Here is a 63,283-nt window from a genome sequence, read left to right as displayed (position 1 = left end):
AAATCGCAAATTATAATTCCGTGCATTATCAAACGCACTGCGACTGATATCTTGATAAACATTGAGAAGGCACTGGCAGCAGTTATTTTTTGTGACTCCTTTGGAGACCAACCGGCGCTTGCATGCCGGTCGCGTAGGAGGGCTTAGAGAGAGTCGTTAAATCTCGTTAAGTCTCGTACTGTGCCCGGATGTTCTCGTTTCTGAGCCCGGATTATGGCTCTCGGTCTCGGCGTGACGTCACCACACTGCCGACAACGGGGGCTAAAAGCGTTTCATGCTTAAAAATGAGGTGGCAATAATTATCCCACAACTGGCCTAAGTGCTGATATATCATGTTTAAAGGGAAAAAAGCAAGCTTTAGGATCTGCGGTGGACGTTTGGGGATGCTTGCATATTCTTAAAAAGCTTTCTTTAACTAATAGGTTACTATAAAGGCCCGTAAGAAATGCTATACTTAGGATGCTATGTTGTGATAAATCTTCGACGTAATCTATTTGAAATCGGCATTCTATGATGCACCTACATGCAGTGTTTCAATAACTTATGTCGACAATATCACAACCATAACATATCTCGAGCGCCAAGCCCACAGCCAAAGCCGGAGAGCTGCTTTCAACGACGCCATACTCAAAAGCACAAAAAGAATGTCTCACTTTATGCTGCTTTCATTTGATCAGCGTTTTGAAAACCCGCTTATTTCTAAATACTTTTTCAGTTCCTGCACGAAGCCGCTCCTCTTACACATGTCTTTTTACTGTCCATGTGACCGTGGAGTAGTATATTAGAGCAATAACTAAAAAATTGGCTGTGGCTTAGCTAAGGTTAAGCCTGGATATGTCGAAGCGAAAAGCTGCGGCAAGGCTGAGGAGGAGCCGCGCATATAGTGAATACGGTGCTGTCTTAGAAGGTTGCTTTAGAGCATGTATTGTGGCGTGCATTCCTCTCGGGTGTACACCAAGATATGAGAGACAGGCATTTGCTTTACTTAAAAGCAATTTTCATTTCATTTTCCTTAAGGTCCTTACGGCGCGGTTCGGGTATCCACCGAGATATAAGAGGGGCAGCAATCTGTTCTCGCTTCGGCGAGCGCGGTTTCGGCCGCTTCTTTTTGAGCAGCGTCCGCTCCGGCGGACGCAGTTGTTGCTGCGACGCGCGTCTTTTCTCTCCTTTTTCTCTTTCCTCTGATCTTTCAACTCTTCTCTATCGGCACGTGGCAGCGGTGGTGGCTTGGCTCGAGCCAGTAGCAGGCCCGTGCAATTTCCTCTTCATCCTTCTCTCAGTCACAACAACAACAACAACAACTTCCCTTAAAACCAATTTGCTTTTCATTTTCCTTCCCTTACGGCATGGTTCGGGTGGTGGTGGTGAAAAACATTTATAGTGCAATAAATATTTACAAAGAGTGATCGGGGTAGGCCCTATTGGCCCTTTCCCCTAACAATACTAGGTGGAGCCCCTATTCCGGGGCCCCATTGGCAAGCAACGCCGCCCGCGTCCGGTGAACCAAGGCCTTTTGGGTCTTTAGGTCCTGACAGCCGAGCAGGACCGCCTCCCAGTCCTCTCTGGTGGCGTTGGGGTTGGGGGGATAGATGGGTTGCTATGGGGCGTGCCCCGAATTCCTGTGTAAATAAAGTTTTCTCTCTCTCTCTCTCTCTCTGGGTTGGATTGACACGCCCAAACCATGTGGAAGGTGTCAGCCACCTCACCACAGAACTGGCACGTGCCATCAAAGGATGGGTTGAAATGTTTAAGTACCGCCGGGCACAGTACAGTGTTCGTAAGAATTTTGATGAGGAGGCGCTCGTCAGCGCGATCCAGTCACTTACAAGGGGCCGGGTAGCGCCGGTGCTCCTCCTTGTAGTAATCGTTGATGTGTTTGAATGTAAGGGCCAGATTGTCTGAGTGGCAGTAGGCTTCCAAGGACAGGGAGATAGCCCGGGGAGAGAGTGCGCGGGCGGCCTGATCGGCCTGTTCGTTTCCCTGTAGGCCCTGGTGACCGGGTCCCAAATCAGGTTGTGGAGTTGGATCTTCGCATCGCAGCAATATTCCAATATGCGCCAGGCAAGCGGGGGAGCCCAGTCCAACTCATAGTTCCGACAGGCCCTTCGCGAGTCGGTGATTATGTGTTTCGACTTGGGAGTAGTGAGAGCCAGAGCAATGGCAATCTCCTCCGCGTGTGTTGCGCTATAGGCTTTGAAAGTGAGCCCGTTAACTGTGTTTGTGTTGTGTACGACTGCGGCTGTGTACCACACCCCGTGGTGTGGGCCAGCAACGTCCACGTAATAAACATGTTGTTGGTTACCATACTATCGCGCCAACGCTTCCGCGCGCGCCTGGCGACGACCGCTATGTTCTTCTCTGGACATGTTGCGGGGAAGGGGTCGGACCCGGAGGGCGCGTGTCCAGGGTTCTGGCACTCTCTCCCTTTCCTCAATATGGTAGTCATGTTTGATGTGCAGCCGGTCCAAGAGGCGGCGACCGGACGTGGTCTGTGCAAGACGCGTGAATTGGTTGACTAAGTGGGCTTCTCGAAGCTCCCGGAATGTGTTTACCATGGTTCGCGTGTGTGGCCACCCAAGACCAAATTTGTGCCCCCGCTGCGGGCAGTCCCATCCCAAGGAAGATCTGCCCTCATGCACCCGCAGCTGCATTCTCTGTGTAGGTCCTCATATGACCGGAACAGGGAACTGCAAGGCACGAGGCCGTAAACTAGCATCCCCGAGTAACGCTCTCTCTCCCCCGTCTACATCCTGGCTTTCGCGCTGCGATCAACCCAGCACCATCAACGGACGAAGCTCGACAGCTTCCCGGTCGCCTTCCAGAAGGCGACAGAATGGCAGCAAGAACTCGCGTCTCGCATGGGCAGACTGTGTTTCCGGCAACGCCACCCGTCACCCCCTCCCCCCCCCCCCATCCCAGTCCTCCTAGGCAGATCCGAGAGACCAGGAACTCAAAGCCTTGCGTGATGAGGTAAGCCGCCTTTCCTCCCTTCTAAGCACCCCCGCCCCCTCCATGCCCCCTCAACCCACACCCTCTGTCCTTAACTAGACCTCATCATCCACAGACAATTCGAGCACCCCCCCTGCAAAAAAGCAGCGCACCACAGACGCCACACCCGCTCCCGTGCCCCCAGAAATAGACGCTAAATTAGCAGCCCTCGACGCCAAATTTGAGCGCAAACTAAAAGAGCTAGACGCCCGAATCGAGGACAAATTCAATCACCTTGCCGTCACCCTCACAGAAAAACTTGAGCAGCGCATGCACGCTATGCTTACCAAGCTGATGGAACTCTTAGAACAAAATCTTACCGATCGCTTCACCCCACATCAAACCCCCTCCACTACCCCCATCCTACCTCCGCAAGCGCAAACCACCTTTCCTGAACAACACATACCAATTGACACCCGTGTTACTACCCTCCTCATTCCCCCCACCATCCAATATGGCGGGGGGGAACACTAATTATCTCCCCCTTTTAACTTGGAACTTCCGCGGCTTCCGGGCCAAGCGCGCACCTCTGCAACAACGCCTTCCCACCATAACACCCACGCCCCACATACTCTTGTCCAGGAGACTGCACACAGGGCAACCCTCCCAGCTACACATCTACACTCAGATACCACTAACACACCCAGGGCGTCCACACTCATCCACCGCAGCCTCACCTACAAAACTCATCAAATCACGTCTGAGACGCGCTGCGTGATCACTGAACTTATACATCACACACATTCACTTCCTTCTATATTTATAGCACACATATACCACCCCCTGTCCCAGCCTAAGGCCTCGCTAGAATCACTTCTGCGAAACATACACCCTCTAGCAGGGAAACATCCCCTACTCATCGGTGGGGACTTCAAAAGTCAGCGTACTGACCGGGGATACACAACCACGACACATCGAGGTCGCAGGCTCTGGCTGCTCCTGCAGACCCTCCAACTAACTGTGCATCACACGTTTCAGACGACCACGCGGATCGGCAACAGTGTCACCATGGACACCAGTCCGGACGTGACGCTGAACCACTACGTCCGCGGTGTTACCTGGAACAGAACACAACATGCACTGGGCAGTGATCATTATATTATACAAATCACTGTTGCATAGAAACCCCCCCCCCCCCCGCAAATACAACACACAAACTTATTAATTGGTATGCATTTCGCGCTGCACCCACCGCCCTCCCACACCCTCCCATTGCAGACATCGATGCATGGGTACAATCGCTTATGCATGACGTTCACCACAACACGCGACACATTGAAACTACAACCGAAACACCTACACTCGACACACGCCTAGCCTACCTCTGGGAGGCTTATCACAGCCCCTTGGAACGCTGGAAAGGCAACAAACATATTAGGACACTTAAAAAGCGGCTGGCCGCGCTGCAGCTACAATTTCAACAACACTATGAGGAGCTCTGCCGATCCAACTGAGGACAGATATGTGACGGCATCGCCGGAAACCTGTCCAGCAAACGCGCATGGCAACTCCTCCGACACCTCATTGACCCCATAAACACCAAATCAGCAACACAACACCACGTGACGCGCCTCACACACGAACACATTGACGATCCCGAAATCCTCCTAGACACACTTCAAACCATGTACACCTTTCCAGGCGTCCCCACACCTCTACCCCACTACACAGGACACGCAAATTCCACACTCGACACCGACATCACGGAGACAAAAGTCAGAGCGGCCCTCCTGATTCTCCGCGCAAACTCCGCACCTGGTGCAGACCGAATCACAAACTCCATGCTCCGTAATCTAGAAGACCAATCGACCACCCATATTACGGAATACTTCAACCAGTGCTGGAGGGTTGGTAACCTCCCGCAGTCCTGGCTTCACGCGAAGGTAATATCCATACCCAAACCCCATATACCACTTAATATCCAACACCTTCGCCCAATTTCAATAACCTCATGCCTCGGGAAGCTCCTCGAGCATGTTTTTTCAATAACCTGATGCCTCGGGCAACTCCTCGAGCATGTTGTGTTAGCGAGACTCACAAGTGACATGGCGGACAACAATCTGTACCCACCTTACATGATGGGATTTCGCCGCCATCTATCCGCACAGGACGCCATGCTGCAACTCACACACGACCTTTTCAACCCGCCTCTTCCAGGTCACACCAAGGCAGTGTTAGCTTTGGATCTTTTCAAAGCTTTTGATCGCATTAAACATCCGGCGATCATGAACGCCCTTTTCCCATTGAAGGTGGGTGTGCGCACGTACGCCTACATTCAAGCATTCCTCACTGACCGCACGGATCAGATACTTCCGCCCTCTACCTTCCCCCTCATGCACGCCTCAGAGTTTCGGCATCCCTCAAGGGTCCCTCCTTTCCCCCTTTCTGTTTAACATTACACTCATCCCCCTCGCCCGAAAATTGGCAACTATTTACCACCTGAAGCACACTCTTTACGCCGACGATACCACCTTATGGACCACCCATAGCAGTGAAGGCGGCATAGAGAACACCTTACAGGAAGCAGCCCCACTCACCCAAAATTACGCACGGACCATCGGACTGCCTTGTTGCCCAGAGAAGTCCGAACTCTTCCTCATCCGGCCTAAGAACCACCGCTACCCCCGCTCCCCCATTGCCATTAAACTGAATGGTGACCCGGTACCTGAGGTTGCCACCCTCCTTGTATTGGGCCTGCACATCCAGAACCATGGGAAAAACACCACCACCCTCAAAAAACTCAAGCAGGTTTTAGGCGCCATGCCACACCTTATCCGCAGTGTTTCGGGACATCATAGAGGCATGAAGAAGCGCGACCTAAGTCGCCTCATTCGTGCCTTTGTCCTCAGCCGTGTGCTGTACACTACCCCATAATTACAACTATCCAAACATGACATAAACGCGTTAGAAGCTTTGATTCGCAAGGCATTCAAGGTAGCACTTCGTCTTCCCCTCAAAACACCCACAGACAGATTACTAGTCCTGGGCCTCTACAACACAATCGGGGAGTGTGTTGTTATTGTGTTGTTGTGACTGAGAGAAAGATGAAAAGGAAATTACACGGGCCTGCTACTGGCTCGAGCCAAGCCACCACGGCTGCCACGTGCAGATAGAGGAGAGTTAAAAGAGCAGAGGAAAGAGAAAAAAGGAAAGAAAAGACGCGCGTCGCAGCAACAACTACGTCCGCCGCAGCGGACGCTGCTCAAAAAATAGATAAGCGGCCGTAGCCGCGCTCGCCGAAGCAAGGACAGATACTCTACTCTGGAGGCGACGGCCCAATACATCAGGCTCACACAAACCTCCGCAGGTGTGTATATCCTGGACTCCCTCGAAATCAGAATACCGGCCATCGACTCAACCCTCCTCGCCATGCACGACCCCTTCACCGGGAGCTCCTCATCAGGCCGCTCCCGAGGAATATGCGCCCGTCCCACCATGAGCAGCGCCGCAGAGCCCGTGCGAAGGCACTCCATCGAGCGTACGGCTCCGAGCCGGACGCCGTATGGGTGGACGCTGCCTGCACGGGTGATGAAAGGACATCAGCTGTAGTGGACTCCTCTTTATTCGCCCTCCTCACACTACCTCTCCCTCCAGACACCTCCACAGAGGCTGCAGAGGAAGCCGCCATTGCACTTGCTATCACCCGCACGGAAGCCCGGTACATTTTAAGTGACTCTAACCCCCGAATGCAGAAATCTAACTTCACTCGAACTTGACTTCCATCGGTCTCAAGGCAGCTCCATCCTGTTTCATAAACGAAACTTGACTTGAAAGGCGACTTGCGATCGACTTGGCTCGATCTCATTCGGCCCAACTTTCAAGTCGGCTTAGGGGCTAGCTTGACGCTGACTTCGTCGTTCTTTCCAATATGGCCGCGTACCGAACGGACGTCGCGCGGAGAGTAGCTGCGTTCGAGTTCGCGTGCCACGCCATGGACGTTGCGTTTTCAGAGGCCCATCGGTTGCCGAAGATCCCCCGGCCAGCGTTAGGCGATCGGGGGAACCCCATGGAGCTGTATAACGACGAGCAGTTCCTCGCCCGCTATCGCTTCTCGAAGAGCGCCGTGCGGGAGCTGCTCACCTTGCTGCCTCTGCGCGAGAGTCCCGACAACAGGGGACAGCCCGTGCCTCCGATGCTGCAGCTGCTCCTGGCGCTAAGATTTTACGGGGCCGGCACGTTTCAGACTGTGACGGGGGATCTGGTGCGGATCTCGCAGTCTACAGTGTGCCGCGCAGTTGGCAAGGTCACTTTGCTGATTGCCCAGCACTTGCGCCCGATGTTTGTGCACTTTCCAGCCGTCTCGCAGCTGGGAAATCTGATGCGGGACTTTTACGACATCGCCGAATTCCCTGGTGTAACCGGCTGCATTGATTGCACCCATGTCCGCATCAACAGCCCTGGAGGCGCAGATGCGGAAGTGTACCGAAACCGCAAGGGCTATTTCTCCATCAATGTGCAGGTGAGCAATGAAAATTGAAGTTCTCTGAACAGTTACGACTGTTCAGCTCACGCGTATTCATTCGTGCAGTGCACGTGCTGTCATTTTTCTTCTATCCCCGCTGTGCTAGGAACGTACTACAATCACAAGCATGCTTGCCCGAAAGACGCGGGTTCAATCCCGCTACGGCGTCACTACGGCGTCTCTCCTAGGCTGAATCGCTTTGGGACGTTAAAAAAACTTCGAAAACAAAAGTATGCTCCCGTCGAGCGCTGGCAGATAGCGAAATATGTCTCTTTGGAATATGCGATCGAGGTCGAGCATTTTCTTTTGAAGAAAATACTGCGTTATAATGTAGCATCGTTCTCCATGAACAGAAACAATGTACGTCGTTATTCCTTTCTTTTTTTTACATGGTTGCGAATGAAAGCGGGTTTCGCGAGTGTTCAGAACTGCGCGTTCTTAGCGATAGGCTGTCGTATCAACAGTTGCATTACGAGTTGAAGAAATAGAAGGAGCCATGTGTCTGCTTGCTTTTGCTGATTGGTCTTATTGCTGGTTTTGTACAGGCTGTCAGCGGACCCCAGCTGCAGTTCTTTGACGTTGTTGCCGACTGGCCAGGCTCCGTCCATGACAGTCGGATATTCGACAATTCCCGCCTGCGGGTACTGTACGAGGAACGTCGGGTGCCTGGAGTCCTGCTGGGGGATGCTGGCTACGCATGCCACCCTTTCCTAATGACACCGCTGTCGGACCCTGGCCCAGCAAATTCGCCGCAAGGAAGGTTAGTTAATATGTTGCCAATGTCATTGCATGACAAAGTTCAATCATCCCGCAGAGGCACCTTGAGTCTCAAGGTGATGGTGTTTGGTGCCACCACACATCTCAGTTGTCCACACATTAATCATGTGCCCGAGATTGGAAACAGAAAGACGACAGCACTTCCCAGAACTATACACATTCCAAATACAATTGCACCCCTCTTTATTCTTAGGTTATGCTTGCATGTTTTCTTTGGATATGGTTCTTAAATTTTTAGCTCATGTAGGCTTTTCACAAGATATCTCTTATTCCAAGTAACCTCAGCCCCTCCTCATTGCTGAGCAGAAGGCTGAGCTTAGCCTTAACTGTCAGATGCCTTGCCCTTCTTGCTGGATAGAGGACTGTGGCTGAGGCTACCTGGCTTCATATTTTAGATACCGCAATTCTTGCCACAATTTTTAGGCGCTATACATCACTTAAGGCCATTCCACCTGACTTTACACCCTCTGGACGCACTATAATCATGCGCATACTCACTACTCTTTTAGGCCCTATACACCCTGTTTTGCTTTTAACACGTGTACATATTTTAACCTCAGCCAGACAAAGACATTGTTTTTGGCGCTCTTTGGCCGTAGATGCCCTTGCCCCAAAAAAAACTGATCATCATCACAAAGATCGACCACACTTTCTAGCTGTGGCATTAAACCAACTCAATATTCCTTTATCCATGCAGGTACCAGAAAGCCCACATCAAAACTCGTAATGTGGTCGAGCGAGCCTTCGGTGTCTGGAAGCGGCGCTTCCCTTGTTTGGATATGGGGCTCCAGCACAAGGCGAAACAAGCTGCAGTAATAATCACTGCCTGTGCAGCACTGCATAACTTTGCGTGCTCGAGGAAGGAGCCGCAGCCTCCTATTCGGACTGCTCCCGCCCAGAGTGCTCCACTCGACCGCACCAGCACGACAGCAGCAAGGCGGCCACAGCACCTGCCACCTGCTGATGCCGTCACCGACAGCTTATCAGGAATGCAGGCACGACGGGTGCTCATCCAGAAGAGCTTCACTTAGGTAAATATAACAGAGAAAGGCCGGCTAGTTGGCGACTATTACTAGAATGTATCTTGGGACCGTGCAAAAAGACAGAGCGTGGCACTTCAACTGAGTTTATTACACAGGTGCGTCACATTTATACATTCATCGCAATCACAAACTAACCTAACAAGCGACCATCACATGACACTGTTGTGCTGCCGTGTGCGGTACAGCATATTATCTAGACATGCAAACTAATGACCACACAAGTGCATGGAGGTTTTGCTGACACAAGAGCTGGATTCCTTCTTAATACAGTAGGCTTCGTACGCTTCTCTACTTACTTTAAATGCAAACTTTTTGAAGACGAGGCGGGCAACCACGGCAGTGGTGACAATAGTTCGCCACATGCCCACCCGCCGCCAATGCGCCTACTCCTGCGTGGTGCTCCTGAAGTCTGACGTTTATACAATTTCCAGTTTGCCCATTGTAGCTTTTGCGAGGAAGATTGTGGTATTAAGCACGCAGACAGATTCGCCCCGTGCATGAGCGGGGTCGTTTATCGAATGAATACCCCTGTCCTGTGGCAAAAGCTACATTGGACAAACTGGAGACTTCAGGAGCACCACGTAGGAGTAGACGCATTGGCAGGGGGATGGGCATGTGGCTGACCATTGTTGTCACTGCCGTGGTTGCATGCCACGGTTCCACGAAACGACAGTCTTAAAAAAATTTGCATCTAAACTGAGTCGAGAATTGTATGAAGCTTACTGTATTAAGAAAGAATCTGGTCTTGTGTCAGCAAAACCTCGGTTGGCTTGATAAACAGTTTGCATATCTGGATAACATGCTGTCCCGCACAAGGCAACGCACCAGTGTCATGTGATGGTGATTTGTTAAGTTTTGAGATGGATGTATAAATGTGACGCACCTGTGTAATAAACTCAGTTGAAGTTCCACGCTCTGTCTTGCTGGTCTCTTCCTCATCTGTTGTCTTTTTGCTCGGCCCCAAGATACATCCTTATCACATAGGTAAGAAATACACGATTCGCTACATTCTCTCATGCATATTCAATCAAGCATGTTTATAATGCACAGCTGGTCATGCTACCCATATCCCTACTTTTGTGCAGGAACTAAGAAATGCTACAATTTTTTCTCAGCTTGGGAATCTTTTCAGTTGCGAGCTTGTTGCACTAACAGGGTGCTACTCTTCAAGTTCAGGGTCCTGAATTTGTTGCTATGGCGTTCTGTTTCAAATGCTATTTTTCAAGAACGCTGTATTGATCTTGCAGGAGGTGAATACCACTGCGTCCGTCCACTCTTGTCACTACATGGACGTGGAGGCTGCCTGGAAAAGCTCTTGTCTGTGACCCTGCTGCTGAGGATATTAGTGGAGCTCAGTTCATTGTTTTAAGAACTGCTGCCTCGGTGTCTTTGCTTACACATATTTGGTTTGGTTTGTGGTGGTTTTAATGTCCCAAGGCGACTCAGGCTATGAGGGACGCCGTAGTGGAGGGCTCCGGAAATTTTCACCACCTGGGGTTCTTTAACGTGCACTGACATCGCACAGTACACGGGCCTCTAGAATTTCGCTGGGATCCAACCCACGTGTTTTGGGTGAGCAGCCGAGCGCCATAACCACTCAGCCACCACAGTGGGGCAGATCAGTTTGTGTTATCACTTCAAAGTTGTGTTTTGGGTGAGCAGCCGAGCGCCATAACCACTCAGCCACCACAGTGGGGCAGATCAGTTTGTGTTATAACTTCAAAGTTGTGTTTTGGGTGAGCAGCCGAGCGCCATAACAACTCAGCCACCGCAGTGGGGCAGATCAGTTTGTGTTATCACTTCAAAGTTGTGTATTTTGCCTTTTCAAGGGATGTGTGGTACGAATCAGCTATTAAATGGCACACTTTTTTTTTGGCTAGTGTAGAGTTCAAAAGAAGCGATGAGTGTATTGTTTTTATTTGGTTTGGATTGAAGATGGTGTAGAACAGCCAATCCTTCAGCTGTTAAACTGGAGCCTTCTTTTCAGGGAACTAATGCGCGAGCGGTTGGTAGTGTATTGTCGCTCTCTCTTGTCTGTGTCCAAAGTGGGAGTTGGTTGGCAGTTGTCATGGTATGGCGCAAAAGGTTGATTCTTTTGGTCTGAAATGTGCTTCCCGACATGATTCATACACCTCTTCTAGCTCAGTCTCTTGCGACAAAGGTGCATAACGGGCAGCAACTAGCACTGAGAAAGAAGTAAAGTCTACTGCAGCATAGTATGTGCCAAGAGAAGTGCAGGCATTGCTATGTCATGGTGAAACGCACCAAAATACAGTTTGCGACCTGTGAGCATTTTGAATTTCCGAGTGTAAAGGTAATGGTAGTACACTGAACTCCTGTAGCTCTTGCAGAAGCTACACAATCTGTCTGCAAGTAGTTGCACTCAACAGTCTGTTCTTGAGCCAAATGCACCTGATGTTTGTTAGCTGCCTTGACCTATGTCACAGTCGTGGTGGACCACTGAAAAAAAAATTTATGACCCCTGTAGTCTTTGCGACATTTTGTTTTGTGGTTCAATGAACAGTTGGTGATATGACTATGCAGTTAGTTCTAGCTTAGAAGTGTTTTAGTGAAATTATTCACATGCAAACACGTAGCCTAGTGTTTTTTTTATTTGTACCTGCAGGTACTCGTTCGCTGCAGTTGCGCCCACCTTCTTGGAATAGTACCAATTCCACTCGAGGAGAACTCGCATCTCTTGAAATTGTTACAGGCTTTGGGGGTTCAAAATAGCAGAACATGAGTGCCATCAGCAAGTGCTTGCGACGTATGCTTCTTTTAAGTCTTTTCCGTGCCTTGTGCAGGTTGTCGCAGGAATGTGGTGCCCATGTTTTCAAGGATTAAATTACTTCAGCATGGTGGCATTGCATTGACTCGAGCTCTGGGCCAACGTAGTAGAGAGCATAGCAGGAACCACGTTCTTTACGGGTTTAGGTTTTTGTGTAGGAGGCCTTAGGTTAGGCGACACAGCATAGATAATAGAACTAGGAGAGAGCAGTGTTGGCCTTTGTGCACTTATGGTGTTGACTCTTCCATGAGCAGAGATTGTTGCGACTTTTCATACATGGAACCTTTGCCAGTGTGGCCTAAATTTTCCCTACCAATTGGTTTTGCAAGCCGTGCCAGGGGAGGATTTTCGTTCCAAGAGCAGCCAGATTTGTAGCATACAGCAGTGCATACTTCCGCGAATTACTGTTTGAATACAAAGACCCACAAGCACCATGTAGCCATAGCAGCAGGAGGAGGAGTACCATTCCTCCCACTGAGTCATGTACTTGAAACCATACGGGTGCCAATGAAGTGACGTTATGAGGATTTGCCACATACTATTCGTGCAAGCATTCAGACAGCATTCCAGTTTCTTTCACTTGTAGGCACTATTTTATTCTGGTGCCTCTCGCAGCCTGCGAAGCTGTTCTAGTTTTATTTCTTTTTCGATTTGGAGAATTTCGATTTTTAGTTTTTTTTCCTCAATGTCCAAAACTTTCTTCTCCCTACGTTCTTCGAGAAGACTTTGGTGGTCCTCCCGCATCAGCTGGAGGCGCACCGCATGCTCTTCTCGCAGTAGAGAGGCTCTGACATCATTCTCGTCTGCCAGAGACCTCTCCAAGAGGGCCATCCGCCCTCTCGGAGCCCTGCCACCATCGCCAGTGGCCACTGCTTCAGCAGCAGTGCAAGCGTCAGCTCCAGAAGCAACTGCAGCTGTGCTGGGAGCATCGCCAGGTTCTACAGGTGTACAAAAGGCACCGCTCTCCTGCTGAGTTGCTTCTGGAGCTGCCGCACTTGGGCCAACAGGAGCCGTTGATGGCTGCTCCTCGTCAACAGGAGGAGCTTCCCAGTCTTCCTCTGTAATAAACAAAAAGTAAAAATTAGTGGGAAAATAAATCTAAGCTAACAATGCATTATCCTCCTACCTCAATAGAGCAAACTGTTGGGTCAGTTAGTAAACAGACATTATAACGAAACCTTTATAATGTTCCTTAGAAGTAAGTGAGGCATCAGTTGCCTTTCTCAGCACCAAATAACTGCCATTGCATCTTGGGGCCATGGTTTAGGTGTTCTGTTTTGGTCTGTTATATTCTTCGCAATTTGCTCTGAGCCTCATGGCCTCACTTTTGTGTTTTTTCTGCTAATATGCTAATATATAATTTGCTAATATAGTCGTGCTGGCCCAGAGTTTTTACACGTGGTTATTCTTTAATTCTGTGCTTGCACCTTTTTGTTCTTTCAGTGGGTTTCGTTATTTTTAAATTTTTGTACATTTCCAACTTAGCATTTGTGTGTTTCTCTCTTCCGTCCTGTGTTTTTTGTAAAGGTTTCCTTATAATTACTTTCAACCTCCTTAGCCACATATATGCGATACCAATGCTAAGGTGGGGCGGGGCATACAAGAAAAGTGAAGAATACTGCAGCCTGTGGAACAGCCTATAATGGGTGTATGTAAGCTACTGTACAAAGCTGCTATTTCTCGTGTCTCATTATAGGAGTCCTGAATCAGTCACTGTAAACTGTTGCACTGTGGTTGTATTACATTGGCAGTGCCATTCCTATAGCGAGTATTACAATTTCTTTTCTGTTTAATATAGTGCATTGTACAAATAAAGTATGTACAAGTGACAATTTAATGCTGTGTTGTGCAACAAATTTTTATTGTTGATGCTACCGCCATAAATATTACTGCACAGTTTGTGTACACACTGCTGCCACTAGTGCTACTTTTCAGTCTGCACTAATAAGCACATCTGTAGGCAACCAAATTCAGGGCTACAGAAAACACTCCTCAAGTAAAACCTGTGCAATGCAAAACACAATTTGCTTTCAAACTAGCAGCCAAATTCCAAAGGTATTTCGAGCATTGCACAGAGGCAAGCTGCAATATTATTCAGAACGAGAATGTTGTTAGCTTATCCCTCAAGCACTACCATGTACAAGTGCACACAAATATCAAAAATATGTGGAGTGCAAGCATAATGGAACTGCATGAAAGTTGACATTCGTTTAAAGAGATGCAGGAATGGCCAGCCGGGCTCAAAAACACGAAATAAGCAGGTGCAAATGTCATAATGAATGCAGTTCAGGTTGCAGCACGGAACAAGGTTGCTACATCAGTGCCCGACGGTTGAATCGCCTCCTTTCACTACAGAAAAACAGCACACCACTTACATGCGTGAGCACCACCAAGACAGAATGCCTTCGGAGTGCTGTCCAACAACATGCAGCTTGGAGCAGGTCATCCTTTTGCATTGTCAACCAATGCAGCCTTGATCTGCACAAACATTCAGCCAACCCCGTGTACAGCAGCTTGCAACAGTGTTGCTGTAGCTGAACCCTATAATCCTCACAGTAGATTAAAGGCAATAAAAAAATTAAAGCAGCGTTACTTGCAACAGTGCACACTGCCATGCTCAGTGCCCTACCTGCATAGTGGTATTCCATATCGCCTGGTCCATCGACCATTGGCTGCAGGAGCCTAACAACAGGCAAACTTGCCACCGGCAAGAGGCCAATGCCCCTGTCTGAATCTGTTTCATTGCCAGCACGCGTGGAAATGTGGCTGGCAACAGCCAGCACTTGTTCAGTTTGCGGGCTTATAGCGCACTCTGCTGGCCCTCCCCCTGAAAAGAAAACAAAACATATAGCACACAGGGAACCTACTTTTAATAGATATAAAATGTGCCATTACAGTACTGTTTTTTTCATGAAGTCCCATACAAAAGCAACCGAAGGCACATCAATGCGTCCGGTGTTGTTTTCGCTCCATTTTTGTGCCACTAGTCCCAATAGTGTCATGAACGAGTAAAGGTAGGTTGCTTTATGCACAGCCTTCCGGATTTTCAATAGTACCAATCAACTCTCAATCGCGCAGCTAGTTTCCTCATGAACATGAAGTTCGCCAGTGTTGACGCCGTCTGAACTAGGTCAGCGGTACGAATCGTCCGTTGTCTGTTCGCTGCCGGCCTGACGCGAACGCTCCATCGCATGGTACTGCCCGCTCATCGTCTTCTATGTAGCAGAAATCTGTGCGTTCGCACTGACTCGAGTGTAGTAAACATTCTCCGTAGTTTTTATAAAGCAAGGAGGCTGTAGAGGATACTGCTTACGCATTATTTACACGATTAAAGCAGGCTGCATTTATCTGCATTCGTAAATGCAGCAGGGTACACTTCGCGGAAAGCGTGATTACGCGCCAATTTGCGCGTTATAATACCGTTCCTAAAAACTGCATTCCAGCACACGCTGCTAACGCAGACCAAGTAGAATAATCGCGCCCTTAACCATGGCACACGAAACATGCAGGAACAAGCGTTTGTAAACGACCTGAAAGCTGCGCTCACCTGTCTTATGGCAATCCCTCCGTTTCCTCGCATCCTCCTCCTTCGACTTCTGCTTCATATTATTCCAGCATTTTTTAAGCTGGTGAGGGTCGCGTCGGGTCACCCCGTGGTTGCTGTTAAAAATTTTTGCAACTTCTACCCAAGTCTCGTTTTTCTTCGCCAGAGAAGACACATCCGTCTTTTTGCACTCGAGGATGTGCTGACGCGCCTTCACCAGCGCCGTTAGGAGCTCTTTTTCCTCAAATGTGAAGCGAGGCGCTGGTCTCCGCTGAGAGCCCGAGTCTTCGCAGTGTTGCGACATTTCGCGATTTCTGCTCACGTGGGTTGATAAACACGCCTTGCTAGTAGGCCAACGTGAACAGAAAAGAAACAACGTAGAAAAAACTGGCTACGGCTCAACTAGAACTGGCTCAATGTGGGACACGTTGCCAACCAAAGACGTCATTCAAGCGAAAGCGGCCGGTAGCACTGAAATGTGGTTTTATTGTTAGCATTTTTCTGCAGAAGTCACTCACACCTAGTGCCTGTTTATGATTGCTGAACGAAACACGTGGTTTTATACGAGTAAAACGTGCGTTATTACAATAGAATGTTGAATACTCTCTTCCCCAGACGAGCAATGCGCCCTCGCGTTCAAGCACGCACTTCACTTGACGAAGCAAGTCAGGTTGAGCGTCTATGAAACACGAAACCAAACTTGGGGGTCCTGAAGTCGACTTGATGCTTCAAGTCGGCTTACTGTAGTCAGGTTCAAGCGCGATACAAGTTCGAGTGAAGTTAGATTTCTGCATTCGGGGGTAAAACTGCGATTCTATCTGGACGATGTCTCCCTCCAGGAACTCCAGGAACCGCCACTCCAGGAACCTCCAGGAACCGCCACTACCTACAGGGCGTGGCGACTCCGGCAACACACCGTATTCTTACCACGGCCACCTCTCTCGACCGAACGGTTACTCTGTCGTGGGTCCCTGGGCATGCCTCGATCCCCGGTAATGAGCGCGTTCATGAGCTGGCCCGAGAACTCTCCTCCCGGACCCCGGAGGATCAGGCACCCAACCCTGCGCAAGAAGCCCCTTCGGTCCTCTCTACATATCACCAAATTACCACATATTACAAATTCAGCCGCATGACACTGCCACCACCCCACAGTACCTTGTCGCCCTTATCCAGCGCCACATGGCGGCAATTACAGACAGGCTGCTTTATTTCACCCCACCGCCTCTCATGCTTTCATCCCACCTTTCCTCCTGATTGTAACACCTGTGGCGTGCCCAAATCCACACTTTTCCATTACCTTTGGGAATGTCCTTCCCCAAAGGCAGTATCCCCCATCCCCAATCCCACCCATTCTTCCTGGGAGGCTGCTTTACGGACCGCTCAGCCCGCCGGCCAGAAATGGCTAGTGGATCGGGCTTTACGTGAAGCACTAGCCCGTGGACTCCTGGACCAGTAGGGGACCACCCTGGAAGATTTTTTTTTTTGTGTAATAAAGTTGTTTCCATCCATCCATCCAAACTGCGATTCTAAATTTTGCTCGAGGCCGACTCCATGTCCCTGCTTTTGGCATGCTGAACTCGCCCGATGCGCCCCCACCCCGCCAAGTGGAGCTGATATGGATGCCTGCGCACTCCGGGAATCCTGGAAACGAGGCCCCACACCTTTTAGCCCGAGGTTCTTTAAACCGGGCTCAGCTAGCCTCGGATTGGGGATTCACGAAGCAGCGCATTCACTCATTCAACGAGCTGACGCAGGCCTACAGAGCCTCAAGCCAGCTTAACCCCGTGCCCCACTCCTCCCTAGATAACAAACAAGCAACACTCTGGCGCAGACTACAGACACAGTGTCTCCCCTCACCCATTACCCTAGCCCACTGTCGTTCCTCCTTCCCCACTTCGACATGGGCCCTATGCTCAGAACACTTCGCTTCTTTCCTCCACATCATTTCCCTCTGCTTGGCAGCGGTGGCAGCGCGTCGTCCACAGCCTGACGCCTTATCTGTCACATTTTGCAGCTGCTCGCATCATCGCAAGGCTTAAAGAAGAGTGACCGGAATCCACCGTGCCGCTGCGCCCTGGGTGTAAAGACCGGCTTCTGCGCATTCTATGCGGCGCCACCGACAACTGGATACAGCTTAAAAGGAGCGGCTGGACACACGACGGTTTCTTGGCAGCGGTGGCAGCGCATCGTCCACTGCCTGACGCCTTATCTGTCACATTTTGCAGCTGCTCGCATCATCGCAAGGCTTAAAGAAGAGTGACCGGAATCCACCGTGCCGCTGCGCCCTGGGTGTAAAGACCGGCTTCTGCGCATTCTATGCGGCGCCACCGACAACTGGATACAGCTTAAAAGGAGCGGCTGGACACACGACGGTTTCTTGGCAGCGGTGGCAGCGCATCGTCCACAGCCTGACGCCTTATCTGTCACATTTTGCAGGTTGGTTTACAAAATCTCTGTTTCTGTTAGTACGGGATTCTTGCATGTTCTGTCTGCTGCCACTGCTGCCAATATTGCGTTACATTGCCTGTGCTTGTTGGTTGTGCTAAAAGGGCCATGTCGCAGAAGATAAGTGACCTGCGTGATGAACTCCGCCTTGAAATTAAAGCTGCGCGAGAAGCTGTAGACCGAGACTTGCGTGCAGAAATTAGAGCACTTCGGAGCGAACTCTCCGAACATACTCGGAGCCTGGAATACATGAACGGCATCTTTGAAGAAATGCGGGAAAACTATAATGCTGTCAAGGCAGAAAATTCTGCTCTGAAAGAAGAGAACAGTGCATTGCATGCTGCACTACAGGCCACCCAAACCCGCCTCGCTGATGCTGGCTTAGTCCCGCCTAGTGTTCTCAGAGCAGTACTCGCGCAGCAAAAACATCGAAATCAAAGGAATAGAGGAAAGCCCCGACGAAGACACCACTGACATTGTATGTAAACTTGGAGTGCTCACTGGTGTACCCATTAATGCCGAGGATGTAGAGGCGTGTCATCGTGTTCCCTCGAAATCTAAGCCAAATAACATTATTGTACAATTCACTAGGCGTCAGAAAAGGGACGCACTGGTTGAAAAGGCAAGGAAACTGAGACTCAGCAGCAAAGACTTCGGAAACGCTTCAACATCGCCGGTTTTCGTTAATGATCACCTTTATCCCTTTCTTCGGCGGCTTCTGAGCTTGGCCGTAGCTAAGAAAAAGGCTGCCGGATGGAAATATGTCTGGAGCAGAGGAGGAAAGATATATGCCAGGCAGTCGGACGGCTCGGAATTGATTGTTATCAAGAACGACAACGACCTAAACAGGATTCAGTAGAGACACACAGATAGCCTGCGCGTGCGTAGAACAGACTACTTGAAACAAGATATAAGTATGGGTCACGGCTTGTTTTCTAAACTTGAAAACAGCTACAGAATTACTAAGGGCGCTGCTCAGAGCGCATTCACAATGAGGCTACTGAAAAGCGCATGCATTAAAAATGTGCCTTGGCCGATTATCAAAGCAAATGATAGCGAAGGCAGACGCCCTATTCCCATGCTTCGACCGAAACTGATAAACGTAAACCCAGGTGCGTGCTTTTGGGTGGCTCTAGATGACTGCATGGATGAACAAACGCCTTACGTCAAAGAACCTCCAGACACACGATGTAACACCCGATTGCATTCCCTTACTTTTTATTTTCTTCATCATGGCTTCGCCGGGTTATAGTTATCTGGACATGTCGGAACTTAGCAACTATGCCACCACCAACACACAGACACGGTTTAACTGCGTTCACTTCAACTTGCAGTCTGGTAGAAATAAATACGCGAATTTAGAATGTTTCTTTCGCGAAGTAGGAGTACTGTTTGATGTGGTAATGTTTTCTGAGACTTGGTTCAACACTGAGAATGATGTGTTTCGTATGCCTGGATACCGATCATATTTTATTAATCGCACTGACCAACTAGGTGGTGGTGTTTGTGCCCTGACCTCGAACAATATGAACTGTGAGCTGCAACCAGAATTCTGTGTTGTCACACCAGACTGCGAAACACTGACGCTGAAGTCAGGGTCAACCATTTTCTGTGTTTGCTATCGTCCGCCATCTGGAGATACCTGCCAGTTTTTTTCATTTCTGGATTCTATCTTGGAGTACGTAAACGAGAACAAATACCACGTAATTCTAGGTGGGGACTTCAACATAAACTGGCTTGGTGAAAACAGCGTAAAAGAAAACTTCGAAACCCTGTTAAACATTCACCTATGCAAGAATGTAATAATGTCACCCACAAGAATAACAGTAACCTCACAGTCTGTGTTAGATCTCTTCATCACAAATATTGATATATCCCGCGTGAAAGGCGGAGTCATAAATTACACGCTCAGCGATCATCTTCCAATCTTTATGTCTATTGAGCATATTGTTAACACCAACAGACACTCAAGACAACCTTTCCAGTACCGTGTAATCAACCCAGAAAAGCTGTCATCCTTTCGCACCCGCTTAACCGGCTTTAATTGGGCCGATGTACTTGAGATGAGAAACCCTGAAGAAGCTTACGATAAATTAATGGAAAAAATTACTGATGCCTATTACGACTGCTTTCCACTTGTTACACTAAAACGACCCAAAAGGCTCGCAAGCCATGGGTTACCACCGACATGCTAAAGCTTATTAGAAAACGAGATCGACTGTATGCTAAATTTCTGCAAGCCAGGAACCTTGACACATTAAAAATTTATAAAGAGTACCGAAATTTTGTCAACAAAGAACTACGTGCAGCTAAAAGGAGTTATCACGAAAATCTTTTCAACTCCTCGACTGGCCGATCAGAGGACGTATGGAGGATATTGAGTCTTTTGACCAGAGAGCCACCCGAAACAGTCTCGAAAGTAACGTTAGATAATGTAGAATTAACCGGAGTTGACTTAGCCAATGCTTTTAACGATTACTTCCTTTCTGTTGCACAGGCACGAAACACCACTGCTAATTACAGTTACATGGAGCAAAGTACCGGCCACAGTATGTTTTTGAAGCCCGTCACTATTGATGAAGTTATTGCAGCGTTTGTATCGCTTAAAAATAGTAAGTCAGAAGATGCTCTTGGTCTTCAAATCACACCAGTTAAATATGTTATAGATGTAATAGCACCCTATTTGATGCACATCTTTAACGCCTGCCTGTCGCTCGGTCTGTTCCCGCGTAGCATGCAAACCGCAAGGGTTACCGTGATCTATAAAAAAGGAAACCGAGATGAATTATCAAATTATCGTCCTATTTCTATTCTTCCTGTCATTTCCAAAGGATTCGAAAAATTAATTCTGCAACGCTTGATGGCTTTTTCTGACAAATATAACATTTTAACTCCGGCTCAGTACGGTTTCCGAAAAAATAAATCAACCGAGTTAGCTTTGCTTGCTCAAAAAGAGCTGATATTGCAGAATTTTGAAAATAAAAATATCGTGTTGGGCCTCTTTTTAGATTTCACGAAAGCCTTTGATCTCATCAATCACCGCATCCTGCTTAAAAAGATGGAATACTACGGTTTTCGCGGCAAAGTTTTTTCTTTAATATCTTCTTACTTGCAGCATCGCACACAATTTGTCGATATTCATAGACAACGCTCAGCTATTAAACCAGTAGTTTCGGGTGTCCCTCAGGGGAGTATTTTAGGGCCCTTCCTGTTTCTAATTTATGTCAATGAAATTGTTAATATTGACAAATCTGCTAACTATATTATATACGCTGACGACACAAGTGTGTTTTTTTCTGGACAATCGAGCATCAGTTTAGCCGATCGTGCAAACAGGACACTGGGACATATAAATACTTGGGCGACGGAGAATGATTTAAAGATCAACGTTGCAAAGACAAAAGCAGTGATCTTTCATCCACGTCAAAAAGGTATTTCTATTCCATCCCTTGCAATAAACAACACTACAATTGAAGTGGTTCCCCATTTTAAAACACTAGGGGTCATTTTTTCAGAAAATATGTCGTGGGACGACCACATTACCTACCTTTCCGGGAAGCTCTCGCGTACGACTGGCTACTTGCGTCGCTACTGTTCATCTTTTCCTACATCAGTTAACGTATTGTTATACAATTCCCTTTTTTCCTCGGTTATGAATTATGGCGCGCTTGTCTGGGGAACCACAACGCTTGATAATATTAATAAACTTTTGCGTCTACAAAAACGTGCTATCCGCATTATTGCAAAAGTCCCTCGTTATTCACACACAGCCGAATTGTTTAAGAAATTTAACATAATCAGTATAGAGTCTTTATATTCCTATAGACTAATCCGTCACTACAAATCAGAAATAATTAAACACGACAATTCTTTAGCAGTGCTAGCCGCACTTGCTGCGAACTATCCTGTCTATAGTACACGAAATCCGGAAAAATGGAAAGTTGATGTATGCCGCACAAATTATGGGAAACAAATGTTGAAACATCGTCTGCCAGCTATCCTGAACGAACTCTCCGGTGATGATAACCGAGACGTCCTCAACAAATCGTTCAGGGATCTACGCAGCATGTTTCTGTAATCAAAAGAATTGTACGTGGCGATAAAGTGAACTTCTTTGTTTTTGTTTGTGAAATAAGCACTGTTAGAGATGTGTGTTATTTTGTTCTCGTTTTTTCTTCCCTTCACTTTCGTGCCGTGCATTTTTTATACTTAGCCAACTTTGTGCACTACATTTTTTTTTTCCATGATCCGGACACCTAAAGTTTTGTTTGCCTTTCGTTTCTGCCTAGTGGGCAGCTGCGTTTTCTGCGTTTTTCTGCAATTCACTGCCTGTATTTTAAACATTCTGCGTATTCCACTGTATGCCTTGTAAGGGGCATGGACCTCGTCAAGCCATCTTTGGCTTTTTGTCCGTGCCCCTAAGCATCTCAGGATGTTTGAATAAATTGATTTGATTTGATTTGATTTGATTTGAACCCTTCCTCCCGGGACCTAGAGAACCTCAAAACCTGGGAGGACTGGAGACCCTGCTGCGCTCGGGTGACCCGACCGTGGGTGGTGGTGAAAACATTTATTACGAACGAACAGGAGGTATGTTTGGATCAGCCCGTAAGGAACCGATCCTTACAAACACTAGGTGGAGGTCCCTAGTATGGGATCCCAGCGGCGGTTGCCGCCGCCCGGGCGCGCCCGACTAAGGTTTGTTGGGCCTGTAAGTCGTGGCAGCCGAGCAGGGTCGCCTCCCAGTCCTCCCGGGTTGGGTTGGGGAGGGGGGGAATAACGGGGTTGGAGGGGCAGGCCCGCACCATGTGATTAGTGTCAGAAGATACTGCACTACAGTGTGGGCAGCTGCCGCTAAAGGAGGGGTCAAAATGTTTTAGTGCGGCCGGGCACAGCAATGTATTGGTGAGAACGCGGAGAAGGAGCCGCTCATCCGCCTTCTTCAGGCCTTTACATGGGCTAGGGTAAAGGCGATTACAATTTTGATAATATGTTGTAATATCTTTGAATCTATAGACCGGATTAAAATCGGGTTCCTGATCGGATGGCGAGGACAAAACAGCCCGGTGAGAGAGCGCGCGGGCGGCTGCGTCTGCTGCCTCGTTTCCTGCCAACCCCTGATGAGCAGGGGCCCATATGAGGTAACGGTGCGCGAGGTCCGCATCCCATATGCCATTTTGGTATATTCGATAGGCTAGGAATGGAGTGCAGCCTTGTTCGACGTTCCGACAGGCCCCTCGCGAGTCGGTGATTATGTATTTTGAATTGGAATGTGAGGCCGCGAGAGCAATCGCGACCTCTTCTGCTTGTGTTGCACTGCGGGCTCTGAAAGTTAGGCCGTTAACTGTGTTGCTGTTGTGAACTACCGCGGCCGTGTACCATCCCCCGTGGTGAGGGCCGGAGGCCTCCACGTAGTATACACCTGTTTTGTTGCCATAATATCGGGCTAGCGCTTCCGCTCGTGCCAGGCGCCGACCATTATGGTCTTCATGTGACATATTTGCTGGAAGAGGCCGCCCGTGGAGGGCACGTCTCCACAGTTCCGGGATGCGAAACCTGTCTTCCATTGGAGGGGTGTGTTGGATATGGAGTCGAGAAAGAAGGCGGCGACCCGACTCCGGTAGCTACAAGCGCGTGTACTGGTTTGTAAGGTGCGCCTCCCGGAGCTCCCGGAAAGTATTCACCACCCCAAGAGCCATAAGCCGGCTGTTTGAAGTAGTGATGGGGAGGTCAAGGGCACGTTTAACAATTTTGCGAAGGATGACCTCAAGGGCGTCCTCCTCTTGTTTCCGTAGGTAGAGATAAGGAGTCGAATAGAGAATTCGACTAGTTACGAAGGCGTTTGCCAGCCGCAAGGCATCCTTACTTCGTAACTCTCCGCGTTTGTTGGAAACCCGGCGGACCATGCGGCCCACCTGGTCCCCCACCTTACGGAGTTTGGCTAATGTAGTGTCTGGCCGCCTGTGTTTGTGGATGTAGAGTCCGAGTACCCGTATCTCATCACTTTCGCGTATGGGACCACTCTCAAGAGAGAGAGATATTTTAGTTGTGCACTTCTGTGAGGGGCGGAGGTGCACAAATTCTGATTTTTGAGGGGAACATTGAAGACCGCAGCCCATCGCCACCGTCCGGGCTGCCATTGTTATGGACCTTAGGAACATAAACTGTTGAGTGCAGTGGGGTCGTGCGGGGAACCCTGGGGCGTGCCCCGAATTCCTCTTCAAATAAAGTTTTTTTTTCTCTCTCTCTGTCTCTGAAGCCCCGAAACAAAGAACAGTAAATAGGAATGGGTGCCCCTCGTGCGCACATGAAACTTGGTGGCTGGTAGGCGACGCGATGGGGGGGTCTTTAGCTTGAAGAAACTTATTGGTCGAAAAGATAACTCCGGTGAGATTAGTGGTCCACTAATAGAGGGCGACCTCTCCCTCTACGTGCAAAAGCTTGGCTTGGCTGTTCGTGTCCGCATGACCGGTAGCCAGAACTCCTGTGAGGGAACCTGTTGAAGGGACTTTTGAAGGATGTGTTTTTTTACACTCCCACAGAATGTGGTCATGAATTGGGGTCATGACTGTCGCACTTGGGTGTGCTTATGGTTTGGTTTACGGCCAATTAACGTCTCAAAGCAACTCAGGATGTGAGGGAGACAGCAGTGAGAATCCGGTAATTTTGGCTACCTGGGGCTGCTTAACTAACTGTCATCGCACAGCACGCGGGCCTCTAGAATTTCGTCGGCATTTAATTTCGACCAGAGTGGCCGGGATCGAACCCGCGTCTTTCGGGACAGCATTCAAGTTCCACAACCGCTGAGCCACCGCGGGGGCAATTGGGATATGTGCATTAAGGAGTGTTCGGCTCTCCACCACAATGAGTCGACCCTGCTCGACCTCTCAGCCCATACCAATATACATACTGAATTCACATACCTTTACCGGTCAGCTATAGCAGCGATTTCTTCGCACTTAAACTGGCAATACTTCAACGATAGGATAGTTTCGTAAATGACAAAGAGATAACAGGGCTGTGGCATACTGATGGGAAAAATTCATGGCGGAATGAAAAGTAAAATTCGTGGCCGTCGCAAAACTGGCTTCAAATACAGCAGTAACAAAACAAGGAAGACAGCGTTATTAACAGTTGATGAACCTGGCGGAATCAAGCGTATCGCATCTTAAGCGCTGCTTTCGCAATCAAAGCCGGACAGCTGCTTTCAAAGACTCCATACTCAAAAGCACAAAAAGATTGTCTGATTTTGTGCTCCACTCATTTGATCAGCGTTTTGAAAATGCGCTTATTTCTATATACTTTTTCAGTTCCTGTACAAAGCCGCTCGTCGTACAAATGTCTTTTAACTGTCCATGTGACCGTGGATTAGTATACTAGAGCAATAACTAAAAATTAGGCAGTGGCTTAGCTCTAGTTAAGCCTGGATATACAAACAAAAAGCTTCAGTTACGCTTGGTTTGACGTCATGGCTGTCGCAGTTCGCGCACAATGCACTGGGAGCGCCACGATAACGGTGGAGGCGTTCGGCTGTCCGCACACTGCCTGTACGGAGGCGGAGGAGGAGACGGAAATCGGCGCGGTTAAAAAAGGCGCGTCTAGTGAATATGGTGCTGTCTTAGAAGGGTGCTTTACAGACATGTAGGGTGGTGCCCATTCCTTTCGGGTGTACACCAAGATATGAGAGACAGACATTTGCTTTCCTTCAAATCCATTTTTATTTCATTTCATTTTTCTTAAGGACCTTACGGCGCGGTTCCGGTGTCCACCAAGATCTGAAAGAGATAGGCGTCATTTTCTTTCCTTGCAACCAATTTTCTTTTCATTTTCCATCCCTTACGGCGCGGTTCGGGTGTCCACCGAGACATGAGAAACACGTCGTTTCCTTTCCGTGACGTCACTCGTTCGCGGCACACGGCATATGGCATACGCGAAGCGCGGTTCCGACCCTCGTAGGGAAGTTTTTCGCTACAAAATTTTATAAAATGGTTTCGTTTGGTTTATGGGGCTTAACTTCCCAAAGCGACTAAGGCTACGAGAGACGCCATAATGGAGGGCTCCGGAAAGTTCGACCACCTGGTGTTCTTCAACATGCACTGATGTCGCACAGTACACGGGCCTCTAGAATTCCTCCTCCAAAGAAATCCAAACGCCGCGGCCGGGAGAGAGAGAGAGAAAACTTTATTTACAGAGGAATTCGGGGCACGCCCCAGGGTCCCCGCACGACCCCACTGCACTCAAGTGTTTATGTTCCGAAGGTCCATAACACTGGCAGCACGGCCGGTGACGATGGTCTGCACGGCCGGGTCCTCCGAGCGCAGCAGGGTCTCCCAGTCCTCCCAGGTCTTGAGGTTCTCTAGGTCCCGCGGGGGAGGTACCGCCGGGCAGAGGGAAATGATGTGGAGGGAAGAGGCGACGGGTTCTGGGCATAGAGTGCATGCCGGAGTGGGGAAGGAGGGATGATAATGGGCTAGGGTAAGGGGTGAAGGGAGTGTGTGTGTCTGTAGTCTGCGCCAGAGTGTTGCGTGTTTGTTATCTAGGGAGGGGTGGGGCGGGGGGTAGAGCTGGCGTAAGGCTCTGTGCGCCTGGGTCAGCTCACTGAATGAGTGCATGCGCTCCTTCGTGAATCCCCGATCAGAGGCCACCTGAGCCCGGTTTAAAGAACCTCGGGCTAAAAGGTTGGCGGCCTCGTTTCCGGGATTCCCAGAGTGCGCGGGCACCCATATCAGCTCCACTTGGCGGGGCGGGGGGGCATCGGGCGAGTCCAGTATGCCAAAAGCAGGGACATGGACTCGGCCTCGAGCAAAATTTAGAATCGCAGTTTTAGAATCGCTTAAAATGTACCGGGCTTCCGTGCGGGTTATACCAAGGGCAATGGCGGCTTCCTCTGCAGCCTCTGGGGACTTGTCTGGAGGGAGAGGTAGTGTGAGCAGGGCGGATAAAGAGGAGTCCACCACAGCTGCTGTCGCTTCATCACCCGTGCAGGCAGCGTCCACCCACACGGCGTCCGGCTGGGGGCCGTACGCTCGATGAAGTGCCTTCGCACGGGCTCTGCGGCGCTGCTCATTGTGGGACGGGTGCATATTCCTCGGTAGCGGCCTGATGAGGAGCTCTCGGTGAAGGGATCGTGGGATGGCGAGGAGGGTTGGGTCGTTGGCCGGTATTTTGATTCCGAGGGTGTCCAGGATATACCGACCTGTGGAGGTTTGTGTGAGCCTGATGTATTGGGCCTGTCGGTGGGCCTCCACCAGTTCCCCGATCGTATTGTGGAGGCCCAGGCCTAGTAATCTGTCTGTGGGTGTGTTGAGGGGAAGGTGAAGTGCTACCTTGAATGCCTTGCGAATCAAAGCATCCAAAGCGTTTATGTCATGTTTGGATAGGTGTAAGTATGGGGTAGTGTACAGCACACGGCTAAGGACAAAGGCATGAATGAGGCGACATAGGTCGCGCTCCTTCATGCCTCTATGACGTCCCGAAACCCTGCGAATGAGGTGCGATATCGCGCCTACAACCTGCTTGAGTTTCTTGAGCGTGGTGGTGTTTTTGCCATCGTTCTGGATGTGCAGGCCCAATACACGGAGGGTTCCAACCTCAGGTACCGGGTCACCATTCAGTTCAATGGCAATGGGGGAGCGGGGGCAGCGGTGGTTCTTAGGCCGGATGAGAAAGAGTTCGGACTTTCGAACCCGCATCTTTCGGGTCAGCAGCCGAGCACCATACCCACTGAGCCACCGCGGCGGCTTTAAAATATATGATTGCTGCCTATACTACAATACTCTGCGGAAGCTAGTCCAAGCATCCACATTCTTCAAATCTTTTCATCTTTCATCTTCCAGAGCTTTCGTACCCATTATTCCCAATCGTTCATGGCGTGTACACACTCAGCTGCAGCTATATCGCGCCTTTCTTACATTTAATCCGTATGCAAACGAGCGAATTCTGTGGCTTTCCAGTTTTGACACCTGTGCTTAGAAGTAATCCGCCGAACCGACTACGCCGTTGTACACACTCACTCACTTTCAAAGCCTACAGCGCAACACACGCGGAGGAGATTGCCATTGCTCTGGCTCTCACTAATCCCAAGTCGAACCACTTCATCACCGACTCGCGAGGGGCCTGTCGGAACTACGAGTTGGGCTGGGCTCCCCCGCTTGCCTGGCGCATACTGCTATCTATCTGCCGATGCGAAGATCCAACTCCACGGAACCTGATTTGGGCCCACGGTCACCAGGGAGTTCAGGGAAACGATCCGGCCGATTAGGCCTACCGCGCACTGTCTCCCCGAGTTATCTCCCTGTCCTTGGAAGCTTACTCCCAATCAGACAATCTGGCCCTTACTTTAGAACACATCACCGATTACTACAAGGAGGAGCACCGGCGCTACCCGGCCCCTTGTAATGAACTGGATCGCGCTGACGAGCGACTCCTCATCAAAATTCTCCCTAACCCTGTACTGTGCCCGGCGGTGCTTAAGCGTTTCAGTACATCCTTTCATGGCGCAGGCCAGTTCTGTTGGGAGGTGGCTGACACCTTCTATATGGTTTGGGCGTGTCAACCAAACCCATCTATCCCCCTCCCCAATACCAACCCCACTAAACCGGACTGGGAGGCGGCCCTGCTCGGCTGCCACGACCTCAAGACCCAAAAGGCCCTGGTTCAACGGGCGTGGGCGGGCAAACTGTTTGAGCATGTCATCCTCACCCGTCTCACGCAACACATGGAATACCATGGACTATATCCACATACTATGGTAGGATTTCGATCCCACCTCTCGGCACAGGACGCCCTACTGCAGATTTCACACGCTATCCTCAATGACATGTTACATCACACCAGAGCAATCCTGGCAGTCGACCTCAACAAAGCATTCGACAAAGTTACGCACAGCGCCATTCTGCAGGGCATCCAAGAGCTGCAGTTGGGGCCTAAGACCTACAACTATATCCGGGCCTTCTTAAACGGTCGCACAGCCTCACTGCATATAGATGATATACAGACCCCCCCCCCCCCCCCCTTCACGCTTGGTAACATTGGTACCCCGCAAGGGGCGGTGTTATCTCCCTTCCTCTTCAACCTCACCCTCATCCCCCTGGCCAAGGCTCTCAGCCGCATCCCGCACTTAGGACACACACTTTACGCGGATGATATAACGGTTTGGACCACATACGGCTCGGATGGCGACATAGAATCGACCCTTCAGGAAGCCACTACAACTATCGCTACTCACGCGGCAAACATTGGGCTTGAATGCTCCCCCACAAAGTCAGCACTCCTCATAATCCGCCCGCGGCGCGTCACTACCTCCCCCATCACTATCTACCTGCATGACACTCCCATACCGCAAACACCTACCCTCCGCATTCTTGGCCTGCATTTACAGGACACGGGGAACAACAACCTTACACTGAAAGCACTAAAACAGTCCACCTACTCCGTCATTCATCTTCTTAGAAGGGTTTCACATTCACGAGCCGGTCTAGATGAAGCAGATAATCTCAAGGTGCTGCATGCGTTTGTGCTTAGCCGCATTCTTTACGCCACTCCTTACCTAAACCTCTCCTGTTCGGATAAAGACAAAATCAATGCTCTTATCCGCATGGCTACCAAAGCAGCGCTAAACCTACCAAAGAGCACTAGCACGGACAGACTCTTAAAATTAGGAATGCACAACACTATACAAGAACTTATAGATGCACATCGCTACACACAGTACCTTCGTCTGGCTGGCACGGAAACTGGACGATATATACTGGATTCTCTGGGAATTCGCATACCGGCACACACGACAGACTTCATCTCTCTCCCTCGCGCCATACACACCGCGCTTATCCTGAAACCCCTTCCTAAGAATGTCCACCCTGAATACCATCAATCCCGCCGAGTCGCGCGAGCCAAAGCTCTCCATAAAGAATATGGCACTTTAGAGGATGTGCGCTGGGTGGACGCCGCGTGTGGTACAAACCGTTCAGTAGCTGTGGCTTATCATCCAGCAGCCCCCCCATTTACCCATTTCATAGACCCACCTTGTACCCCGGAAGAAGCAGAGGAAGCAGCTATAGCAATAGCCATTGCCCAAACCAATGCGGCTTATATACTAAGCGATTCCAAAACAGCCATTCTTAACTTCGCCCGCGGACGCGTCCATCCCCTTGCGTGGCAGATATTGAGAATGTGCACCCTAAATCCCGATAGGCGTATTGAGCTCGTGTGGGTGCCGGCTCACTCTGGCAATCCCGGTAATGAGGCCGCCGATAACATAGCCCGAGGACTTATTTGCCGGGCAAATGGCGACCCCAGCCGGGATTTCTCGAGGGAGCGGGCACACACGTTCTCAGAACTAACTCAACAAGCACGCCTTGCCCGTCGACTCTATCCCCCTCCCCACCCCCGCCTATCCCACTCCCAACAAATCCTCTGGAGGTGACTCCAGACCCGAACTCTTCCTATCCCTCAGCTTCTATCCCACTTCCGCCATGTTTCCCCCGAGTGCACTCTCTGCGGAGAACCGCACGCCACCCTAGACCACATCCTCTTCGGCTGCCCTGCCGATCCTCCCCCGCAGGGACAGCCCGCCATCGGTACATGGGAGGAATGGGAGGCCCTCCTTGCGTCGCAGGACCAGGACGCGCAACTTCGCTGTGTGAACCGGGGTGCCAGTGCCATGGCCCTACGTGGCCTGGACACATGCGCGTAATGTGAGGGCTGTGCGGTGGCCCTGAGACCTTGTACGGTCCAAACTCACTTGCTCAATAAAGTTTTCCATCCATCCTTGCCTGGGGCCCCTTAATAGGTACTCTAGTATTATGAGGAGAAATGGGCCAATAGGGCCTCGCACCAATCACCTCTATGTAATATTTAAATGAATGATAAATGTTTTTCACCCCCGCCACCACCCATACCCATAACAATCGCGATCCAGCGTCCCTTACTTGAACAATTATTTTCCTTAGAGCGTAGGATAATGACATTTTAGCATTTATTTTTGTAAGAGGCAGGCAAATAGCTAAGAACGCGCTGAAGCCCCGAAACAAGGAACAGTCAACAGGAATGGGTGCCACACCTGAGCACGTAAAACCTGCTGGCTGGTAGGCGACGCGATGGGGGTCTTTAGCTTAAAGAAACTTTATTGATCGAAAAAATCAGTGTGGTGGGATTAGCGACCCCCTAATAGAGGGCGACCTCTCCCATGCATCCTGTGCGCACATGCTAGGGTGTTCTTGCCCGTCTGCCTGATTACCAGTAGCCAAGCTTCCTGTGAGAGAGCCGGTAGAAGGGTCTTTAGAAGGAGGCGTTTCCTCATAGTCCGATATGATCTGTTCTGCTGTTCCTATGTGACCGCAGTTGGTATCAATGTGTTGCTTGGTAATTTTATATCAAATAATGACTTTCATGGCTGTTGCAGCCCCTTACCCTAACCCACTATCATCCCTCCTTCCCCACTCCTGCTTGCACCCTATGCCCAGAACCCTTCGCTTCTTCCCTCCACATCCTTTCCCTCTGCCCGGCGGACCCTCCCCCGCGGGACCTAGAGAACCTCAAGACTTGGGAGGACTGGGAGAGAGAGAGAGAAAACTTTATTTACAAAGAAATTCGGGGCACGCCCCAGGGTCCCCGCACGACCCCACTGCACTCAAGTGTTTATATTCCTGAGGTCCATAACACTGGCAGCACGGCCGGTGGCGATGGTCTGCACGGCCGGGTCCTCCGAGTGCAGGAGGGTCTCCCAGTCCTCCCAGGTCTTGAGGTTCTCTAGGTCCCGCGGGGGAGGGTCCGCCGGGCAGAGGGAAAGGATGTGGAGGGAAGAAGCGAAGGGTTCTGGGCATAGGGCGCAAGCAGGAGTGGGGAAGGAGGGATGATAGTGGGTTAGGGTAAGGGGCGAGGGGAGAGTATGTGTTTGTAATCTGCACCAGAGTGTTGCGTGTCTGTTATCTAGGGAGAGGTGGGGCGGGGGGTAGAGCTGGCGAGAGGCTCTGTATGCCTGGGTCAGCTCACTGAATGAGTGCATGCGATCCTTCGTGAATCCCCGATCCGAGGCCACCTGAGCCCGGTTTAAAGAACCTCGGGCTAAAAGGTTGGCGGCCTCGTTTCCGGGATTCCCGGAGTGCGCAGGCACCCATATCAGCTCCACTTGGCGGGGCGGGGGTGCATCGGGCGAGTCCAGTATGCCAAAAGCAGGGACATGAACTCGGCCTCGAGCGAAATTTAGAATCGCAGTTTTAGAGTCAGTTAAAATATACCGGGCTTCCGTGCGGGTTATAGCAAGTGCAATGGCGGCTTCCTCTGCAGCCTCTGGGGACGTATCTGGAGGGAGAGGTAGTGTGAGGAGGGTGGATGAAGAGGAGTCCACCGCAGCTGCTGTCGCTTCATCACCCGTGCAGGCAGCGTCCACCCATACGGCGTCCGGCTGGGGGCCGTACGCTCGATGGAGTGCCTTCGCACGGGCTCTGCGGCGCTGCTCATGGTGGGACGGGTGCATATTCCTCGGGAGCGGCCTGATGAGAAGCTCTCGGTGAAGGGATCGTGGGATGGCGAGAAGGGTTGGGTCGTTGGCCGGTATTTTGATTCCCAGGGAGTCCAGGATATACCGACCTGTGGAAGTTTTTGTGAGCCTGATGTATTGGGCCTGTCGGTGGGCCTCCACCAGTTCCCCGATCTTGTTGTGGAGGCCCAGGCCTAGTAATCTGTCTGTGGGTGTGTTGAGGGGAAGATGAAGTGCTACCTTGAATGCCTTGCGAATCAAAGCATCCAAAGCGTTTATGTCATGTTTGGATAGTTGTAAATATGGGGTAGTATACAGTACACGGCTGAGGACAAAGGCATGAATGAGGCGACATAGGTCGCGCTCCTTCATGCCTCTATGATGTCCCGAAACCCTGCGGATGAGGTGCGATATCGCGCCTGCAACCTGCTTGAGTTTCTTGAGGGTAGTGGTGTTTTTGCCATCGTTCTGGATGTGCAAGCCCAATACACGGAGGGTGCCAACCTCAGGTACCGGGTAACCATTCAATTCAATGGCAATTGGGAGCAGGGCCAGCGGTGGTTCTTAGGCCGGATGAGGAGCAGTTCGGACTTCTCTGGGGAGCAAGACAGTCCGATGGTCCGTGCGGAAATTGGCATCTATTCCCCACCTCAAGCACACTCTTTATGCCGACGATATCACCCTGTGGACCACCCACGGCAGTGACGGCGACATAGAGAACACCTTATAGGAAGCAGCCACCCTCACCCAAAATTACGCACGGAGGACTGGGAGACCCTGCTGCGCTCGGAGGACCCGGTCGTGCAGACCATCGTCACCGGCCGTGCTGCCAGTGTTATGGACCTCAGGAACATAAACACTTGAGTGCAGTGGGGTCGTGCGGGGACCCTGGGGCGTGCCCCGAATTCCTTTGTAAATAAAGTTTTCTCTCTCTCTCTCTCTTTGTTTATGTCTTGCTTTAGGGGAGGGGGGGGGGTTAACGCCCTAACGCTACTCAGGCTGTGAGAGAGGCGGTAGTGAAGGGCTCCGGAAATTTCTACCACCTGGGGTTCTTTAACGTGCACCTGGCATCGCACAGTACAAGGGCCGAAACCACTGCGGCCGGCGATTGTTCTCTATATCTCGGCCCATGCCAATAAATGTACAGGCCTGACTGAACGAAGTAATATGTCTCTACCAGGCAGCTACAAGAGCGACTTCCTTTGCACTTAAACTGGCAGTACTGCAATGAGGCAACACTTTCGAAGACTATAAACAGGGTCGTGGACCGTTGCTACCCTCATTCTGATCGCTACGTTCAAATCAAAACCCGCACCGCTGCCTTCACAGATGCTATACTACAACCACACAAACAATGTTTGATTTCAAGTTTAATAGATTTGAAAACCACTTTGAAAATCTATAATTTCTAGATACTTATTCAGTCCCTGCACGGAGCCGCTCTTGTTACACAAGTTCTTTACTCGTGTGACCATCTATACTGAGAAAATTAACTAAAATTTTATAAATATATTCCTGATTGCGGAAGCCAGTTCAAGCATTTATATTTAAATCCTGTAAAGACGAAGACGAACATTCTGTGCAGCGGTGGCAGTGCCATCGCTGCGCGTGCTTTGGGCTCGCTTTGGCTGACCGCAGACTGTTGCCGCCTTAATAAGGTCCCAGTAGCTTTAATAAACCCCGTCTTACATTTGGTGGAGTCGCCGGGTAACGATGTCGGCTCTGGAGCTCCGTAACCGCACTCTTCCACCACCTGCTATGCCTGTGGACACCCAAAATCAAGCCGTGCAAGCAGGCCCACCGACTGTCATCTGTGCCGGCTCCCTTCGCCAGCGGGACCCGGCTGTCTTCAGCGGAACAGATGAGCAGGACGTGGAAGATTGGATCGCGTCTTACGAACGTGTGAGTCTCTATAACAAATGGGACGACGAGACTAAGCTAAACAACGTCATTTTTTATCTTACCGGTGTCGCCAATTTATGGTACCGCAACCATGAAGGCGACGCTGGAACTTGGTCGGCCTTCAAGACGAAGTTCCCCGAAGTGTTTGGTCGCCCAGCCGTCAGACAACTCCGCGCCGAACAGCGCTTGCGTGAACGGTCGCAGCAGGTCGGCGAAAGCTTCACTAGCTACATAGAAGACGTAATCGCCCTCTGCAACCGAGTGAACGTCAGCATGCCGGAAGCTGACAAGATAAAGCAGATCCTGAAAGGTATTGATGATGACGCCTTTCAAATGCTGCTAGCGCGGGACTTGCGCACCGTTTCAGAAGTCATCACGCAGTGCCAGAGCTTCGAGGAGCTGCGGAAGCAGCGGGTCCTGACTCGTCAGCATTCAGCTCATGTAGAGCCACTTGCTGGACTGACACCCGCAGCTGATAACTCCTCTCTGCTGCATCAAGTCAAGGACTTTGTGCGTGAGGAGGTGGCCCGTCAGCTTTCTCTTTTGCCTAGCCCTCAGGGGCCGCCACCATACTTGGCGCCGGTTCTCCAACATGCTATTCGCGAGCAGGTTGCTGAGGCGCTTCCGTCCGCCCATTCACCATCACGTGTCGCTGCTCCACTGACGTACGCTGACGCCGCTCCCAGACCTGTCGCCACGCCTCTGAGTTATGCCAACGTCGTCCCAAGACCTGCCGCCCGTCCACTGACTTACGCCGAGGTCGTTGCTCAAACTCAGCCGCCTACGTACCCTACGGTGTCAGTGCCCGTACCAGCGCCGGCACCTTATATGCGACCCTCTCCACGAGGCCGAGATCCCTGGCGCACGACGGATAACCGGCCTATTTGCTACACCTGCGGATTGCCTGGACACGTAGCCCGCTATTGTCGTCGCCGTCTCCCAGTCTCCACACCGCCGGCCGGGTACTGGCCTCCAGCGAGTCAGTACTCTGCATCTGCTGAGCCCCGTCCGTCGACTCGTCCGTTCTCCCCCGAACGCTCACAATTTGCCGATCGCCGTTCCCCTTCGCCGCGACGCCGCTCCATCTCTCCGATGCGTCGCCGACCTAATAGTTCTCAAGAGGAAAACTAGATGCCGCAGTTCCTGAGGCAAGAACTGCGTCCCCATCGAACTTCCAAAGACCTCAGCTGTCACCTGCGAACCTGATTGACGTTTCTGTCGAGGGAATTTCTGTCATGGCCCTTGTCGACACTGGCGCCGCAATTTCAGTAATAGACGCACAACTTTGTCGCCGCTTGAAGAAAGTTAAGACGCCAATTGCCGGTCTCTCGCTGCGCACGGCCAGCGCTCATTACATCAAGCCGTCAGCAGCTTGCACAGCACGAGTTTTGATTCAGGACGTCCTATATACAATCGAGTTCGTCGTCCTGCCGTTTTGTTCCCACGATGTTATTTTGGGCTGGGATTTCCTGTCTCGTCATGCTGCGGTCATAGATTGCGCTCGCGCTGAAGTCGGATTCTCTGCCTTGCCCCAATCGCTGCCGGACGCTGCTCTCTCGTCGCCATGTATTAAAGCCCTCGTCGCCGAAGACATCGACCTGCCTCCGTGCTCTTCCGTCCTTGTGCGCCTCTGTTGTGACCCTCTCCGTGATGACACTGTACTTTTCACGCCCGCTCATACTTTTCTCCGCCGAAAGTGTCTTCCCCTGCCTTACGCCGTTCTGACTATCTGTGCTGGCCTATCCGTGCTGTGGGTCTGTAACCCGTTCTCCTGCCCTAGTGCTTTGCGCCGTGGCGAATGTGTCGGCAGTGTCCAACCCATCGCGTCTATTATAACCCGTGAGGAGATTGACGAAACATCGCACATCAATCTCACAGCGCTCAGCCCACCATCTTCTACGCCCACTCCTTCCTCTACAAAACTGTTTCTCCGCTCCATCGCCGCAGATCTTCCTCCGCCGCAGCGCAAGCAGCTTCTCCACTTGCTCCACCAGTTCAGCGCCTCCTTCGACTGCCATCACAGCTCCCTTGGCCAAACCTCGACTGTCACACATCGCATCGACACAGGTGCCCACGCTCCTCTACGGCAGCGCCCCTATCGTGTGTCGAGAACCGAGCGCCAAGTCATTGAAGATCAAGTCGACCAAATGCTCAAGAGCGGCGTCATTCAGCCCTCAAGCAGTCCTTGGGCTTCGCCAGTTGTGCTTGTCAAAAAGAAAGACGGCTCCATCCGTTTCTGTGTAGACTACCGCCGCCTTAACAAGATCACGCGCAAGGACGTATATCCCCTGCCACGCATCGATGATGCGCTAGACTGCTTGCAAGGTGCCGAAATATTTTCTTCTTTGGATCTACGCTCCGGGTACTCCGGGTACCCATGGAAGAGGCCGATCGCCCCAAAACAGCCTTTGTAACCCCTGACGGCCTATATAAATTTACTGTGATGCCTTTCGGCCTTTGTAATGCTCCTGCCACCTTTGAGCGGATGATGGATACCATTCTGCGTGGGCTGAAGTGGAAGACCTGCCTCTGTTACCTCGACGACATCGTCGTGTTTTCGCCTGACTTTGACACTCACCTCTCCCGACTGAAGCACGTTTTGACCTGCCTCTCTGACGCCGGCCTTCAGCTCAACTTAAAGAAGTGTCATTTTGCCGCCCGCTAACTTACCATTTTAGGCCATGTTGTCTCTAAGGACGGTGTCCGTCCGGACCCGGCTAAACTTCGTGCTGTGGCTGCGTTTCCTCGACCTACTTCTATCAAAGATCTGCGCAGCTTCCTGGGTCTGTGCTCCTACTTCCGTAGGTTTATACGCAACTTTGCCTCAATTGCTGCACCTTTGACACAACTTCTGTCGGCCAGTTCCGATCTTTCTCAGTGGTCCCAAGTTTGTGACGAAGCCTTCGATTCTTTGCGCCGTATCCTCACCGCACCGCCGATACTCCGTCATTTCGACCCAAACGCACCTACCGAGGTCCATACTGACGCCAGTGGGGTAGGCATCGGCGCCGTACTCGCACAACGCAAATCTGGCTTCATAGAATACGTCGTTGTCTATGCCAGCCGCACGATAACAAAGGCTGAATCTAACTACTCGGTCACTGAAAAAGAGTGTCTGGCGATAGTTTGGGCCCTTACCAAGTTCCGCCCTTACCTCTACGGACGCCCGTTTGAAGTCGTGACCGACCACCATGCGCTATGCTGGCTTTCCTCTCTGAAAGATCCATCCGGTCGCCTCGCGAGGTGGGCCCTTCGCCTCCAGGAGTACGATATCCGCGTCGTGTATCGTACTGGCCGCAAACATCAAGACGCCGATGCTCTATCCCGCTGCCCACTTCCAGCCAATATTTCCAGCCTTTCCGCCTTCGACGCCTCCTCACCGCTGCTTCACATCAGCGCCATGCCTTCGTCGCAGCGTGCCGACCCATGGATCTCTTCTCTTATTGACTTCCTCACCAACCCTACGGCTGGTTCGTCTTCGCGCGCTCTTCGCCGTCATGCTTCCCATTTCTCAATACGTGATAACCTCCTTTATCGCCGCAACTACACCTCAGACGGCCGCAAGTGGTTGCTAGTTATTCCCCGTCACCTTCGCTCAGAAGTCTGCGCCCATTTTCATGCTGACCCGGAGTGTGGTCATGTCGGAATGTTCAAGACCTACGATCGCATCCGACTACGATATTATTGGCGTGGCATGTACACATTCATCCGCAAATACGTGCGGTCATGCCTTACTTGTCAACGTCGCAAGCCACCTCCTCATCGTTCTGCTGGAGAATTGCAGCCGCTACCTTGCCCGCCACGCCAATTTGACCGCGTCGGCATCGATTTATACGGTCCCCTCCCGTACACTTCGGCCGGCAACCGTTGGGCTATCGTCGCGGTTGACCATTTGACAAGGTATGCCGAAACCGCAGCCCTTCCAGCCGCCACAGCCTCAGAGGTGGCCTCGTTTATTTTAAACCGATTCATCCTTCGTCACGGCGCTCCTCGCGAGCTGCTGAGCGACAGAGGCCGCGCCTTTCTGTCGGATGTTGTGAAAGCACTGCTCACCAAGTGCAATATAATTCATCGAACCACCTCCGCATATCATCCGCAAACCAACGGTCTCACCGAGCGCTTTAATCGTACTCTCGGTGACATGTTGTCTATGTATGTCTCTTCAGATCAGTCAAACTGGGATCTTGTCCTTCCGTACGTAACCTACGCGTACAATACCGCAACGCAGTCCACTACCGGATTTTCTCCTTTCTTTCTCCTTTACGGCCGTCACCCTTCTGCTACCATCGACACCATTCTCCCGTACCAACCCGATGCTTCCGAGTATACGCCTCTATCTGAAGCCGCCCAGCACGCCGAAGACTGTCGCCGCATCGCCCGTGCTCTCACGACTGACACCCAGTGCAGAGAGAAATCCTGCCACGACCTCAGCCAAACAACACCACACTTCGCCAACGGCTCCCTTGTGTGGCTCTGGATTCCGACGAATACTCCGGGTTTGTCATCAAAATTTCTTGCCAAGTATCATGGCCCATACCGCGTACTGGAGCGCACATCTCCAGTTAATTACACTGTCGAACCTCTCAACCCATCTTCTGATCGCCGCCGCCGTGGACGCGAGACTGTTCACGTCCAGCGCCTCAAGCCATTCTACGACCCAGCCGTCCTGCCTGCGCCCTGAGTCTCCAGGTTGGCTCCTTTTCTCCCCGGGGGCAATTGTAAAGACGAAGACGAACATTCTGTGCAGCGGCGGCAGTGCCATCGCTGCGCGTGCTTTGGGCTCGCTTTGGCTGACCGCAGACTGTTGCCGCCCTGCTCCTTTAATAAGGTCCCAGTACCTTTAATAAACCCCGTCTTACAATCCTTTCTTCTTCCACTGCTTCAATACCCTTTTTCGAGTCCACCATGGCGTATACACGCACAGCTGCACCTATCGCGCCTTTCTATTGCTTTTATTCCGTATTTCCATACTTTTATTCCTAGTTTTCGTAGCGAAAGCTACATTGGCCACAAACGCGATTTCGCTGCGGTGGTGCTCCGAGAACGCACTGAGACCGACCTTGAGCCGTTGCCTAGCAACCGCCGCAGCTGGTGGACGCCACGCACTCGCCGCGCGATCTGGCATGACGTCACACCGCTTGCCTCGCCGCGGAGCCGCCACCGCCTTTCTGTATGACGTCACACTGCTTGCCTCGTCGTTGCGCTCACCTCCGCTCGCTTCGCCAGCTGTGTCGCATGCCTGATAACATGTCGGAGAATTGAAAAGGAGAGCTCGTGTCCCCCCCCCCCCCCCCGCAACCACAGTTTAGGCGGCATTATAACAGAGTATCTCAGGCTGAAAAGGGCGGCAGAGGCTGCCAACGTCTCCGCGTCGACATCGGCCACTGGTTCAGTTGCCTTTCGCTCGTATAGCCCGGTTCAGCCGAGCTGAGCCACAGTCATTTTTACACCCGTGTTCGAAAGTAGTCCGCCACAGCAACGGGGCCTTTGCGTGTGTACTGACCCAGGAAGCCAATTATGCGTCTTTTTTTTATTCAAAATAAGCGCAGTCTACAACGTTGCCAACTCCAGTAATACTCGATTAAGATGTTCACTGACCATGTCAAGTGACTCTCTCAGAGGCTTTACGCCAACAGACGGATTTTGCAAGGCAGGAGATAGTAGTGGTTTTGCAATAAAAGATCAGTGGTTTCAGAGCGAAAGCTCTGCAGCGAGACCATAGCAGTGCACATTAGAAAGCTCCAGGTGGTAGAAATTTTCGGAGCCTTTGCGGCGTCCCTTAAAGCCTGGGCCTCTTTGGGACGGTAAAGATGCAGTGAAGAGGAATTCTAACTCGTCTTTTTGCCGCGGGAACTCGATCTGCACGTTCTGAGCATTCCTAGAAACGGCGACTCATTGCCCTGTGTGGCCGATTTCCGTAATTAAATCGAATTAACGTCCGGCTCCCAATTTTATTTTTTTAATTCTCCCCGTACGGTGGGCGTACGAAACCGATGAAGAGCGGGAGCTTCGAAACTTTTGTATTTTGTAAATAGTGTACAAATCTCTGCCCCGTCCTTTCTTGCTATCTCTTCCCTCTATACTTCTCCTCACTAGCACAAAAAGATTACTGTTGCGAACAGGTTTGAACCACTGACATCTCGTTTGTACTTATTTGGCTTTTTTTTGCTTATTTTGTTTTGGGTACTTTCTCTCCTTTATTGGTTTTCTCTCTTTTCGTCATGTTGCCTATTCTGATATACGAATGGCGTGCGAGAACGGGAGCAGAAGAAAATAAATTGCAGTTGAAAATATGTGCTTCCAGTCTCGAGTTGTTTCTGTGTTTTTACCACGCTGACAAATGTGGAATGGAGTTTAGCTCACATAATATGGCTACCCAACAAGCCGCTCCTAAAGCCTTAGTGTAAGAGGTGGGGTAATGTAAAAGCGGGGGGGGGGGGGGGGGGGGTTCAAGATTATAGTCCACGACCTGACTGCTTTAGCCAGCGCTTAATTTTGAAGCGAAAGCTTCACTACGGGACCTCGTGCTTTGCAGATATAGTTAGCAGAGATAGAGCGGAGCTAGAGTCAGTTGAGTTATAGGTCAAACCATGAAAAAGAGAAAAAGTATCAATATGCATGACTGGGAGGCGCACCTGAGGCTTCGCGAGCAGATCTCCTTTAAGGGTCGCTAGGCGATATTTCTGTTGCTGGGATAATTTAGTCTCTGGAACAGCCGCATGAGGGACCGAGACGAGGAATCCCCACGCTCGTGGAAATCTCTGTTTCGTGAACAATGCGCCTTGTTGCGGGGAGTATATGCTGCCCTAAAAGACGCGCCTAGCTGGCTCACCTGTCTGGATGCATGTGCGTGGCACCCAGACTTTTGATGTTTTGGAAGGGGGGGTGATGCAGGGATATGGTGGCCTGGTGGTTTGTGGCGTAAGCTTGCTTAGATTTATCTTTTCGGCACTATTTCCATGCAATAAAAAAAATCTAGGCTATCACCGCAGCCGACACGCCTCAGGGAATGGCCTAGTTTGCGTGAGATGCGAGTGCGAGGTGTGAAGCCATGAAAAAGAAAAAAAAAATGAATCACTATCCTTGAGTGCGAGTCGCACCCGTGTATGCGCGAACAGATCTCCTTTAAGGGCCCCTCAGCGAGACCACTAGGCTATCACCTATTTTTTCTTTTTTTCATTCATTCATTCATTCATTCATTCATTCATTCATTCATTCATTCATTCATTCATTCATTCATTCATTTCATTTTATTTGTTGTTCACAACATGATGTACGCATTGTGAAAGGGGCCAAGAAGAAAAGCCGTTGCTTTAAGGCTTGAAAAAAATCTTAGTCCCCCTGGCATTGACGGCAACGAAGCAACACAATCCAGAAACAAATGTACAGAACAAAATGTACAGAAATATACAGAAACAAACAAACTTATAACTTGACATTTTGATGAATGATATGGCAACAAGGACACGTCACAGTCGGGGAATAAAGACAGTTATAATGAAACAGTGGCGAAATATCTCTACAATTCTACAATATCTCTAATATCTCTACAATATCTCTATTCACATGGTTTTGTACAGAAAGGATATATATACATATGTGTGTGTGTATACACACACAAAAAAAAACTATTTACCGAGAACCTAGGTAGGCACTACGTGAGACAAACATCATAGAAAACGTATTATAACTGAAGTATAAACAGCGCATCAGGAGAGGAAACCAATCCGGTACAAAGTTCAATTCTTTGTAAATGCCCGTTACCTACAGCAACATTCGGCTAAAATGAATTCTAAGCGAAGCGACAGGGCCAACGTTGCGGTCTTGCATGCGCTTTTTCCAAAAGCTATGAAGTCCAATGAGAAGAATCATATCGTAGGGTTTGTAGTCAGGTTGGGAAACAAGGTAGCGCACACTGTAGGAATTTAGGAGAAAATCTTTCTGTAGCGTCCTCGTACTAGACTGCATCACACATTCGCGCTGTGCGTTGGAGAGCATCGTCGACGTCGTCTTCATCAACTTCCTTCTGCTCCGTACCGCGGCACTGCATGCTCACCGTCGTCTTCTACGTTGCACAAATCCCTGCTTTAATTCGCCTCGATTCCAATGTAGTAAACATTCTCTATAGTTTTCTTTTTTTTTTGTCGTAACGTGCGCCTGAATGCGCAGACATGTACAAAGGGCAAAACACATCTCTAGAACGACTGAACTGTGTGTTCGGCAGCTCCCAAAGCTGCTGCGACCAGGGAGGCAAAAAATGGCGGTGAAATCCTATGAGTTTAACTGCACATGCTTACATCCAGACCCTTTCTAACAAACTGTTATCGCTAGATATCGCGTGTTCAGCTGGAAACTCTCTCAGAACATGTTCTAAACAAGCGTTTTGCCCTCTATACAGGTTGCTTGTAACTGCTGAATATTGTAAGGTACCGTTATGGAGATTCTATTGGGAATGGTCTACTTTCGACGCGTAGAAAACCTTCTGATCTTTGTCCTGCACTCGCGTTGTGTATTCCAGACTACCTTAGGAAAAAAAAAAGGAGGTGCTTTTTTGAGGATGCTTGTGATCGAACTGTAAATTATTGAAAGATACTCTTCGGAAATTCTGTTGGGACTGCCGCAATCTTCCCATCCGTAGGAAAATCTTGCTTTTAAGCGTTTTCCTGCACTTGTTCGGACTGCTTTGATTGCCATGTAAAACAAATGGTGCACGTTTTTAGTAAATAGCAGTAAATTGCAAGGGTTCCGATGAGGGATCTGCAGATATATTGATTTTTATGGTGACCCCTCACGATATATAAAAAAAAATCCGTTAGGTCCTTCCCGTTAAAAAAATATGCTCATCTAGAATTTCTGCGTACAAAACTACTTGAAAACGGGAAGTTTAATAGCGTCGTATTTCGAAAGATTTACTGCTATCGCGCAACGCAACGCCATTTTCACATGTCGTGCCTATAAAAAACCGGCGCCGGGCTACTGAACTCCTGCTCAGGACAGGAAAGCCTCATCCACTGCACCCCAGCGGTGGTTATAGAGCCAATAATGGAACTTCCAACCGACTCTCCAGTAACAACCTGCCTGATCTCATGTAAATGCTTAGCCAAAGGCGCGCTATTTCTACCTATGCCTACATGCATCAATTCGCTCATTTGAACATCCGTTCACGTTTGCTGCCTATTCGAGTTCGCCCTTAAATTGGAGCACTCGTGTTCATCTCTTTCTGCCCTTAATAATATTTTCTTTACAACCAGTTTATATCTCTTCAGCATGTTCTTCGGATCTTCCTCAAGAGCCTGGCCAGACAACCAAGGAATGTTTAGCAACCACGCTGTGCGCAGCGTCTGCGCCTGAAGTCAATGACCCTTGTATGTCCCTAACCCCAGCAAAAAAGGGTGCAGGCAGTAACCAGTAGGTCACTAACCTCCCGATCGGCTAGACTAGATCTGCGTCTCGTCGACAAGAGACTTCCTTGTGCCTCCTGCCGGGTTAGCAAGCCTGGACACTATCTGTCTCCGCGTGGCGCTAATTCTGTCTGACAGGCGAGCATTCTTTCGGACATAATGGAACCCTTGCAGGATTTGAATGCTACGGAAACGTTGGGCGTGCTGATGGTTTCACGCGTTTTACCGATCCCATGGCATTTTTAGTGTTTAGGCCGAAAGAACCGAATAAACACCTTGATGAGAAAAGCGCAGGAAATGAATACGTTGTTTTTTGGAATGCGTTCTATGTCCTTTTGTGAAATCAGAAGATAATATTTCTCTAATCTATGTTGTCGACCCGTGCGCAAGTTGTGCAAATTTCATACATACCTGGGCTTCTCATTATGCTCCTATTTTCTTTTCACCATCTGCCATTCTCCCGCCTCGGCTTAGGACCTTTTTATCGCAACTTAGCCTACCAGAATGGCAAGAAAATACAGGTCACCCATGGAGTGTCGAAGTTAAGGCCGTGCAGACAAAATGAGTTACAAAACACTTGGTTATGCCTGCCTAAAGGAAAAAAAAACAAAATTTCAGAACTTCTGACAGCGGCAGCTTATAACAGAAAGGAAACACAAATGGAATGACAATAAACATTGAAAACAAACAGTAATCGTAAAATCAAAACATTTACACCCATGATGGTACAGTCTCATCGCAACATAAGATCAGTAGGCACTGTTAAAAAAAAGCTACCATGCTATGCACGACTCGTTTGAACATACAGTCACTCTGAGTCTCCAACACCATGGTGAGTAGCTCGGGTAGGTATTTAAAACACGGGGTACTGTGGACGTCTGCTTTTGGTGGCCATAGTACGGGATTTAGAAAGGTGGAAGGAAGTAGATCGAAAGTTGTAACTTCTTGGGGCATTAAGATCGATGTCCGCGAAAGTTTGTCACCGTTTTTTATTTGTTTGATTTTTATGTACAAAGCAAGCCTTTTATGTTACATTTTGTTCAAGTCCAAGCAACTTCTACTTTTCAGAAAAAACTATGTTTGTTTCTTCAGTGAGAGTAAGATTAGGCATTGCACAAAAAGCTCTTTTTGTACCGAAATTAAATTTTCCTATATTATTGTTGTTGGGCCTCACACAAGCAAGCCATAGTGTAGATAGTAGTCAAGTATAGAGTACTGTAAATGTAGTTTCAATCTCCCGCGTAAAACTTTCGCTCCTTGTTTATTATACCAACTGACCGCGAAACTCTACTACTGAAATGATCTCAATGGCCGTTCCGCAGTGGATGTTCGAAAATTGTACCAAGCAATTTTAATGACTTTTCATGACCTAGATTTCAGTTTTTAAATTTTAGCGTCAAGTTATGAGCGATTGTCTTGTTTTAAGCAATAAATATGTCATACATAGTCTGTGTAATGTTTTATTCGAAGAGATTACATTTTAGCCAGGTAGAAATTTCTGCAAGCCAGAGGAACACCTCTTTTTGTCCAACGACCACGTCACTTTCAGGAGGAAACACGTTGGTGTCGTCTGCGTAAATAATGATGCGATAGTAACAATGATAATGATAATGATGCGGTAAATAAAACGCGCGCGTTTTATTTTAACAAATTTTTTGCTTTTGTTTTTATACATCAAGCAAGCTCTTTACGTTACATTTTTTTTTTCAATTATCAGTACCTTGTATCCCCCCCCAAAGAAAAAAAAACTACATCTGTTTTTCCACTGAATACGAGACTGGATATGGCACGCGTAGGACTTTTTTGTACCGAAAATAATCATGCTATATTAGTCAGTGATGGGCTCCACACAAGCAAACCGTAGTGTAGATAGGAGGGAACTAGAGATTAGTAAAACTGCAGTTTCAATACGAGTAAAAATGTTCAAAGCTTGTTTACTATAACAACGGACGGCGAAAATTTACTGCTCAAATAACCTGAATGATCATTCTGCAGTGTATATTGTTCGAAAATCACATCAAACAATTTTATTCAGTTTTCACAACCTAGAGTTGTGTTTTAAAATTTTTAGCATAAAACTTTAAACGATTGTTTTCTTTCGAGCAATAAGTATGGCATGCATCGTTTTTTAGTGTTTAATTCCAGAAGATTAGATTTTAGCCGTGTAGAAAGTTCTCCCAGCCAGAGGTTGACCTCTTTGGTCAATGACCACGTCACTTCCAGGAGGAAACACATTTGTGTCATCGGCGTAAATAATGTATTCTTACTTAGTTGCGCGTTGTCTATGTCCTTTATTTATAACCAGTCCCAAGATCGAACCATGTGGTACACAAAGATTTTCCTGTCTGTGATGTGGCCCCATTTACTTATGTGTCTTGCAGGCGATTACTTAAATAACTAGCGAGGAGCTCCAGAGCAAGACCTCTTATCTGATAGCAATTCAGCCTATGAAACAGTATGCCATGTGCGACTGAGTCGAAATATTTCTTTAAATCAAGAAAAACGCCCACGGAGAGCAGTGCTCTTGATGATCTTGATGAACCATGTCTTGAGACTGCTTTCCGTAAGCACCCTTTTTTGTTGTTGAGAACTGGAATGGTCCCGCTTTTCCTTTGCGTTTTCTTGCTTATATTCTTTGGCGTTTTATTGTCTTTTACTTCATTTGTTATTTCCATTTCTCATATTTGCATATCCCATTCACCCCCCCCCCTCATTGTTTTAGCGTGGAGCCCTCTACACTCGTGTTTTATATTTCTCTTTTTATCCTTTTCTGTATCGTTCTTTTTGTCTTTTTTCATATACATTTATTTCATAGTTTTCTAGTTTTTTAAATTTTTTAGTTTTACTATATATTGTATCATAGCCCTTTTCTGTTTTCGGCCTAAATTTTTGCTATCTTTTACTTTCATTGCCATGCATATAAATGTAATTTCCCCATTGTCATTCTGCCTTTCTTCACCACAGGTTTGTCTTAGTGTGGAGGCTTGTACACTCCCTTCATCTTTTAGTCGATCTTTGTTTATCTCCTCATTTTTGCCGAGTTATTTGTTTGGCTCTTAATCTTGACAAGCGTGAAAAGCGCATTTCCGCAGTAATTTTCAGTACGCGATGTCTCTTTCCTGTTCGTTTGTTCCCCCGGCACCATGTTTTCCTTTTCTTATTTTATCGTAATTTTTGCTTATTTTCCACACGCTGTAATCTTGATTGTGCTCTTCTTTGCGCATGCTCATCGCTTGATGGTGGTGATCGGCTACTATATATTAGACGTGGTGGCATTTCGAAAATTGAGTTGCAAGTTAGAGCCTGTCCGGTCCACTTCTGTGTCGTCCGTGTCCTTTTTGCGCTATGTTTTCGAAGATCTTTTTTTTTCTTAAGCATTTAAATATTTACATCTGTGCCCACTCTCTTCTCATGGACTCAGAAGTGATAGGGATAGTTTTTCCGACCTGTCTCACAGCGTGCGGTGCGGAAACCGACCGCAGCCTGACGAACCGAAGGCCCGACAAACCTACTGACCAACCTACTTTTTAAAGGGCAACTGAAGAGTTTTTAGAATTTTATCATTTTAGCCGTGCCGAATCCTTGAAACTTGCAGGTAAAGCATGCGGAACCTTTTTGCTCTAGGATTTGAAATGGTGATGTAATCGCCGACTAAAGGGCCATCGGCGTTCAGGCTTCTCTGCAGTTCACAGCGACAGGCAGAGGCCCCAGTGATGACGTCACGTACAGCGGCGCTAAGTTTCCAGCGAAGAAACGGTTATTCATTGATGAGAAAGAATGCCGTCGAAGGGGAAGCTCGCGAAGCATTGCCTGGCGGCATCGGAAGCCGCATGGCAGCATGCAGACGAAGGCAGTGGACATCTGAAATTCCGCCATTTTTGACGTCACCACGAGTTTCCCCGCAGTTACCCACCGCAGTGAGGAGGAGCCTGAAAATTGTCGTGGTTTTAATCAGTGATTGCGTCGCCATTTTAAATGCGAGCGCAAAACTACATTGCACGCATTACCAAGAAGCTTCATAGATTCGAATTCTCGAATAACCTCGAATTGTCAAAAAACCATTTCACCCTCCCTTTAACACTGCAAACGTTACCAGGCTTCTGAGAAGGGTTAATCTCAAAAGAAAGTGGTGCTTGCTCAATTCTGTAAAAATGAAGAATGACCTGAAATCTAACAATTCATTCCCCAATTAGCCATGAGGAGCTCATTTATTCCACTTCTTGTGCATCGCAAAACGTGCGAAAAAGAAATTGCGTTACTAGTAGGAAAAGAAGCTGCTTTGCTGCGCGCTTTTCTAAGGAACGCACGAAGGCTTGTTTACTTTTGTGAATGCATCTCAATATCATGTTTTCGCGCGGCAGCTCCCCCAGTGCTTGTGGCATTCATTGTGTTCACTTTTTTATGCTCCTTCCATTGCATACACAGGTTTGTGCGTGAGCATATGCTTTCTCAGTGCCAGATATAACACTGCGTCAGATGACAATGATTAAATTATACGCTTTCAGCTGAAGTCCCTTAAGGAACAGCTTCCACTAAACTGGTTTGGTTTGGTTTATGGGGTTTAACGTCCCAAAGCGACTAAGGCTATGAGAGACGCCGTAGTGGAGGGCTCCGGAAGTTTCGACCACCTGGGGTTCTTTAGCGTACACTGACATCGCACAGTACACGGGCCTGGAATTTCTCCTCCAAAGAAATTCAGCCGCCGCGACCGGGATCGAACCCGCGTCTTTTGGGCCAGCAGCCGAGCACCATAGCCACTGAGCCACCGCGGCGGCTCAGTGCGTGAGCATATGCTTTCTCAGTGCCAGATATAACACTGCGCCAGATGACAATGATTAAATTATACGCTTTCAGCTGAAGTCCCTTAAGGAACAGTATCCACTAAACTGGAGAGGAAAGAAAATGTCCGCAGGTTAACCAAATGATCATTGTGGTTGGCAATTGTGCATTATGGGAAGATAGTGTGACCTTTGGAGATAAACTCAGCGCGTGAAGACCTTGAACCGTAGGCATAAAAAATAAGAAAACAGACAAAACCTGACCTTTCTGACCTTTCTGACTGCAAATGCAGAGGGCAGGCAGCTTACATACCTTTTGAAGAAACTGATTGGGCATTTCAAGTAATCTACGTGGAAACAGTTCACCCTCAACTCAGTACAATGGGCGGCTTATTGCGTGAACATTTTGGGACCTTCTCCGTCTGCTTCGGAAGTCGACCTATAGGCAGTTGACACAACCCTTATCTCATGACTTAAATTGCCGGCAAAAAGCCTGAATTAAGAAAAAATAACGTGGCTTGAATGCTGTAAAATGCGGTTGTAAACATCAAAACAGCTAGAATACAATATCAATGCAATATTGCTCTTTGCATGATGCTTCCAATCAAATTTGCTGGGATGAAATGTTTCCAGTGATTTGGAAATTGGTCCTAAGTGCAAAAACAAACCCAAGCGGCGTTTTTGAAAGAAAATAAAGTTAGTTTCTAGCACAGGGACAGAGCGTTTTGGACGGGACTACTCTTGGCCGCCGTCCACCGAAAGAAACTTGTACGGTTCGTAAACAATCTTCACTTGCTTGTTTTGATTTAAAATGAGGAAAAGCAATTTTTTCGCTTTAGTTGCCTCCACCATCAGGCTTTTGCATTCCGGCTAAGTGGCGTCCTTGAAGTGCCATTAGATACTAACAAAGACCATTAGGCTGAGTGCTTGGGAAGAGTTATTTTTCTCGAAGCATAAAGTAATCTTCCGGGTGGCAGGTTTTGGTGGCGGTGACCTTGCTGGAGAATTTATGCGTCGAGTAGCATCATTGTATTACATTGCTCTTTTACGTCTAGCTCGATACTACGGTTTTCACAAACCTCATCAGGCATTTTCGAAAGAAAGGAGAAAAAACACGTATAGACAGAGTTTTGAAGAAGCGTATCTTGTTGGGCCAGTTGGTGCATGGTAAGTGGAAAACCAGCGGAAAGGACGCGTTCACAAGGAGGAGAAGTACACAGGACAGCGCTAGAAAGCGTTGTCGTGTGTACTTCTGCTCCTCGTGAACCCGTCCTTTTGGCTGGCTTTCCACTTGCTAGACAAGGTTTTAGACGAGAGAAAAGCATTAAACGGTTTTACCCTGCCGGACACATTGAGAGAGTTTTTACTTCTACTCGCATTTGTAGAGCATACGTTCATCACAACACATTCTTCACGATCCAGACGTGTGGGAATGTCCTATGTGTGCATTCTCGTATTTAAAGTTCTTTATCTTTATGCCTGACAGGTTGTGATGCTTCTGGTAGAAAAAGTGCTTGAAAGTTCTGTTTTCTTTTTTTTTTGTCAGTGCCGATTCTCAAGTGCATCCATCCTTACTAGCTTTTATTTCTGTTCTCGTTCCAGGTCATAGTTTGCGTACGTGCACCGATGAGAGAAAACACTGAATTCCGCTATCACGAGATAAATATCCGTCAAACCGACCGCAGATAACAGCCAAATGGAGTTCTTCCCTTTATGCTCATTATGGTAGCTGTTAAGTTTTGTTGCTTGGTCAGCTCCTATAAACTTTTTGTCAGTTGTGAAAGGTTGTTTTGAGGCTGTGTGTGTTTGGCTTTCCAGAGAGTTGGGAAAGTGTGTGCCTTTCTTAACGACCAAACAGTTGTTACTCCCTTTCTAGGTGTGATGGTAAAGATTCATGGTGTCGTAAAGCCGACGAGAGAAAACCCAAGACGCGCACACAGTACGACCAATGGTTGCCACTCTTGAAGTATGCGTCTCTATTGCCTCCTTGTGCGCTGCACTGACATAATGGCTGGACACTTAGAGATTGGTTTACAGAGGCAGCAGCCGTGACCAGGTTCCTACACCTGCTCCCTGGTACCTGAAGGGAGAATGGAAAGACTAAGTAATCGGTGCACGTAGCATAAGTTAGAACATGAGTACCAAATACTCGCTTCCCTCAACACTACAAATGTGGTATTACCAGAGCTTCCTCTGTATCGACGCATATGGGAAGACGAAACGGCTGCCTAATCGCCTTTCGAGCGGTCAAACAAACAGAATAGGGGAATAACACATAGACTTAACTGTCCATCGACTTGTTAAGAGAAGGTGTTTAAAAATATAACAAGGAACAGTAGGCTATCTAGTAGGTTCCTTTTTTCAGCCTCTACCTGAAGCAACCATTGCTTTTCTTCAATCTTGGTTCCCGAGTTAAACGCGTGTGACACGCTTTGCTAACTGACGACAGTATGAGCCATTAAACGCTTTCGCCTTAATAATGGGTCAGCGGCACGCTTTCTTCGTCTACCTCACCCGCCTTCCGGACAGATCCTTTTCAGTCTCTCTCCTCATAAACATACCAATAGAATAGTGAAGCTTTGCCATGAACAACTGCTTCAAGTATTTCTTTTAGAAGGCTTTGTGTTCAAAGTACAATCTGGAAACTAAAGTAAAGAATACCTTTAATCCGGGCTAAATCTGCTGTTGGTGTCGATAACGCCATCGTTAGAAAAGAAAGCAAGAAAACCAAGAAGACTATTTTGCATCATCAGCATATAAACAAACCATATGGGCGTTCAAATAAAAATGCTGTCAGAGTTTGCAGTTCCATTTAGTTTTGCAGAAACCACACAAATCTCATTTCTTAATTTTTATAAATATGGTTCTCCTACACGCTTGATTTATGTTTCAGCGAGATATTTTTTTATTCAAGATATACCATGTAATTTTGTATGACTGCTTAACGACGCTAAATGGCGAGCGATGTCATGTGACTTTCAATAGTAGCGCAGCAACCGAAGTCTGAAATGGTAAGCAACGGAGATCAACGGCGTTGATGGACTGATAACAAGACTCCCGCCATATTGGGCTTCGAAAATCAGTCTCGACCATTGAGCACACTGTGCTCTGAAATTCCACGTATTAATCACTGCTTTGAACAAGCGAACACCTTACGTACGCGTGTGGTCGGTCAGTCCATCCTCTTTTCTGTGGCTCTGCTGGATGCGGAACCACCAGCCATCTCATTAGAAGGGCATGCAATTTCACGCTTCCGTTCCTCAGCTCGGCCTCAGAAATGCTGCGGGGAAAATATTGGCGCCCACAATACCTTCCCTGGCCAGGCACCTAAACCTCGACGGCCTCGAGTTTAATTTCGCAGTAATTAAACGCGAGCTGTTGCCCGGTAGACTAAGGCTGCCGAATGCTTCCGCCGGGATGCTTCCAGCGCACAAGAACCCCACAGCCATGAAATTACTCGTTTCCTTTGTCAGAGTACGAAACCTTCGCTCTCTTCAGGGTTTTCTGGTTAGGGCAGAAGTAATCCCGGAGAGCCTGCGGCTGCTTAGCGTATCATCCCGAACAGAACGTTATTAAAATTGCCTTTAGGAGATGCCGTGACCAGAAAGGGTATAGCACCTAGAGGATATCCGGATGCCAGCAGAGATTATGTTCGCCTGTATATTTGGACATGCAACAACAACGATAACTGCAACACTGGTACGCTTTGTGCTGCGATGAGACCGTGGGCAACAGTCCTGTTACACCCTGGAGCGTTGCAGAGCAATGCGTTCCTGACTTAGTGCCTGTCGTTGCTGCGAATACTATTAGCTGGTCATTGGAAGACAGACTTCAAGAGGTAATGAAGGGGTAGAAAAGGCTTGATTTTATTTCTGTTCCTTCTTTTTAGTGCGTCGAATTTTATGTGCTTCTTTTTATTGTTTTTTGCACTGCGGAACTAGAATAGAACTAGCTGTAGAACTACACCAGCCATCTTTTGGCATGTCCTAGACGGTGAAAGAAGCAAAAGAATAATTGTTAATAGACTTAGAAAGATTTAGACTCCGAAGAAACAACCAATTTCATGTCTAACCTTTGTAGGTTTTCTATTCCTTCCTTGATTTTATGTAGTACATTCAGCGGTAGGCATGGTTGGCTTCGCTTCAATCATGGTTTTGTAATTTCTTTCAAGTGCCCTTGGCATGAGTAAATGTTCTTGTGCAGATTTAATGCCTTCATTTAAACCTTCGAGCCTCAGACTGGTGGCAAAGATGCCTCAACGTTCAGGGTGAATAGCGGAAAATGAAGAACGATTGACGTTGCTCATGTGCCCATCGTGCTTTATTTGTTTAGATCGGTTTGATTTCCCAGCATAAAGGGCCTGTTTTAGATAGCTTTACTAGTACAGCAGATATTGCCTGCTCTCGGAATTTTTCTTCTCATTTTCCGCTCGATACCTTAGGACAAATGCTAAATCTTCTTGAAGCTCCCTGCTTATGGTCTACTTGTAACCTAGAGGTCCAGAACTAAAGTTTATGGTCGCTGTGATAAATGCTTAGGACCAGTATTCGGTTAACAGAAAAGGCTTGTAAGAAAGAAAACATTTACTACTCTATTCACGATATCTATTTCTGTATATCAACCTGCAAGCAGTGCACAAGTAAACAATCAATACGAACACAAAATACCAAGCTAAAACGAATCCTTTGTTTGGAAATTTTTGCGCACACCTATCTAGCACCCCTGTTAGTGATATGGTGGATTCTTTGCAGCTTGTGCAAAAGAAGCATTTTTGGCCTAGCTAGGCTGAATGGCTAGAACAATGACACCGATTTTCTAGTTATGTACTTAAGCGCTTAAGCACATAACCCTCTTTTTTAAGCAGTGTAGGGTATAGTGCGTGCACGTGAAACAGCAAATAAGTTTTCTTATATCACTGCCTGTATGAAATTTATAGCTCATCTATCATGTCAAAATATGAACTAACACAATGTTCTGCCTTAACATGAAAGCGTCCATCAGACGCAAAAATCTCAGTGAATCGCTGCATGTAATAAACACGTTTCGATTTTTCTGTCTTCATGACGATACCCTAAGCTGCTGCAGGCTTCCCGGAATGCCTTCCAGCCAACCACCATAGACTTAAACAGAGTGCAATGACTGGACTACAACACCGAAAACGAGTGATTTAGCGGTTCTGCGCGTCAGGTGTGCCAGAAGCATCCCCGTGGAAGCCTTAGGCAGCCATAGCCTACAAGCTCACCGCTCACGTTTAATTAGTGTGAAATTAAACGCCAGGCAGTCAGGGTGACGGTGCCTGGCCAGAGAGAGGAATGTGGTGCTAAAATGTTTTCCACCTTTTCCGAGAGCAACCGCTCAGGAACAAAAGCGCGAAATTGCGTGCCGTTTTAATGAGTTTGTCTGCGGTTCCGAGTCACCTCTTCCAGATTAAAGGGGACTGACTCACAGACCATACTCCAGAGGATAATTAGTTCAAAGCAGTGTTTAACCCGCGGCAGTTCAGAGCACAGTGGGCTTGATTTTGGAGATTGATTTTCAGAGCAACGCATTGCAGGAGGGGGTTCTCCATCGGTCTCGCACGCCCACTCGTAAGTATTGCTAGCCACTTTAGACTTCGGGAAGCTGCGCCACTAGCGAAGGCGACCTGACACGGTCACCAATTATCATCGTTACGCACTAAGATGAAATCACTCTCTTTACTCGAAGAAAAATTCTATTTCGGAAGCGTACATAAATCTTCCAGGAGGACCATAATTTTATAAGTAAAGACTTCGAAATATTTTTTCTGCTTTTGACCACCTTTCACTGCCGTCAGAACTTAAACCTGTGCACCCTCTCTGCACCTACAGTGGTGGTGAAAAGCTGCCTATGTAAGAAACATCGATGAAATAAGTGTTTTTAAAAGTGTCTGTTCAACGGTTATACAGACATTAAAAGTAGTTAAGTATTCTCCCTCTCGCAAACACACACCCTCTCTCTCACTCTCTTCCTCTCTCTCTCTCTCTCTCTCTATATATATATATATATATATATATATGCATAAAGGGGATGTATTAACAAAGTAAAATCACTCCTGAAGAAGATCGGTCTTCCGATCGAAACGTCGAGTCGAATAAATATGTTTCCTTTCATAAAGCGTATACTTCGCTATATATATATATATATATATATATATATATATATATATATATATATATATATATATATATATATTGTTGCGGGTGATAAAGCGTTACTTAAGGCCGGTTCATGCCTGGCATACCAGGCGTACGAGGTGCTCCCATTATGTCCAGCCGATAAAACTTCCACCTCTTTTTCATATCTCGTACTTGGTCCTCGCTCGTCTGTGGCGATATATATATATATATATATATATATATATATATATATATATATATATATATATATATATATATATATATATATATATATATATATTGTGAAGACGAAGACGACCGTTCTGCTTAGCGGCGGCGCTGCCATCGCTGCGCGTGCTGTGTTCTCGCCTTCGCCGACCTCGGACTGTTGCCGCCCTGCTCCTGAGGTCCCAGTGCCTTTAACAAACCCCCATCCTACATTTGGTGGAGGTGCTGGGTAAAGATATCGGCTCTGGAGCTCCGTAGCCGCACTCTTCCGACACCTCCTGCGATGCCTGTAGACATCCAACACCAAGCCGTGCAAGCAGGCCCACCGACTGTCATCTGTGCCGGCTCCCTTCGCCAAAGGGACCCGGCTATCTTCAGCGGCACAGATGACCATGATGTGGAAGACTGGCTCGCCTCCTACGAACGGGTGAGCCTGTATAACAAGTGGGATGACGAGACAAAGCTCAACAATGTAATTTTTTATCTTACCGGCGTCGCAAACTTATGGTACCGCAACCATGAAGGGGACGTTGCGACTTGGTCAGCCTTCAAGACGAAGTTCTCAGAAGTGTTTGGTCGCCCAGCTGTCAGACAACTTCGCGCCGAACAACGCTTGCGGGAACGGTCGCAGCAGGTCGGCGAAAGCTTCACTAGCTACATAGAAGATGTAATCGCCCTCTGCAACCGAGTGAACGCCAGTATGTGAATTTACTGTGATGCCTTTCGGTCTTTGTAATGCTCCCGCCACGTTCGAGCGGATGATGGATACCATTCTGCGTGGTCTCAAGTGGAAAACCTGCCTCTGTTACCTCGACGACATCGTCGTGTTTTCGCCTGACTTTGACACTCACCTTTACCGCCTGAAGCACGTTTTGACCTGCCTCTCTGACGCCGGCCTCCAGCTCAACTTAAAGAAGTGCCATTTTGCCGCTCGCCAACTCACCATTTTAGGCCACGTTGTTTCCAAGGAGGGTGTCCGTCCGGACCCGGCTAAACTTCGTGCTGTGGCTGCGTTCCCTCGACCTACTTCTATCAAAGAACTGCGCAGCTTCCTAGGGTTGTGCTCCTACTTCCGTAGGTTTATACGCAACTTTGCCTCAATCGCTGCACCTTTGACACAACTTCTGTCCGGCAGTTCCGATCTTTCGCAATGGTCCCAAGTGTGTGACGACGCCTTCGATTCCCTGCGCCGTATGCTCACTGCCCCACCGATACTTCGCCATTTCGACCCGACCGCACCCACCGAGGTCCATACTGACGCCAGTGGGGTAGGCCTCGGCGCTGTACTCGCGCAACGTAAACCTGGCTTCGCCGAATACGTCGTTGCCTATGCCAGCCGCACGATCACAAAGGCTGAATCTAATTACTCGGTCACTGAAAAAGAGTGTCTGGCGATAGTTTGGGCCCTTACCAAGTTCCGCCCTTACCTCTACGGCCGCCCGTTTGAAGTCGTGACCGACCACCACGCGCTGTGCTGGCTGTCCTCTCTGAAAGACCCATCCGGTCGCCTTGCGAGGTGGGCCCTTCGCCTCCAGGAATACGACATCCGCGTCGTGTATCGTACTGGCCGCAAACATCAAGACGCCGATGCTCTATCGCGCTGCCCACTCCCAGCCAATACTTCGAGCCTTTCAACCTTAGACGCCTCCTCACCAATGCTTCACATCAGCGCCATGCCTTCGGCGCAGCGTGCCGACCCATGGATCTCTTCTCTTCTTGACTTCCTCACAAACCCTACGGCTGCTTCTCCGTCGCGTGCTCTTCGCCGCCATGCTTCCCATTTCTCAATTCGTGATAACCTCCTTTATCGCCGCTGCCGTGGACGCGAGACTGTTCATGTCCAGCGCCTCAAGCCATTCTACGACCCAGCCGTCCTGCCCGCGCCCTAAGTCGCCAGGTTGGCTCCTCTTTTCCCCGGGGGCAATTGTGAAGACGAAGACGACCGTTCTGCTTAGCGGAGGCGCTGCCATCGCTGCGCGTGCTGTGTTCTCGCCTTCGCCGACCTCGGACTGTTGCCGCCCTGCTCCTCAGGTCCCAGTGCCTATAACAAACCCCCATCCTACAATATATATATATATATATATATATATATATATATATATAAGAATCACCACAAATTGAAGAACATTACACAATTTAAGTCAGGACGTTTCGGCTGGGGGACCAGCCTTTTGCGAGTGGACTACAGCATTCGAAACACGAAGTTTTTAAAGCACACGCAGCACCAATGCAAACAATATAGGGGATAGCAGGCGGCATGAGGAAGTAAAAAGACATAAACGAAGAAGGGAATCGATGACAGGTTGAAAAGGCGATCTCCTTTACGTGGAGGCAGGTGTTCACAAGGAGCGAACTACCGAAAATACGCGGGAAAGATAAAGAAGCTAGAGAGAGGGGCAGGAGGGGGATTTGGATGCCTTTCAATAAACGGCAATGATGTCGGAAACTTTTTTCCCAGCACTTTAGGGCGCCGATATCATGGCAGTCAGGTTAGGTAACGAGATTATGGGATTTGTGGGTGAGGGCGGCTGCTGGCGCAGGAAGGGGATTACTGACTAGTAAAGTCACGTTTTTTGGTCTTATAAGAGTGGTGCAAGCCTCATCAGAAAGCGCCACATGATGATCGGGGGCGCTTTCACCATCAAATTGTTAATCGTTTTTTTTTCTGTCCAAAAGCTGAAGTGGTAATAAGAGACACGAAACGCGTAAAACCGCCAGCAGCCCGTACCTCCTTAAGGGAAGCTGAAATCGTTTTTTGAGAATTCGAGGTTGTTCAAGAATTCGTATCCATGACGCTTCTAGGTAAAGCATGCAAAGTATTTTTGCCTTATCATTGAAACTGGTGAAATAATCACAGATTAAAATCGCGATATTGTTCACACTTCTCATCACTGCGTTGGAGAATGGGGGGAAACTTTCACTGCCGTCATTATCGCCGAAATATCAGATGTCCGCTGCCTTCACCTGCATGCTGCTGTGCGTCATTCAATGCCGCCAAACAATGGTTCATGAGCTTCCCCTTTGATGGCATTGGTTTTCTTCTATGCAACACCAGTTTCTTCGCTGGAAACGCAATTCCGTCATACTTGACGTCATTATCGGGGCCGTCGCTGTGCACTGCAGAGAAGCCTGAACGAAGACGCCACTTTATTCAGCGATGGCGCCACCACTTCAAATGGTAGTGCAAATTGATTTCGCAGGCTTTACTTGCATGCTTCACACATTCGGCCCTTAAACTCATCGAAATTTAAAACCCCTTCAGGTGCCCTTGAACATTTTTACTTTGGTAGGCTGCTAAAAGGACCTAAATGACGCTCTCCTGTCGGGCCAAATTAGCGCCACGCGGAGAGACAGTGTCGAGTTTTGTTGACCCGGGAGCAGGCGGAAAGAGCGCTCGTCTCGGACAAGACAGAGATGTCTAGCCGATCGGTAGGTTAGTGACCTGGCTGATTACTGCTGGCAATGCCTTTCTCAATGTGGTAGGGAGAGGGACATAGGAGGGGCAATGCCTTCAGGGTGCGAAGCTGCGCTTAGGAAAACTAAATCGGCGAAAAACAAACTACTCTCACTGGCGGAAAGTGAAGAAAACAAATTCTCGAATGAAGGCGGAATAATCTTGGTTAGGCCTTTTTTGTAGGCCGCTGTCATCTCACGTGACCTACATGAAGGGGCGACCACGAGGATCTAGTCTGCGATGTTATTTTGTATTTTTGTTTTGTGTTCGTTGCGTATAATCTTTTCCCAGCAGTCAGCTGAGGGATGTGGCAGGAGTTGTCTAGGGGGAGGATTTTCCTCGCATTCCCAGAGAATGCGCTTATCACCTGAGTTCAGGATTTTGTCACAATTTGGCAAATAGGATTAACTGCACTATTTGTAATTGAGGCCAACCGATATGGGTCTTAATACATTTTGTCTAAGCTCTTCAAACAGCCGTGGCATCTCCCCGAGTAAGCTTCGGGTGCGGGCGTGGGTAGGTAAAATTGTCTGTTTCCCCTGTGTGTATATATATATATATATATATATATATATATATATATATATATATATATATATATATATATATATATATATATATATATATATATATATATATATATACATACACTTCTATTTTGTAATAGAAAATACATTTATATTTGTATCCTCGTTGTATGTGCTGGGTGTCACCGCCGGCGACTCATTTGTGCAGACGGCCCGATTCGGTAGCCCTCAGGCACATTCATCCCCATTCTCGTTATCTGAGTAGCCGGAGTGGGCTGACACCCATACAAGGTTGGTGGTGGATCGGGGTGTGTAAATGTTGACTAGGGACGCGGTGAGTCTACCCACTCTGCCCCTCTGATAGCCGGTGATCGCTTATTTTGACTCACTGATGAATGGGAGAAGGAATAAAGACAAGCACGACATGTCAAAGAAGGTCAGATGAATGGATCAATAGGGCTAAAAAAAACCGTACCCTTAGATGCGAGCCTAATTTACATTATTTGAGGTGCGAGAAGAGGTTCGGTTTGGATTTCTTTCATTGGCTCTATAACCATCGCTGTGGTGCTATGGCTGGCGCTTTTCTCTCCTGATCACGTATTTCGTTGTTGTTTTTGTGACTGAGAGAAGTATGAAAAGGAAATTGCACGGGCCTGTTACTGGCTCGAGCCAAGCCAAGCCACCACCGCTGCCTCGTGCAGATAGAGGAGAGTCAAAAGATCAGAGGATAGAGAAAAAGGAAAGAAAAGACGCGCGTCGCAGCAACAACTGCGTCCGCCGGAACGGACGCGGCTCAAAAAACAGGTAAGCGGCCGAAGCCGCACTCGCAGAAGCGAGAACAGATACACTCACGTATTTCAGATCCTGGCGCTGGATTTTATAAGGCGGACAGATGTGAAAATGCCTTTGTGCTGTGTAAGATCAGCCCATTGTTGTAAACGTGCCCTTATTGAGCTTCTCAACTAATGTCTACGCCACAAAGCACACCGCGCGAAAAGAGAGTGAAGTGGACGTAAAGAGATTTTCATCGTCTATGTTAATGCCACACTCTAAGAAAGGAAAGTATTTCAGATCCTGGCGCTGGATTTTATAAGGCGGACAGATGTGAAAATGCCTTTGTGCTGTGTAAGATCAGCCCATTGTTGTAAACGTGCCCTTATTGAGCTTCTCAACTAATGTCTACGCCACAAAGCACACCGCGCGAAAAGACAGTGAAGTGGACGTAAAGAGATTTTCATCGTCTATATTAATGCCACACTCTAAGAAAGGAAAGGTGTAAAAAGAGTGTATCGTAACAATTTATTATTCCGAAGAAGCATGTACTATCAATGCACTTTGCTATCACTCACATGGAGGTCGTTAGACACTCTCGGAAAACTTACACCGTACAGCACAGCATTTAGACCACATCGCCTCCACTCTCAAAGATTGCCTTTTGCTGAAAGAAGGGTGCCATGGCTATTTTGAGGACAGTATTTAAGAGCTACGCCGGCTTCGCTTAGCGAGAGCAATTAGGCGTAATCCATCTGTTGAAACGCGCTCCCCACTGCTTTGGTCATTTTGATCCGTGACTAAAGGTGGTGGTGGTGAAAAACATTTATAATGCAATAAATATTTACAGAGAGGTGATTGGGGTAGGCCCTATTGGCCCTTTCCCCTAACAATACTAGGTGGAGCCCCTATTCCGGGGCCCCATTGGCAAGCAACGCCGCCCGCGTCCGGTGAACCAAGGCCTTTTGGGTCTTTAGGTCCTGACAGCCGAGCAGGGCCGCCTCCCAGTCCTCTCTGGTGGGGTTGGGGTTGGGGTTGGGGGGGATAGATGGGTTTGACTGACACGCCCAAACCATGTGGAAGGTGTCAGCCACCTCCCCACAGAACTGGCACGCGCCATCAAAGGATGTATTGAAATGTTTAAGCACCGCCGGGCACAGTACAGTGTTAGTAAGAATTTTGATGAGGAGGCGCTCGTCAGCGCGATCCAGACCCTTACAAGGGGCCGGGTAGCGCCGGTGCTCCTCCTTGTAGTAATCGGTGATTTGTTTGAATGTAATGGCCAGATTGTCTGATTGGGAGTACCCTTCCAAGGACAGGGAGATAGCCCGGGGAGAGAGTGCGCGGGCGGCCTGATCGGCCTGTTCGTTTCCCTGGAGTCCCTGGTGACCGGGGGCCCAAATCAGGTTGCGTGGAGTTGGATCTTCAGATCGACAGCTATATTCCAGTATGCGCCAGGCAAGCGGGGGAGCCCAGCCCAACTCGTAGTTCCGACAGGCCCCTCGCGAGTCGGTCATGATGTGTTTCGACTTGGGAGTAGTGAGAGCAAGGACGCTGGCGAAACTCACCGCGCCTCCTCGCTTCTCCGAGTCCCCAGTAGGTGTTAGCACTAAAGCACGGAAACGTATTTTATGTAAGAACACGTACAGCGTTCTTCTCCCCATTCTCACCTGAAATGGTCAGGAAAAATGGCGGACGAGGAGGCTAGGCGCATGCGCGCACCATTTCAGCGCGGTCGACCACGTGTCGTGTTCGAACGTTGTTTCTCTCTGCGATATTCAAACTCTGTATGACTCTGCGAACTCATGTGTCACTACCGATAATATCGTTTACTTCCGAACAGTTGTGCGTCATAGTCCATTCGTACATTCCTGCTTTACGTCTAGAGTAAAAAAGCTGGGGCCGTGGTACGATGGATTTGTTCGAGTCCATCGGTTACTGAGTCGGAGAACACGGGTTCAAAACCGACCGCGGCGGCCTTGTTTCGATACAAGCGAATCGCAAAACGCGTCCGTGTGCTCTAAGTGGCGCCAAGGTCATCGGCGATACAATTTGACCTTCAAGTGGAGCAGCTGTGCAGTGGCAGCCACGCGACATTTCTCTCTTTGCCCCTATCTCTTCTCTTAAAGTGGGGTTCAGGTGTCCACAGAGATGTGAGACAGATACTGCGCCATTTACTTTCCTCAAAAAGGTTTACAACGAAACAAAGGAAAAAACATTCCATTTAATTTTCACAATTCCGTTGAAGCCGGTGGTGGTGAAAATATTTTAATGAAATAGTTTAGGAGGTTGGAGCGGAGGTTGGAGCCCTCAGTCATGAACCCCATTGGCGTAGGCTACTGTCCTGGCTCTTTCGATGAGTCGCTTTTGACTATTTTCATCTGAGCTGGTCAGTGCTGCCCCCCACCTCTCCTGCGTTGGCTGGTTATTAACAGTGATCTACTAACTTACAATGACATACTTCAGCATTTAAGATTATCCCGTCGGGTCTACCCTCCGCCGGCTAAGACACTAGATAAAGGGGAGGAACAACACCTCCGAAAGTTACAGACCAAAGCTTACAACAACCCACGAAGACTACATGCCATAGACTCGGAGTCATTTGACTCACAATGCAAATTCTGCGGGGAGAAGGCGGACCTGTACCATATGGTATGGGCCTTCCAACGAAATCAGGCGATCACTGTTAATAACCAGCCAACGCAGGAGGGGTGAGAGGCAGCTCTGACCAGCTCGGACGAAAAGAGTGAAAAGCAACTCATTGAAAGAGCCCGGACAGCAACCTATGCCAATGGGGTTCCGGACTGAGAGCTCCAACCGCCGCTACAACCTCCTAAACTATTTCATTAAAATATTTTCACCAACGCCGGCTGATTTCGTTGGCAGGCCCATACCATATGGTACAGGTCAGCCTTCTCCCTGTAGAATTTGCATTGGGAGTCAACTGACTTGGGGTCTGTTGCGTGTAGTCTTCGTGGGTGCGATCAGGGACCCGATTTTAATCCGGTATATACATTCAAAGATATTACAACATATTATCAAAATTGTCATCGCCTTTACCCTAGCCCATGTAAAGGCCTGAAGAAGGCGGATGAGCGGCTCCTTCTCCGCCTTCTCACCAATACATTGCTGTGCCCGGCAGCGCTAAAACATTTTGACCCCTCCTTTAGTGGCAGCTGCCCACACTGTAGTGCAGTGTCTTCTGACACCTATCACATGGTGTGGGCCTGCCCCTCCAACCCCGCTATTCCCCCCATCCCCAACCCAACCCGGGAGGACTGGGAGGCGACCCTGCTCGGCTGCCACGACTTACAGGTCCAACAAGCCTTAGTCGGGCGCGCCCGGGCGGCGGCAACCGCCACTGGGGTCCCATACTAGGGACCTCCACCTAGTGTTTGTAAGGATCGGTCCCTTACGGGCTGATCCAAACATACCTCCTGTTCATTCGTAATAAATGTTTTCACCACCACCACCACCACCTCCCCTTTATCTAGTGTCTTAGCCGGCGGAGGGTAGACCCGACGGGATAATCTTACGTGCTGAAGTATGTCATTGTAAG

General features: G+C 48.8%; 1 protein-coding gene across 2 annotated transcripts; it reads right to left on the bottom strand.

Annotated features, from left to right (window-relative positions):
• Positions 1-12,212: 12,212 nt before the first annotated feature.
• Positions 12,213-15,918, bottom strand: LOC149366781 (uncharacterized). 2 transcript variants are annotated; one of them, XR_016284103.1, is made up of 4 exons: positions 15,606-15,918; positions 14,688-14,885; positions 14,434-14,536; positions 12,982-13,116 (listed from the first exon to the last, which is right to left on the bottom strand). XR_016284103.1 is itself a non-coding variant. In XM_089552361.1 (3 exons), exons 1-3 carry the CDS (start codon positions 15,661-15,663, stop codon positions 12,653-12,655), a joined length of 720 nt encoding a protein of 239 aa, XP_089408487.1. In that variant the 5' UTR covers positions 15,664-15,776; the 3' UTR covers positions 12,213-12,652. The 2 variants fall into 2 exon arrangements, 1 of the variants encoding a protein (XP_089408487.1); XM_089552361.1 differs by lacking the exon at positions 14,434-14,536 and having other exon boundaries at positions 12,213-13,116; positions 15,606-15,776.
• Positions 15,919-63,283: the final 47,365 nt, after the last annotated feature.

The sequence above is a fragment of the Amblyomma mixtum genome, chromosome 1, assembly GCF_055824585.1.
Source record: "Amblyomma mixtum isolate Tamu chromosome 1, ASM5582458v1, whole genome shotgun sequence".
Classification (NCBI taxonomy): domain Eukaryota; kingdom Metazoa; phylum Arthropoda; class Arachnida; order Ixodida; family Ixodidae; genus Amblyomma; species Amblyomma mixtum.
Note: the sequence above shows the minus strand (reverse complement) of the source record. Positions and strands in the feature narration are given on the sequence as shown.

Bases quoted from the DNA above. Each gene is read 5' to 3' on its own strand.
- LOC149366781 (XM_089552361.1), bottom strand. From the start codon at position 15,663: ATGAAGCAGAAGTCGAAGGAGGAGGATGCGAGGAAACGGAGGGATTGC. The intron at 14,886-15,605 runs GTGAGCGCAGCT...TTTTCTTTTCAG, and splicing joins GAGGGATTGCCATAAGACAG to GGGGAGGGCCAGCAGAGTGC. The intron at 13,117-14,687 runs GTAGGGCACTGA...TGTTTATTACAG, and splicing joins TATGGAATACCACTATGCAG to AGGAAGACTGGGAAGCTCCT.